The sequence below is a fragment of the Hyla sarda genome, chromosome 6, assembly GCF_029499605.1.
Source record: "Hyla sarda isolate aHylSar1 chromosome 6, aHylSar1.hap1, whole genome shotgun sequence".
Taxonomy (NCBI): domain Eukaryota; kingdom Metazoa; phylum Chordata; class Amphibia; order Anura; family Hylidae; genus Hyla; species Hyla sarda.
Window position 1 is genome coordinate 59407597 of NC_079194.1, and position 72089 is coordinate 59479685.

Sequence of the window (72089 nt, forward strand, 5' to 3'; positions counted from 1 at the left end):
GAATTAAGGCTAGTTTCACACTGCATGTTTACCATGGGTACTGGGAAAGCTGTTCACTTATCCATCTATATCCCGATTGAGCGCAAGAGTAATTCTGCCCTCCTTTCTGGTGGTATACTCCGGGGTTTGCTGGATTAAAAAGGACAGACTTCGGTGCCTCTCAAAAGTTCTAGATATGGTAACCACATACTGTACAGTATTTTTTTTTTTTAAACATCGGACCATATGTACAACTGATGCCACTAAGTTATATATGTCAGGGGTCCCTGTACACAAAGACTCAGAGTGAAACTAGCCTTAAAGGGGTATTCCATTGCTCAGCGTTTGGAACAAACTGTCCTGAACGCTGGAGCTGGTGCCAGGAGCTTGTGACGTCATAGAGGCGCCCCGCCCCCTCAATGCAAGTCTACGGGAGGGGGCGTGACAGCCGTCTCCCATAGACTTGCAGTGAGGGGGAATGGCATCATGAGGGGGCGGGGTTATGATGTCATGAGCTCCCGGCGCCGAGTCCTGCATTCGGAACAGTTTGCTCCAAACGCTGAGCAGCGGAGTACCCCTTTAAATATAAGCTTTGTTACAGCAGACAATGAGATGTCATAACCCTACAAGGGGCTGTATCTCAGCATGGATAAAAGCACAGGATGCATGGATGTTGGACCTGTGCAGAAAAATGGCTCACAGGCATCTTACAAGGCATACTTCAGAAACAAAAAAAGAACCGTATCATCCTAAGCTGCCAAGAATTATCCATGTATAGCAGTGCCCTGAAGAATTTGACCACTAAACGCAATGTCCAATAACAGGTTTTAATTTATAAAGTCTGTTCTGAAATAAAATATATTAATACCACATGATTCTTTTTCATAGCCTGGAGAGAATTACAGTAGTATGATCAATTGAACAGGAGACAAAGCTGCCAATAAATACAAGATCTTGTATGACTGAACCATGTATGGCTGAACACACAAGTACAATACAAGTGAATTTCTGTGCCTGCATTATGGCTGCAAGTCCAGGCCAGACCACAGGTCGAATGACACCATAGTTATCTATGATGCTGTCAGTTTTCAATTAAACCCAGCTATAATACAGGCACAAAAAATCCTCTGTATTATGCTCATTTGAATTCAGCCTCAGAATATTAAGAGTGGCAGCTCCTCCAATGAAAAAACCTTGAACAGATGTAACACAGACTGAATAAGGAAACTGTTTAAGTGCTATTTATGAGTGACTGACACATTGGCATGGTTATCCATTCTGGGAATGAACAGTCTGTTAGCGGCAAAGAACGATTGGCCAAGTGCTTCTACTGGAGTTCCTTCATACGGTTAAGAGCGCTGCCAGCCTGGAACCATTCAATCTGTGTCTCATTGAAGGTGTGGTTCAGCAGAATAGTCTCTTCACTACCATTCTGATGTGTGATGATACATTTGACAGGCTGAAACAGAGGAGAGAAAATAACTGAATATTAATATTCTGCTTTATTTATAGTTTGTAAGATAAATAAATTACTAAAGTTACAGGCATGTTCCTTTATGGGTTTTTATAAAGTCATTACCTTTCCAGGTGCCAAGTCCTTAAGCCCTGTAAGTGTAATCTTGTCCTCAGGATGAATTTTATCATAATCAGCCGGGTCAGAGAAAGTCAGAGGCAAGAGTCCCTGCTTCTTAAGGTTGGTTTCTGAAAGTATAGTATATTAGAGTTGTGTAAAATATAACAACCCCCCCCCCCCCCATACATGTGCACCAACTGGGCTCCACATTACAGAAACTCACCATGAATTCTTGCAAAGCTCTTTGTAATAATGGCTCTGCCTCCCAAATGCCTTGGCTCCAGGGCTGCATGCTCTCTGCTAGATCCCTCTCCATAGTTCTCATCACCGATAACAACCCAATTGATTCCATTTGCCTAAAATAGGTAAAATAATTAAGATAATGCTGTGGCCTGTAATAATTGCACCCGTCAAAAGAGTGGTATGGTAAACCGGCATAACAGAAATATGTTACAGCCCCCAAAACAGAACGTGTAGGGTCTGTACATCTCTCCTATCCACTAAAATTTGCCATCTAAAATGCATTCAGGCCAGGTTCAGAGTTTCAGCATTTTGGCACATAACCCTCTTTTCAGCATGTATGTTTGTTGGCATGTAATATGCAATAGTAATATGCATTCAGAAAAATATGCAATGTCAACGTGAACAAACCCTAAAACAGTGTTTCTCAAGCGCGGTCCTCAAGTCCCCCCCAACAGGTCATCTTTTCAGGATTTCCTTAGTTTTCACAGGAGATATGACCGTGGTGATGCCTGATTCACTGACCATAATTATATAATCTGTCAAAGACTAAGGAAATCCAGAAAACATGACCTGTTGGGGGTACATGAGGATCGCGCTTGAGAAACACTGCCCTAAAGTCTCCTTTACACAGCAGTATTTTAGTAAGGATTTTGCATTTGTATTAGAGATGAGCGAACTTACAGTAAATTCGATTCGTCACGAACTTCTCGGCAGTTGATGACTTTTCCTGCATAAATTAGTTCAGCTTTCAGGTGCTCCGGTGGGCTGGAAAAGGTGGATACATTCCTAGGAGACTCTTTCCTAGGACTGTATCCACCTTTTCCAGCCCACCAGAGCACCTGAAAGCTGAACTAATTTATGCAGGAAAAGTCATCAACTGCCGAGCCGAGAAGTTCGTGACGAATCGAATTTACTGTAAGTTAGCTCATCTCTAATTTGTATGCCAAACCCCTGCATTCCTAGTTTTGGCTTGCAAAAACTAAATGCAAAATACTGCCATGAGAAAGTGGTCTAAGGACATTGCAAAGACCCTCATTAACATTCAGTAGTGTAGATCCGATCACAGAACCCCATTTACATTCTTAACAGCTATAAAAGCACCTAACACCCACATTACGTATTCTAAACATAGCAGCTTGCAGCTTAAGACTGTCCGGAGATCTGGAAAGAAGGGGGGGGGGGGGGTTGTAATTACAGCAGTAGGCCAGTTTGTCACCCTTTATTCCTTGTGTCCCATTTTGTACACAGTAACAAATACATTACCTTGTAATGGCGAGCTGTGTCAGGGATGGTTCCATATTCTTGAGTTACCGCATTTTTCACACTGTTGGCCTTGTTGTTCTCTATGTTGATGGCACCAATCAGTAAGTTATTAGAAATGTTGTCCAAGTGACCTCTAAATTTCAGCCAAGGTCCGGCTGCAGAAATGTGATCGGTTGTGCATTTACCCTTCACCTGTTAATAGAACAAAAATATCAATTAAATTAAAGGTAGAACTCAACATTGATCAATATTGTGATTATTTATAACAGTCATGTTTCCATGAACCCTACAGATTTCCGCTTCCAGAATTTTTACTGTCCATGGCGGTGCAGTGTGACAGTAACTTAACGTGTGCCCATTGGCAAGCTAGTTGCAGATGATGTTAACCACCACAAAAACCATCTCTCTAATCTTATACACAACACCACAAGTGGATATATGACAAAGCACTTTAATGCGAGAAGGCAGAATTTTCATGTGTCTGTTTTACCCCTAATTATTTAGAATTATCAGCTCTCGAAGAAACAAAGTCTTTTCGAGTGTAACTGTGTAAATTTCCATTACAAATTAAACAGGGATTGAAGATTGTTTACAGGAGGATTGGTTTATGATTAACCCCAATTACCAGTAACATAACAGAGTAGAAAGATTGCCATGGTTCACCTTGATGAGAATCTGCATTTTTTCCAGATCTTTTCCATCCCACTTATCAAAAGGCTCCAAAAGTTGCAGGCGCTGGCTTGTGGGATTCACAACTACACGCTCAGCACTTCCATCTTTAGGTGGGTACTGGTATGTGTCCTGACCTGGATCAAAGTTCTATAGGACGAAAACATGTAAATAACATTAAATGGGCAAGAAAGGTCCAAATGCACTGGTCTTAAAGCGGTGATCCAGTAAAAAACAATGTATCCCTGATCCACAGGATAAAGCTTAAGTGTCTGATTGCAAGCGAGTCAAGTACCAGAGTGCATTTGTTCTCTCATTGTAAGTTATCAAGGAGGCATTTATATGACCCCGTGATAAGACAAAGAGGATGTCTAAACAATAAATAGTCTCAGTATCTCTCATACAAACTTGAAATAGAATAGTTGCAAGTGACCTGTTATAACGATATCAAACTCCTAATCGAATTCATTGGTATCGTTGTACTATGTCATAGTATAAGAAGATTTAGTTATGATGACTATAGAAATGTTCTATAAAAGCAGCCGGTGAGGAAAAAAAAAAAAAACGGGGCCACAGGAGCCATGCAAATCAGGCACGATCATTTACAGGTAACCTATCCAGTTATAGTGTGGCTTTTTTTATTTATTATTAATTTTTTAACACACACACACACACACCCTCAAAGCATTTAAAATTACATTCAGAAAGTTTGTTAACCCTTTAGGTGTTTCACAGGAATAGCAGCAAAGTGAAGGAGAACATTCTAAAATTTCATTTTTACACTCATGTTCTTGTAGACCCAGTTTTTGAATCTTTTCAAGGGGTAAAAGGAGAAAAAGCCCCCTAAAATGTGTAACTCAATTTCTCTAGCATAAGGAAATACCTCATATGTGGATGTAAAGTGCTCTGTGGGTGCACTAGAGGGCTCAGAAGGGAAGGAGAGACGGGATTTTGGAGAGTGAATGTTGCTGAAATGGTTTTAGGGGGGCATTTAGGAAGCTCCTTTGGTACCATAACCGCAAAAAAAAAAAAAAAACAAACACATGGCATACTATTTTGGAAACTACTGATAGAAATCATCCATTTGTCTGTCGGGAGCCGGATCCTGGCAGACGCAGTGTCGAACTGGAGTCCCTGGAAGACTAGAGACTGGGTAGGAGTCAGGTTGGACTTGTCCTGATTGATCATCCAGCCGAACTGAGACAAGGTCTGAAGAGTGAGGTGGAGACTCTTGAGTCTGAGCCCTGACCAAGAGATCGTCCAGGTAGGGGGATCACCGATATACCCCGTGCTCGCAAGAGGTTGACCACTGCCACCAGGACTTTAGTGAAAACCCTCGGAACAGTAACTAGTCCGAAAGGAAGGGCCACAAATTGAAAATGGCCCTCTGGAACTGCAAAGAACGCTGATGTGCTGGAAAAATGGGGGTGTGGAGATAGGCATCTCGGATATCCACTGAGTAAAGAAACTCCCCTTAATCCATGGACACCACTACTGAATGAATAGACTCCAGACTCCAAGCGCTTCAGGTCCAAGATCGGGCGAACAGAACCCCCTTTTTTGCGGACCACAAACTGGTTGGAATAAAAAACTGAAAACGCTCCCTGAGCGATAAGGGACCAAAAGAGCGCCCCGAAAGGCCCTTGCCACAGAAGGGGGACGGGGGATGGCGTGAACGGAAAAAAAGCAAACTCGATCAGATAGCCGTTGGAAACGACATCTCGGACCCAGGAGTCCTGCACGTGGGCAGACCAGATGTCCCAGAAAAGTGACAAACGCCCTCCCACCCGAGAAAAATCTGTAAGTGGTGGCTTCCCTTCAGGCAGAGGAAGTTTACGGGTGCCTTGGCCACAAAACGGCCTGAACGGTTCTCAAATTACCAGGAGGGACGGGCCTTGAAGGAAGGAGCCTTCTTGTCCTGTGAGGGTGCCTGTCTGGTAATCCTACTGGAGCCATAGGTCCGAAAGGACGTAGACTTCCGTCGGGAGTCTGCATTGCGAGACTTATTCTGGGGTAATAAGGAACTCTTACCACCAGTAACCTCAGATCATCTCATCCAGGCGTTTACCAAACAGTCGCGAACCTGTAAAAGGAAGTTCCGTTAAGAGATTTTTTGGAAGCGGCATCGGCCTCCCAGACCTTAGGCCACATAGAACGACGAAGCGCCACCAGATTACCCGTGGCAAAGGCCTACAACGAGCCGACTGCATGGAAGCAGAGCACAAAAAGTGCCAAAGAGTTGAAGTGCCAAATCTGCCAGTTCCTCCATAGGGGATCCAGAGAGAATACCCTGTCTGAGTTGAGAAGCCCAGACAGAAAAGGCTTTTGACACCCAAGCAGAAGCAAAAGCAGGAAGTAAGGAAGAACCTGCTGCTTCAAAGGCAAATTTTGCCAGATTTTCTATCCTTTTATCAGCCGGATCTTTAAAGGAAGCTGCGTCTGCCAAAAGCAGAGTAGTTTATTTTGACAGGCGGGAGACAGGTGGATCCACTGTTGGAGGAGATGTCCACCTTGCAATAAGGTCCCTGGCAAAGGGAAATTGTGCTTGAACCTTTTTTGTACCCTGAAAACGCTTGTCAGGGTGCTTCCAGTAAGGAGTCAAATTCAGCATGAGAGCTGAAAACCTTAGGTGAGGGACAGGAGCAGTGAAAGGAAACTTCTGGAGCTGTGTCCGAAGTTTCCGGGTCCTCAAGGGGAAAGTTGTCCACCCTGCCAATCGTGTCAGTTCGGTCCTCTGAGTCAGAGGCAGAACCTGAGGCATCATCTAACTGTTCCCCAGGAGAGTGGGAGCGGGTGGAGGCAGCCTTGGATGAAGGTGAAACTGACCTGGTACGCAGATCTGGAGAACTAGAGCAGCGACCAGGAGAGTGGCCCTTAGAAGATGCCCGGTTCTGGGTAGCCGAGGAGGAGTGGCGATACCTATGAGGAAGGAGCCTATTTCTACTCCCGGACTCTGGAGACGAGCCAGAGGACAAACCCCTAGGGTGCCTGGAATAAGGGGAAGGAGAGCGAGGCTCTCTGGAAGGTTGGCGTAAGGAAGACTTCTCCAAAGCAGTCACAACAGAACAGGAGACCTGCGCCAAATCGGAAATAGACTGGGAGAGGGAAGACATCCACTCCGGGAGAGGAGAGCCTAAAGGGACATCATGGGAAGATTTACCAGGAGGGCAGGGAGGTGCAGTGGTGCAGGCAGGATAAATTGGTTTAGCAGAAGCACAAGGCATTTTACAGTCCCTACAGACATAATAGGTGACCAGGGTCCCAGGAGAAGGCAAGGGACTGCTGGGCTAGCGCGAAGTGCGCTGCCGACAGTAGTGAACTCCTGTGCTCCGGTCGCTTTAACAGATGCGCAAAGTAGTTAACAGATTAACAGATGCGCGAAGTGCCAGTCAAAGTATATAATGAATTAAATTAAACAGTGAAAAAGCCCTATCCTGCACCGCATAGAGTCCCCACACACAATATGGCCACACAGTTAAACCCCTGGGGGGGGGGGGGGGGGGGAAGGGAGTGTGGGCACCAAACGGGGGTCTCCAGAGGTTGAGAATGCCGAAACCTGTAGAAAAAAAAGGGGAGAATACTCCCCTTTTGTCTATAGGGGACTTACCTCATGAAGTCTTCAGTCAGCTTTTAGTCACCTGCATCATGCCGGGCTGGGACAGCGAGACGAGCAGGGAGAGTAGGGGGGACCCGGACCCAAAGGTACAACCCCAGGCGCTGACCGGTGGAGAGAACGGGGTTAACAGTACATGATTGTCTGTGCCCCTTCTTCGCAAATGGGGAAACAGTGAATGCTATATTCCTGAGACCCCACCTGAAAAAAGAAAAATAAAGGGAGAGAAAAATCTAAACGTTCTGAAACTGAAAAATAAAATAAGTCACCAGGTCTGGAGAGCTCCAGACACCAAGTTAAAACTGATTAGCTCAGGTGCCTGTAGGCGGGTATATCCTGCTGGGAGGGGCCGACTTTTCTTGTTGCCAGTGTCAAGCCTCCTAGTGACAGCAGCATACACCCAAGAGGTCTGTGTCCCCCAATGGAGCAGATAGAGAAAGGGACATAGGTGCCGTCTCTGACGCCACCTTTCACCCTTTTTTCCGGGTCACCGGGGGCCAGATTGCCGATCTGAACCCCTCCCCCTCCCACCCCCGGGGGTTTGCAGGGGGTGCCTGTTTAAGGATTTCAGCAGGATCCCAGTCCAGTCTCCGCACGGCAAGCGGTGGAGGCCAGAATTCCCATCGGCATACAGGTATGCCCTGGATCCTTAAGGGGTTAATGTTTCCCAAAGACAGTTGTGTTAGTTAGGACTGGGTTGTGTGTTTACTTATCACTTATTATATATATCTACAAAGAGGAGGAGCTAACCTAACTAAACAGCCCTTACTAGAAAATAATAAAATAAAAAGACCAGGCCTGGGGAGCTCCCAGACCTGTCTAGACTCCAACTGACACTACCTAAAAACTGATTACCTCACTTCCAGTGGGCCAGTATATTTTTTTTCCCAGTGTCAGCGCCTCTTTGTGGCAAGAGCATATACCCATCAGTATAGGTGTCCCCCAATATAGTGTGACTGAGAAATGAGAAGTTTGCTATTAAATATTATTTGATGTGAGATACTCTCTTTAGAGTAATACCAATATGTAAACTAACAGACTTATGAGACTACGTTTGAGGTTGGTATACGGATATGTAGTTAATATCTAAAATAATTGACGTTTCATTCATATCTGACATTGTGTCATGATATTCTTTATATATACTCATGGTGTGTTCATATACATTTGTTAATTATAACTAATAAACCTGCATACTTTTTATAACTTATATTATATTGCAAAAGTTATAGCACTACTGACAAGTAAAATAGTTGGGCCCAGATAAGGTAAAATTGAATTATTTGTATTAGCAATTCATAAAGGTCATAGCATTACATACTTTTGTTTAACATAGAATCAAACCTAATATAATTCTGACCTAATTATGAAAATGCATTTTCATTGTTGTCTATTTCCCCTCATTGAGAGCTATGTAATCCAGGGCTCAGGAAGGTGGGGACAGTAATCCTTGCCTTCCCCTAAGAAAGGCTCTCAGCTCTAGCAGTAGTGTTCTCAGTGGGGCTGCATTCCTCTGCACAGCCATGTTACAACTCTTGGATGGTTAAAGTCTACTGCGGCTAGCAAGTGATTAAAATAGTGTAAGGGTATGTTCACACTTTGTGCTGCCGATTTGCTTTAGTAGATTTTGCTGTCCATTGACTTTTGCAGCAGAAAATATCCATGTGTATACTGACCCTAAATCTATTTAGTTTTTCACTCTAGATCAGTGATCTCCAAACTGTGGCCCTCCAGCTAGCTGTTGCAAAGCTACAACTCCCAGCATGCATGCTGAAATCTGTAGTTGTGCAACACCTGGAGGTCCATAGTTTGTAGACCACTGCTCTAGATGTCAAACTAAGTTTATTGTTTGCACAAGTAAATTGAACGTAGTTATTGAAAAAAAATAAACTCACAGCTTTTGGCAGCTCATCTGCATCTGGTGCCTCTAGTTTAAATTTTTTTCCATCAGTCCCAGTGAGGAAATCCTTTTCTGGGTCAAACTTCAAGGTTCCTGCAATGGCCAAAGCTGTGACTATCTAGAAGTAAAAAAGTACAAGAATGTGAAATTCCCTGCATAGACTGCAATGCATTTCCACCGTGTGAACGAGGCCTTACAATGGATATAAAAAAAAGTCTACACACCCTTTTAAAAATTTCTGGTTGTGATGCTAAAGAATAAAAAGTTATGTCTAAACTTTTTCCACCTTAAAGGAGATAGAATAAATATATATTATAAAAAAATAAAAATAAATAATCTGGATGGTAAAGTGTGCACACTTTCTTATACCTAAGGATGTGTCTGTTCAAAATTAATCCTTGAAGTGATTTTTCATTTTTGCACTTTCGCTTTCTCCTCCTAACCTGGTAACCTTAACACTTTAAATTTGTCACCTACAAACCAGCAAAAAAAAAAAAAAATTGCAAGTTTTGGGGGCTTCCGTTTCTACACAGCGCACTTAAAAAAAATCATTAATCTTCAATTTTGTAGGTCCTTAAGATTACAAGAATACCCAATTTATGTTTTTTATATCGGTTTTATTTAGTTTTACTAAGAAAATGTTATGTTTAAAATTGTCCTCTTCTGGACTTTTTCATATACAGGGATGCATGAGGGTGCATTTTTTGTGCGGTGATCTGTAGTTTTGTGGTACCATTTTTGTTTTGATGGTACTTTTTGATAATTTTTTTCCAGTATATTAAGTGGCCAAAAATATGCAATTCTGGATTTCTTTTTTTACATTTATGCCGTTCATGCATCACGTTTAATTATCAGGTCCTAAATCAGGGTGGAAGGAATTCTAAACCATTCCAAATACCAGGAACTTTTGGCACAAAACCTTCAGGTGTCTGTTAAAGCTGAAGTTGAAGTTCACCTTTCAGGACAACAACCCAAAGCACAAATAAAATCGAAATCCACAAAAGCATGGCGTTTTTGGAAGGGCCCAGTTAGAGCCCAGACCTCAATTCAGTTCAACATCTGCAGGGTGATCTGAAGAGGGTTGTTCAGATGTCCTTGCAATCTGATAGATTTGAAGCTAGGAAGAGTGGGCAAATATTGCCATGTCAAGATGTGCCATGCTGATACAAGCCTCCCCAAAAAGACTAATTGCTGTAATAAAATCAAAAGGTGGCTGAAAGTATGTCTTTAAGAGTGCACAAATTTATGCAACCAGGTAATAGGGTATATTTTTTTTCTTTACACCCCCCCTCAAAAATTTTCGTTTGTTTTGCAATTAAAATTGTTCTCCTTATAGGTCACATTGAAAGTGGAAAAAGTTTTGGACATGATTTATGTTTGTCTCATTCTCTAACATCACAAGAACCTGGCATTTTAAAACGGTGAAGTAGATTTTATGGGGGAGATTTCTCAAAACCTGTGTAGAGGAAAAGTGGTGCAGTTTCCAATAGCAACCAATCAGCTCACGTCTATCATTTTTAAAGATGCCTGTGACATTTGAAAGAAGCGATTGATTGGTTGCTATGGGCAACTGCACCACTCTACACAGGTTGATAAATCTCCCCCTAGATCCACACAAAGCAGAAAGTCGACATGCCAATTTGTTGCAGTTTCCCCTTTTCATTGCAAAGGGTGAAAGGTCTGCAACAGAATGGGCATGCTCTGACTTGTCATCCATACCAGGAACATTTTCAATGTGTATTAAAACACTTCAGCCACCAGTATTTTACTGTAACTGGTGTAGATATGCAATTCAGAATGTGCACTGCAGATGCACCGCAAATCCGCCATGTTTAGACATAGCTATACGAAGCAGACTTGAGCATAATATTCTGCAAAGCTAAACAGAGATTTTATTCCTTAAAGAATATATGTTGCTTTTAACAAGATACATACCTCTGGAGACGTGACAAATGCATGAGTCTCAGGATTTGCATCATTTCTTCCGGTGAAGTTTCTGTTGTATGAGGTGACAATTGTGTTCTTTTCTCCCTTTTTAATATCCTTCCTGCAAATGAAAATAGTAAGCCAAAACAACTACACAGTATATAGACAAATTACTAAATTGCCCTATAAGTTTAGCCTTTTTTAACGGCCACCCATGACTTACCTGTCCCACTGACCAATACAAGGTCCACAGGCGTTTGCGAGTACTAAACCCCCTACATCACGGAGAACGGCAGCCTACAGACAAAGAAATATAAACCCTGAAGCACTAAATCTCAACTATAAGTCAAGTCGGTAATAAAGCACTGAAGACTTCTCTAGTAAAACGATAAAAAGGGTAGTACTTCTCTAGCCACAGGATAGGAGAGATGGGTTTGATTGCTGGGGGTCCCAGAAGTCAGACCCCTCACAATCTCCGTCCCAGTGCTCTGGCTCTCAGAGGAGTGCACGCTACAGAAGGCACGTGCTCCATTAATTTCTATAGGAGCGCTGGAGATGCCCGAGTACAGCACTCTTTCAGGTGCTCCCATAGAGAATCAATTGAGCATGTGCCGCCTGTAGCACGCACTCTCAGATATAGCGCATTAGTTGCTTTTCGCCAGACAACCCCTTTAATCATAGTAATGATCACATGCTCGTCCCTGACTGTTCTAGAAGTAGCTAATATGGGGTATCCTACCTGGAAAAAATGTTTTTTTTTTAATCTCCAAGTGGATTTTGTAATTTTGTAGTTTATTACATTTGGACATTTTTGAATTTATATCATTTGTTGCTTTTCAGCTTTTATCTAGTGTACTGGAGAAAAGAAGAACTACAGAGCAAACATGTCCTTGCGCTAAAAAACAGATTAGCTAGAAAAGAGAAAAACCATTAAATACTTACATAACCGTCTCGTTCAATGGTGGCTCGGATTTGTTCAGATCCTGGAGTGATTGTAAACTGAGATTTGCATTTCAGTCCATGTGCTAAGGCTTGCTTTGCTACAGCAGCTGCGCGGCCCATATCCTCATAGCTGGAATTTGTACAGCTGCCAATGAGACCTGGCAGGAGCAGAGTTGTTTAGGTTACAGTTTTAATTTTTTATTTTTTTTTATTCTTTCTGCATTCTTTTAACCTACCGACTCTGATATCCAAAGGCCATCCCTTCTGTTCTGCAACAGCTCCTACCTCAGATACAAGTGTTGCCAAGTCAGGGGTGAAAGGTCCATTGATATATGGTTTTAGCTACAGGGGGGAATAAAATAAAAAAACATTTTAAACACTGACAATCTGTTTACTATGATACTTCGTTGATCAGTCTATCAGCTATTGAAGCTCTGCACCTTGTATCACACCAGCTTTCATCTGTACATTCGTAGTGGCAGTACCTAGTATTTTAGCTAGTCCAATTTGCTAATCTAAAGAGCTGCTATAGCACCTTCGTATATGGCAATGTGCCTGATAGGAGGTTAAGCCACAACACTTGCCCTTTAACAGTCGTTTCCTACCAAATACTCATTGCATATCCAAAGGTCACAGAGAAACCAAGACAAGAAAACCAAGAGTGTGTAAATGGGTTAGCTAGTTCTATGTGCAGGAGAGAGAGGGAAAAAAACTGTACATTCATCTTGGGCCTGTCTGCCTTCTACAGAGGGTCCACACTGTGCCGGAAGGTTAAAATCAAGGCTTTCCTCTTCTTTCTGACCACTTCATTTTTGTGTAAAATCTTGTGTTCTTAAAGAGGACCTAAGAGGCTCTTTCCCTAAGGAGGACCTATGACTACCCCAAATAAAAAGAAAATAATCAGAATATGGCCAAGGTTATAGAGTCAGGAGGTGTGTATTAGGCACACATGTACAACATTTACACCACTGACTGTATAATTGTGCTCATCACCTCATAGTCACTCCCATTATTTAACTTAGGTTCACACCCATCTGACTGATTTCTTGAACTGTCAAACTATAAACCCTTGTATCTCAAGAACAGGAGAATGTATCAAGAAACTGTAAAACTGATCAGGGCATCCTATGCCATTTACTGGCTAAAATCTAAACATTTGAGGGTTGCCCATAGGTCCTCTTTAAGGGAAAAACGGTCATTCTGTTCACCCACACTAAACCCAGTACACTGTGTATGTGGGTGTATGTGAACAGGAGACTAATGAAGGGTCAACTAGTTAAATATGTACCTGTAGTCGGGAGCTGTGTCCCTCCAAAGACCCTCTATTCCCACAGAATTGTGCACAGGAGGCGGGCCCACAGGGTGAATTTTAATTTTTACATGCAGTCCTTAGATAGCATAGCATTGATCAGTGGTATCTGTGCTTGACTGCTCCAACCTGGCATGCCTGACTGGAACATCGAGGGACAGATCAGATGGCTAGGACGCAGGTAAGGGCCCTCCCGCCGTCCTCTGCTGATCAGGAAGCTGCAATTTCACGGTGGCGGTCCTGAGCTAACTGGGATGACTTTTCTCCTGTTTTTTCTCCTGCCGCAAACAACTTAGATGGCGTCTAAAGGGGTTGATACAGGACATCAGCCCGATTGCTGATAGCAACCGGGACCCACCGCGTATGAACCGCGCTTTTTATAATAGGAGCAGGCAATAGACGTAAATACAAGTCCACTGTCCTTAAGAAATTAAGGTCAAAATGGGGTTAAGTATGCTTTAACATTCAAAAAATTCCCACCTCATCCAAATTAATTTCAATCACTTGATCATATTCAGCACCCTCATCCGATACCAAATGGCTCTTGAACTCCTCTGCAACAGATGCAATATCTAAGAAAGGTAACAATAGAAACAAAATCAATTCCTTGCTAACACACATGATGAGAAAGCCTTTAAAAAATTTTTTTTTTTTTTTAAAGGGGTACTCCGCCCCTAGACATCTTATCCCCTATCCAAAGGATAGGGGATAAGATGTCAGATCGCCGCGGTCCCGCTGCTGGGGAGCCCCGAGATCCCCGCTGCGGAACTGCGCCATCATTTAAGCACAGAGCGAGTTCGTTCTGTGCGTAATGACAGGCGATACAGGGGACGGAGCCGCGTGACGTCATGGCTCCGCCCCTCGTGACATCACGGCCCGTCCCCTTAATGCAAGTCTATGGCAGGGGGCGTGACAACCGCCGCGCCCCCTCCCATAGACTTGTATTGAAAGGGGCGGGCCGTGACATCACGAGGGGCGGAGCCGTGATGTAACAATGCTCCGGCCCCTGTATTGCGCGTCATTACGTGCAGAGCGAACTCGCTCTGTGCTGTAATGATAGCGCAGTTCCGCAGCGGGGATCTCGGGGCTCCCCAGCAGCGGCACCGCAGCGATCTGACATCTTATCCCCTATCCTTTGGATAGGGGATAAGATGTCTAGGGGCGGAGTACCCCTTTAATGAAGAGAAGTTAATAATAAACTTACATCAGAAAGAAAAGAAAAAAAAGATTTTTTGTACTCACTGTAAAATCTCTTGTATGCTCTTGCCACTAGGAGGAGCTGACACTAGGAAAAAAGTCAGCTCCTCTCTGGCAGGATATACCCATTCCCCGGAAGTGAGGTAATCAGTTTTGTCACAAATCAGTAGGAGAAGCCAACCAAGAGACAAGTCTGAAGGATCCTAGAAAGGATTCCCAGAGAAACACCCAAGAACCGGAAAAGGCTATCCAGACAAGAATGAAGAGATAGGTGGGTGCTGTGTCCCCCCCAATGAAGGCTACAAGAAAGGTTTTACGGGGGAAAAAAAAAAAAGTTTCCTTTTCTCTGTCGCTCTTCATTGGGGGAACCAGAAACCATGTGACATAAAGCAGTCCCAGGGGTGGGAAGAATACCAGAGGAAGGTAGTCCGGAGACTGAACCCCCTCGGGCCGTAAGACACGGACGAGACCCTGGGTGTTAAGGTAACCGAGACCTAGAACGGAGCATCCGGCATTTCCCATTGTCCATGGAGATTGACTATAATGCCAAGGAAGGGACCGTCCTTAGAAAAGACTCTAAACCAACAGGCCACAGAGAGACAAGAAGGGGAAATGCGGAGACCTGATGGGCCGAACCTGGAAGGAAGAAGGAAACCAACTACAAGAAGCACAGAACCAGACAGAGGGAGAGCCCTATTGGAAACAAAAAAGGAAAAGGGAACTACAGAAGAAACCCTTACAGCGGACCAGCAAAAATCAGAAAACATGGCGAGAGCCGAAGGAGAGACAGTCAAGGTGAAGACCAGAAACTTCTGGAAAAGAGACAGGAACAGTCTGTAGGCGCCAAAAACCACAGTCCCAGGCGTACAGCGTGAGCACCTGGGGAGAAGAGCAGACTCAGAGGATGACACACAGGCTGAACAGTGGTAAGGAACCACATCCATGCAGCAACTGAAAATTGGGAGGCAACCTGGCCGATGACTAAGGCAACAGAAAAGGCACCTGAGCCACCCCATATAGGAACCCAGGAAGATACCTGGAGGTATTGGGGGTGGGGGCAGCTGAAGAACAGACTGTCACCCCATCAGGCCTCATGCAAGAACAGGTGCTCACCCGCCGCAGACCTGCAGAAACAATCACAGGAGGGCCTGAGGTACACCACACTGAAAGAGGGGCAGAAGGCTCTACATGAGCAGGGTGTCAAGAACATACGTAGAGACGCAGACATGGGTACCTCATGATGAGAGGGGTACCAAGACTGCCACCACTAAGGGAACCACAGACATCCAAATGTCCAAAAGCCTGGAAACCAGTCTCAGCACCCAACAGCATGCCACAACCATGCCCTGAGAAGACTAACGTTACACTGTTAGAAAGGGGAACAGAGTGCTGCTGCGAGGTCCCTAGAACCTGCAGGAAATGCCCACACCCCATCTCTTAATGGCGCTACACACCAGAACTGCAGACACAAGAGATGAGGACGAATGAGGTGCAGGAAATATGCAGACAGTGACTTACAGGTAGAAAGGACCAATAAACCTTCAGAGTCACTTCTTGGGAACTTCACACTGAAAGGGAGTCACCAGACGTCTTCCGCTGGAGCGGCAGGAATGGGAAAGGTGACCTGGTGGATGAGAAAACCATGCACAGTCTAGCTAAGTGGCATAGGGCAGTGTTTCCCAACCCAGTCCTCAAGGCACACCAACAGTCCAGGATTTTAATTTTTCCCTGTTCTATTCCAATGGCGGAACTGAAAAAACCCGGAATGTTGGTGTGCCTTGAGGACTGGGTTGGGAAACACTGGCATAGGGAACCGTGGACACACCGGTCCAGTCTTCAGAACCACACTGAAAGTGGCTTACCAGCCCTTATCCATGATGGCAGCAAGCATGTGGAGATGGACCTTGGAAAGTAGGGAACCTTGTAAATCCCAATGTGGTGCTTTGTTAAAGGCCCATGGAACAACATGGGGTCCCTCACTCAGAACTACACCTCCACAATCTGTTACCTGACCATCTGCCAAGATGTGGGAAGTGTATGGTAGACGACCAGACATAGGAAACCACGCAGACTACCGCCTGGCTGACTGGTATAGGGTTCCTGAAAGCACAGGGTCACTTCTGCGAAACCTCCACTGAAAGTGGGGTACTGGAGTGCGGTCGATCCGATGGGCGACCCCCAAGCAGATGAATGTCTAACTGACAGACCCGTGTACGTGCCGGGGAGAGCCTCTTCCAGATTCCTCCCACCTGCAGTGAGGTACGGGAAACCCCAGCCATGCACTCAGCAGCCCAGGGATGGGAGACAGACTGTGTTGGAAACCGTGCAAACAGTCTGGCTGAACGAGTACACCTCCAGATGCTGGCAAAAAGGGAACAACTGTCATATAGCCGATCACTGTGCCCCCTTTGATGCAGGTAGGATGACGGGGAGGTGTAGGAGCCATGGATAGAATCCCTGCCACCCTGGGATATCAGGGAAGGCTGAGGAGCCATGTATCCCCCGTCAAAAGGGTCCATAGGACACATCAGGTCACTTCTTCAGACACCACGCACTAGCAGTGGGGTACTGGAACTCCAGCCGCAGAGACATCAGGCATGTGAGAAGTGACAGGTGGCAGCGGAACCTGGCAGACCACGGTCTGGCTTACTGGTATGGGTCCACAGTATACAACTGGTCACTCCGGACACATTGCACTGGCAGAGGGGTACCAGAACGTTAACCGCTAATGCAGGAGCTGAGATCGGTGACCTGTGGAGGAGGGAATCCTAGTGTATGCACATGCCAAGAACCCTCCCCAGATGGTTGACCGGCGGAGGAGGAAACCACCACTTTGGACAACAGTATCCTACCGTGAATAAAAGCTACATGGTAGAGTCCCTACAGAGGAAGGACCCCGGACCCCCAACCCCCCCCCCCCCCCCCCCACAAAATGAGCCCCAAGTGTCTGCCAGGAACACAAAAGCCCTGTAAGGGCACCGGACCGGAGCCCTGCCCTGATAGGGAGGGACTAGGACTGGCAGTGGGAACAGTAGACATGGCAGCGAAAGGGGAAACCAGGCACTGGATGTAACTTCGGAATCTACAGGGACCGCGTAATGACCCGCCACAGCGGTTTGCATATGCTCCCTCACAGAGTGAGAACTGCAGAACTAGGTATGCCAGAGGCATAAGGCAAAAAACAATATGCCTAAAGAGTCATCTGGCAAATAAGGCAGACCCCATGTACAGTCCCAGAAGAGGACCCAGTAGACAATCTGATAAAAACCAAATATTACACAAATAACTAAATAGTATGGGAGGCCACAAGAGGAAGCCCACAAAAGGCACAATACAACTAATAGCCACTAGAGGGCTCAGTCAAAGAGATCAGGGGAAGACAGGCTTCCGCTGAGACGGAGGAGGCCATGGCTCTGGATCAGGGAGTCAGAGGAGGGAGACCGCCTCTGACATCCCATATAGTGTTAACGACCCCTGCAGCACCCCAAGCCTTGAGGGCTCACTGCGGGGAGGAGGGGCAGAGCTAAGCCCCATTCATGAGGTGCAGAAAAGGCGGTGAGCTTTCCCTTTCAGGCACTCACAAGACAGCACTGACAGAGGGGGGAGAGAGTCCTCCCTCAGCTAACCTACAGATTCCCGCACTGAGCACGGGGAGAAGGAGGCAGAGTTACCTGCCGCCATTATGGGTCACACTGGCCAGCAAGTGCCAGAGGAGATCCGAGCAGCTGAAGATAAAACTAGCCGGTGGCTGCCCTGAGAAACAGCTGCCGTAACTGCCACTGGCCTGCTGGGGGGGCGGGATATACTCACCCAGCTTATGGCCACACTGCATCATACCAGGCTAATATAGCGGAGCGAGCAGGGGCAAGTTGGAGACACGGGCCTGGGGTTCAACCACCAGGTGCTGGCCGTTGGCAATAAGGTGTTGACGGCCCATACTCTTAAGTTCCGTGCCCCTTTGTAGCATATGGAAAAGGTAAACAAAAGGGAAATAAAAACCTAACTAAACAGCAATTACCTCCTCCAATCTTGCCTCCTACTGACACTAGATAAAACTGATTAGCTCACTTCCAGTGGGCGGGTATATCCTGCCAGGGAGAAGCTGACTTTCCTAGTGTCAACGCCTCCTAGTGGCAAGAGCATATACCCATGGTCTTTGTCCCCCAATGAAGAGTGATCCAGAAAATAACATTTTTGTAAATTACAGGCTCGCTTTAAAGGGGTACTCCGGTGCATAGGCATCTTATCCCCTATCCAAAGGATAGGGGATAAGATGCCTGATCGAGGGAGTCCCGCCGCTGGGGACCCCCGTGATCTTGCACGCGGCACCCCGTTTGTGATCAGTTTCCGGAGCGTGTTCGCTCCGGGACTGATTACTGGCGACTACATGGCGGGCGGCGTGTGACATCACGCTCCGCCCCTCAATGCAAGCCTACGGGAGGGGGCATGACAGCTATCACGCCCCCTCCCGTAGGCTTGCATTGAGATGTGGAGCGTGACATCACACGGGGGCGTGACGTCACACGCCGCCCGCCCTGTAGTCGCCGGTAATCAGACCCGGAGCGAACACGCTCCGGGGACTGATTACAAACGGGGTGCCACGTGCAAGATCACAAGGGTCCCCAGCGGCGGGACTCCCTTGATCAGGCATCTTATCCCCTATCCTTTGGATAGGGGATAAGATGTCTAAGCACCGGAGAACCCCTTTAATAGCTCTGTTTACAACACGTCCAATAACAATTCCAACATATACTGCTGATACTCCATTCTACTGTAACTGAAGCCTTGTGTGGCTGAGACACCTTGAACATATACAGCTGCCCTTTCCATCTCCCCAGAGGACTGTGAAAGTGTTATCTGTGTAACATGTAGAAGGTTGGAAACCTCCCAACATTAGCAGTGTAATTTGAATTTGAAATTTCTAAGTCTGCATTATCTGAATGAATCAGGGTTAAAAACAAAAAAATTAAACACACACACAAACTTTATAAGCCGTATCAGATACAGCCAGTTAACACCCATGCTTCTCACCTATTAACAAGGACGTGGACTCCAAGCATAACTATGAGGTGTTTTGTATGGGAATCATTTTAAAATGTTACTTTATATCCTCCGATATTGCTGAACTGCTTAAAAGGGCAACTGAACAGCTATTCACTGTTCAATATACAGGGTTGTAGTGCTGGTGAACACCACTAAATAGAGTGACATAATGCTGCAACTTAAATAAGTGACCAGTTTCCTCATCTACTGCTATAGTGCTGCTTTGTACAATGGAGGTCGGGAGCCGGCTCGCTGAGCTCCCCTGCCTCCTTAATATTCAGCACCTGGCCCCGTGATGAATAGTCAAATTCTTTTCATTCACATCACTAGGAAAGGAGCCTGTCAGCAGGTCAGAAGGAGACAAGCTCCGTGAGCCAGCTCCCTTTCTCCAATGTACTAAGAAACACTGTAGCAATAGAGGAGGAAACTGACATAACTCTGCAACTTCTCCACCATTTAAAGTAAGTGACCACTCTAAGGCTGGGTCCACACTACGTTTTCCCCCATACGGGAGCGCATACGGCAGGGGGAGCTAAAAGCTCGCGCTCCCGTATGTCACCGTATGCGCTCCCGTATGCCATTCACTTCAATGAGCCGACCGGAGTGAAACGTTCGGTCCGGTCGGCTCATTTTTGCGCCGTATGCGCTTTTACAACCGGACCTAAAACCGTGGTTGACCACAGTTTTAGGTCCGGTTGTAAAAGCGCATACGGCGCAAAAATGAGCCGACCGGACCGAACGTTTCACTCCGGTCGGCTCATTGAAATGAATGGCATACGGGAGCGCATACGGTCACATACGGGAGCGCGAGCTTTTAGCTCCCCCCTGCCGTATGCGCTCCCGTATGGGACAAAACGTAGTGTGAACCCAGCCTAATGCTGTTCACCAGCTCTACATCCAAGTATATTGGTTTAGTGCAGGTGAACAGGCTGTCAGTTTCCCTTTAAAATAAAAAGCACATAAGGGTAAGACGAGAAGGGCAAACACCCACATACCTGAACGCCCAGTTTTCTCCAAGTACTTTTTCATGCGATGATTGTAAGGAAATACAGATGTTGTTGCTCCAATTTCAGCGCCCATATTACAGATTGTAGCCATTCCAGTACATGAAATAGAGTCTACACCAGGTCCATAATATTCTACAATGGCTCCGGTACCACCCTTGACTGTTAAGATGCCAGCTAGTTTTAGAATTACGTCTTTCGGGGAAGTCCAGCCAGACAGCTTTCCAGTTAGTTTGACACCAATAACCTAATATTGCAAAGAGATAAAATATTATAATCATAGGGCATATACAGCGGAAATCTGACGCTGTTCATCAAGTAATCACTGCCACTTTTTGCTCCTTGAGACAATCCCTTTATAGAGCTCAAGCATAGAGATGAGCGAACTTACAGTAAATTTGATTCGTCACAAACTTCTCGGCTCGGCAGTTGACTTATTGTGCATAAATTATTTCAGCTATCAGCTGCTCCGGTGGGCTTGAAGGTGGATACAGTCCTAGGAAAGAGTCTCCTAGGACTGTATCCACCTTTTCCAGCCCACGGGAGCACCTGAAAGCTGAACTAATTTATGCAGGATAAGTCAACTGCCGAGTCGAGAAGTTTGTGACGAATCGAATTTACTGTAAGTTCACTCATCTCTACTCAAAACACATAGGAAAAATACAAAAATCTAGGCTGGTGCAGTCTGTGGCGTAGAAGCAGCCACAGATGTGACATTACGAGACAAGCACCAAATTTTTACTAACTTCAGTGCAGATTTGCTTAATATGAAAATGTCAGTCTTTAGTAAACCTGCTCAATAGTAATTTGTGCTGTTTGGCTGGGAAATAAGACAAAAACTTGCATTTATTTTGGTGTTCTGCGGGGTTCTTAGTGGTCTGACTCGCACTGATCTGTAGTTTATGACTTGTAGAGAAGATAAGCGATTATCTTGGCTGAAACAATTCTTGATAGCTTACCCTGTATCACATAAGTGGGGATCCAACTTTACTTCAGCTATGTGGAAATGTAACATGCAGTCATTATGAATACCACTTTATCTTTAAAGAGCAAGTACTCACCTTTGGGCATTTGAGTTCCCAAGGAATGCTGGCCATAACATCCACAGCATCAGCACCACCTACACCAATGCAAATCCCACCTAACCCGCCACCATTAGGAGTGTGGGAGTCTGTACCAATAAGCAGCACTCCAGGATATGCATAATTTTCCAGGATAATCTATAAAAAAAAAATTTTTAAACATTTTTATACAGTGCACAAAGATTCAGAAATGTTATACACTTCACCAAAATGATTTCTAGTGTTACCCAGAAAAGCTTTATTAGTGCAACTATGAACAAAAGTCTTCTAAATAAAACACATCTGAAGGAAACAACTGTGGAACTAAATTGATTTCTATAAAACATTTTGTAGGGAATTATGTTTAGGAGACCTCATTGGCAATGCTACTATACAGGGGTTATCCCAATATTTTAACTATCACCTATCTACAGAATAGGTGGTAAGACTCTGGTAGATTAGGGACTGACTGCTGGGAACCTCCACATGTCCACAAGAACGAGTGCATTTTTGATCATCATTTGTTTGCTATATGACTGATGAAAATAAAAGTACAGCGCTCAGCTATGTTAGACAGTCCCAATAGTAGGTCAGTGGACCGCCGGTCAAATGTGTACCCTGTAGGGCTGGGCGGTATACCTGTTCATATTGCAATACAAGTTGGGCCCCTCCCCCTCGGGAATGAATGAATCAGCCCAGCGCTGCGCTGTCCCCACATCGGGGAACTAATCCTATGTGACCTGCGAGCGCTGTTCTGTCCCCCCCCCACCATTAATTATTAGCCCAGCACTGTCCCCATCAGGGTACTACTCACATGTCACCCGCATGCGCTGCCCTCCTCGTCCTGTTGGTTGTGGCCGCTGGCTCTGACACTCTATACCAGTGGTCTCCAACCTGCGGACCTCCAGGTTTTGCAAAACTACAACTCCCAGCATGCCCGGACAGCCGTTGGCTGTCCAGGCATGCTGGGAGTTGTAGTTTTGCAACATCTGGAGGTCCGCAGGTTGGAGACCACTGCTCTATACTGTGCGGCATCCCTATGCCCGGGCTGCAAAAAACAAACAAAAACTTTAACTCACCTCCCGTTGGTCCGGTACCAGCCTCACTTGTTTCCTGGGGACGGGAACGCCGGACAGCCGTCAGCCTATCACCGGCCGCATCGATGTTCTGTCGGCCAGAGCTTCTTACATGACAGTGGGCTCAGCCTATCACTGGCCGGAGCAGGGCATCGCTCCGGCCAGTGATAGGCCGACGGCTGTCCTCCCCCGTCCCCAGTGTGCGGCCGAGGTGGGCGAGTTAAAAGTTTATTTTCTGTATCTTTTGCAGCCCGAGCATAGGGATACAGCCATACAGCAGTGGTCTCAAACCTGCGGACCTCCAGCTGTTGCAAAACTACAACTCCCAGCATGCCCAGACAGCCGTTGGCTTTCCGGGCATGCTGGGAGTAGTAGTTTTGCAACAGCTGGAGGTCCGCAGGTTGGAGACCACTGGCGTACAGTGAGTTCCAGTGCCCGGCGGCCCCCCAACAGAGGAGGAGGGCAGTGCTTGAAATCTAGTAATACCCCGCTGGACTGATCATTAATTGGGGGGAGCAGAACAGCGCTGGCGGGTAACCTAGGGTTAGTTCCCCGATGTGAGGACAGCGCTGCGCTAGGCTGATAATAAATTCCCGAGGGGGAGGGGCCCAACCGGTATTGTGGTATGGGGGAAAATTCATATTGTGCAGCCCAAAAAATTCGGTATTCGGTATGAACCGGTATACTGTCCAGCCCTATCAGGAACTGTCTAGAGCAGGAGCAAATCCTGGCAAAAACATTTCCTGCGGAAATTCCACCATGTGCATAGTGCAGTAGAATCACATTTAAATCATTGCTGCATAATTCTGCACGGAAATTCCATTGTGTAAAAATAGCCTAAGGGTGTAAGGGTGAACAGAGCCTGAGGATTTAATGTATTTTTGTACAGATCCTGATCCTGGGCTCATAGGACATATATGTCCCATACAACACCAGACCACTGAAATCCCATAAAAACTTTTTAGGACTTTCGGTAGATCACAGCTACCCAAACATTAACCATCATAATAAATATTTTAGAAAGATAAAATAGAGATCAATAGATAGAGATATATATACGTTATCTAAGGGCAAGCAAGACTTTTCTAAACTAACAGTCTTTAAAAAAACAATATGGTACAGGTGGTGTTAGGGTGATAGCGTAGTGGCTGGGTGCCCTATAAACCCAGTAACAAACAGTCTAAAAGGAAATAGGCACATACACTCATTAATGCAAAAATTCTCTCTTTATATACGATTCTTCAAAAGATACAGGAATCAAGCAAATAATCACCCAACGTGTCATACAGTCTGCAAGATGTTAAAAGGAGACATAACAGGCTTCTTGGGCTTTCATGTGTAGCCGTCTCCATTCACTGCAGGTCTGGTAGGTAATGCTGCAACGTTTCGAGGGCAATGCCCCCTTTGTCAAGCAGAGTGCAAATTCCCATCACCACAATTAGAGATGAGTGAAGTTACAGTAATTCGGTTCGTCAAACCTCCGCGGTTGCTGACTTTATTCTGCATAAATTAGTTCAGCTTTCAGGTGTTCCGGTGGGCTGGAGACTCTCTCCTAGGACTGTGTAAACCTTTTCCACCGGAGCACCTGAAAGCTGAACTAATTTATGCAGGCTAAAGTCAGCAACTTCTGAGCCGAGAAGTTCGTGACGAATCGAATCACTAACTTCGCTCATCTCTAACCACAATACATAGATAAAAACCTCTCGTGAGATTTCAATTCTAGAGTAAAAACCATACAAAAATATGTTGTTACCATAGATAAAAACCATTTCAATGTATATGGATTCAGATAGATGCAGCAAAATTCTTCACAGAAAGACATTAAGGACGTAGCATTTTTTTTCACTTTCTTTTTATGTTCCTTACTTTAAAAAATCATAACCCTTTCAGTTTTGCACCTAAAAATCCATATGATGGTTTATTTTTTGCGCCACCAATTCTACTTTGTAATGGCATCAAGTCATTTTACCCAAAAGTCTACAGCGAAAAAGAAAATAATTGTGCAACAAAATGGAAGAAAAAACACCATTTTGTAATTTTTGGGGGCCTCCGTTTCTACGCAGTACATTTTTCGGTAAAAAGGACACCTTATCTTTATTCTGTAGGTCCATATGGTTAAAATGATACCCTACTGATGTAGGTTTGATTTTGTCGCACTTCTGAAAAAAATCATAACTACATGCAGGAAAATGTATACATTTAAAATAGTCATCTTCTGACCACTATAGCTTATTCATTTCTCCGCGTATGGGGGCTCATTTTTTGAGCTGTGATCTGAAATTTTTAGCGGTACCATTTTTGTTTTGATCAGACTTTTTGATCGCTTTTTATTTAAAAAATTTATGGTATAAAAAGTGACCAAAAATACACTATTTTGGACTTTTAGCTCGTACGCCATTGACCATGCGGTTTAGATAACAATATATTTTTATATAGTTTGGACATTTACGCACACGGTGATACCACATATGTTTATTTTTATATAAAGTTTTTTTAAATGGGAAAAGGGGGGTGATTTAAACTTTTATTAGGGAAAGGGTTAAACAATCTTAAATTTTTATTTTTTTTCCACTTTTTATTTTGCAAAGTTATAGCTCCTATAGGGGGCTTTAACATGCAGCAGATTGATTCAATACACTGATCGCTGCCATCACATTCAATGGCAGGGATCAGTGTTATCGGCAGTTGATTGCTCAAGCCATTCGGACGCGCAGGAGACAGGTGAGGGGACCTCCTGCCGCGTCCTAGCTGATCGGGACATCGCAATTTTATCGCGATGGTCCTGCTTTTACTGTCACTTTTAGACGCGGCGATCAACTTTTACCGCTGCGTCTTAAGAGTTAATGCCGGACATGAGCCCAATCGGCGATGTCCGGCATTAGCGTGGGTCCTGCTTGCTTATTGCAACCGGGACCCACCGGGTATGATGCGCGTTGAGCACGCATTATACGGGGACGTGCATACGGACGTTCATAAACGCCCATATGCGCTAAGGGGTTAATTAAAGTTACAAATCTCATTAATTCCAAGGGGCTGTAAAGTGCACAGTTTTTGGATCCAGCGCACCTCACTTTACAATAATTTGTTTTAACCTGTTCTTTATTTTCTCCCTCTATATTCTCCAGTACCTGCCATCTCAATTCGATAACGTTATGTCCATGTTCCAAGAAATGTCTGGCTACACATCCTACACAAATTTCTCCTTTTGTTTTTGACCTCCCTCTTCAGGTCCCTTTATGAATGTACATATGGCACTTTTATGTTTGTTATTTCTCTGTTTAATAGTTCTCCTGGTCTTCTCCACGTAGCCTTTCCACATGGGCATTTAAGTAAACTACCTGAGTGCGGTTACAGTCTCCCTCATAGGATGTGTTACAGTGTCACCTTTAATAGTGGCATTGCAGTTCTGGCAAGATAGGCAGGCAAATGTACACGACTGTCTAGCCCTTAAGAAATGTCTGTTTATTTCTTTTTTTTTCTTTATATTTGCTCTTTTTAGGGGATTGGCAATAGATCCATTCTTTCTATATATAAATCTCGGGCGACTACGGAACAGACTGCCAATCTTCTCGCCCGTACCTAGCAAGCCCCAGTATTTACATTTAGTTTGTTTAATATTTTTTGAATGACAATCATAATTGGAAAAAAATAAAAAATAACTTCTGTTTCCTGGTATTTTTTCTTTTTGGGTTTATTTTTCCTCAAATCTTCTCTAGGTAATGCTTCAACCCCTTTACTAATTTCCTCCATTTCTTTCCTGTCATAACCTCTGTACGAAGTTTTCAACCACCATTTATTTTTTTTCTGAAACTCACTTTCTTTATTTCAAATCCTTTTTGTTTTAATGAATTGACCTTTCGGTGTACTTATGAAAACCTGTGGAGCATGTCCACTGTCACGGTCTAGCAAATTGTTCCGATCGGTATTTCACATATAGTGTAGTATCAAGTGTACCTTCTGGATTCTTCAAAACTTTCACATCTAAGTAATGCATCTCATTCACCTCGCATGAAAATTCAATGAGAGGAGAGGATGGCATCCATTCAAATAGTCAATGTACTCACGAAGTTGGGGCTGTGTGCCTGTCCAAAGGGCAAACACATCATCCACATAATGGACCCACAGACCCACCTTCTCACCTAGGACATGTCCCTTAAGAAAATTCTCCTCAAATTTACACATGAATATATTAGCCAGACTTGGAGCCACAGGGGACTAAATCGAAGTCCCCTGTTTCTGGAAGAAGTACTTCTCCCCAAATCTGAAATAATTCCAGTAAAGAATACTCTCAAGTAGATCCATCAAAAACCTGATTTTGGCATTAGTCAGCATGCTCTCTTTAATAAGATTTTCTTTGATGGCAAGTATTCCCTCTTGTATGGGGATGTTTGTACATAAACTTAATATCTAGAGTGCACAGCAGAGCCCCCTGGACATTTTATAGCTCTGCTATGCAATCTAGACACCGGTTGGTGTCCCGCAAACAATTGGGGAGAGATTTAACTATTTTTTGGAGGTAACTGTCAGATTGCCAAAGGGCTCAAAATGGAGTCAACCCCCAAGACAATAGGTCGTCCCAAGGGTTTCTCCATATTTTTGTGCACCTTTTGCAATAAATACAGCACTGGAGTGCGGGGAAACTCGTTGATAAGAGCACTTTTCTTGTCCAGTTATCCCGTTAAAACTGGATCCAAAAACTGTGCACTTTACAGCCTCATGGAACTTAAGAGATTTGTAACTTTAATGTCTTTCTATGAAGAATTTTGCTGCATCTATCTGAATCCATATACATTGAAATGGTTTTTTATCTATTTTAACATATTTTTGCATGTTTTTTCCTCTAGAATTGAGATCTCACGAGAGGTTCTTATCTCTGTATTGTGGTTTTGGGAATTTTCACTATGTTTGACAAAAGGAGATTTTTGTTTACTTACCGTAAAATCTCTCGAAGGATCCATTGGGGGACACAGACCGTGGGTGTATCTTGCTGTTCTAGGAGGTGTGATACTATGGTAATAAAATAAAAAAAAGTCAGCTCCTCCCAGCAGGATATACCCGCCTTCAGGCTCTGAGCTAGTCAGTTTAAGTTCCAGAGCAATAGGAGGAGACCAATAGGTCAAAGAAAAACCTAAAACTGTCCGAGGACCAGAAGCAAAAACATAACTGAACACACCCTCGGACAGAGAACCAAAGGAAAAAACCCAAAAAGGGAGGGAGCTGTGTCCCCCAATGGATCCTTCGAGAAAGATTTTACGGTAAGTGTTAAAAAATCTCCTTTTCTCTATCGGCTCCATTGGGGGACACAGACCGTGGGACGTACCAAAGCTGTCCCTTGGGTGGGCAGATAAGCAGTCAGGCAGACGGCCGATCCACTGCCGCCTGCAACACTTTACGGCCCAGACTAGCATCAGCCGATGCAAAAGTATGAACTTGGTAAAACCTCGAGAAAGTGTGCAAAGACTACCAGGTAGCCGCCTTGCAAATCTGCGAGGCCGAGGCTCTATTCTGGAGAGCCCAGGATGCCCCAACGGAACGAGTGGAATGAGCCACAACCCTGAAAGGAGGAATCTTCCCCTTACAGCGATAGGCTTCCGTAATGGCGGACCGAATCCACTGAGAAATGGTGGCCTTGGAAGCAGGTTGTCCCTTGCGACGACCTTCTGTAAGGACGAAAAAGGAATCACACTGACGAAACGAAGAAGTGATTGAGCGATAATACCGAACAGCCCGAACTACATCCAGCTTGTGTAGTAAGCGCTCCTTAGGATGAGAAGGAGCCGGACAAAGAGACGGGAGGACAATGTCCTCATTGAGATGAAAAGCAGAGACCACCTTAGGTAAAAAGGAAGGATCTGGCCGGAAGACGACCTTGTCCTGGTGGATCACCAGAAACAGAGAATGGCAAGAAAGAGCTGCCAGTTCAGACACCCTCCGGATGGAGGTGATAGCCACAAGAAAGGAAGGTCCGGACATGAAAATTAGTAAGTAAGGGCCGAAACCTGACCTTTAAAGGAACTGAGAAATAACCCCAGTTCCAGCCCCGACTGCAAAAAAGAGAGAAGAGGGGGAACCGAGAAGGTCACAGTGGAGAAGTCCTGAGCTTCACACCAACGAAAATAAGACCGCCAAGTACGGTGGTAAATTCTTGCGGAGGAGGGCTTACGAGCGTTGAGCATGGTGTGAATGACTTAGGAAGAGAACCCGCGGGCCCTCAAAACAGTGGTCTCAACCACCTCGCCGTCAAATGCAGCGACTAAATTGGGGTGGCAAAGAGGACCCTGAGAAAGTAGGTCCGGGCGGAGCGGAGGCCGCAGAGGAGCCTCGTCCAGGAGCCTTACTACGTCGGCGTACCACGACCTTCGAGGCCAATCTGGAGCTACCAGAATGGCGGAGCATCCTGGGAAGGAGCGGAAGAGGAGGGAACAGATAAGGTAGGGCGAACCCCGCCCAAGGAATCACTAGGGCGTCCATGGCCAGAGCCTGAGGGTCCCGGGACTTGGACACAAACTGAAGAATCTTCCGATTTTGCCGGGACGCAAAGAGGTCCACGTCCGGAATGCCCCAGAGGTCGCAGAGCTGCGCGAAGACCTCCGGATGAAGAGACCACTCGCTGGGGTCGGGAGAGGACCAACTGAGGAAGTCCGCTTCCCAGTTGAGCACTCCCAGAATGTGAATCGACGAAACGGCCGGAACTTTGTTCTCCGCCCAGGTGAGAATTTTGGTCACCTCGGCCATGGCTGCCGAGCTGCGAGTGCCGCCCTGACGATTTATGTACGCCACAGACGTGGCGTTGTCCGACTGAGCGCAGATCGGGCGGGACTGAAGACAGGACTCCCAATGAAGAAGACAAAGAAGAATCGCCCGTAATTCAAATATGTTTATCGGGAGAAGAGTCTCCGGGGGAGACCAGAGTCCCTGAACCGTCCAATCCCTGAACACACCGCCCCAGCCCGACAGGCTGGCATCCGTTGTAACAACCTGCCAGTGAAGGGGAAGAAAGGACCGCCCTTGGAGAAGAAGGGGGGAGCGGAGCCACCAGAGCAGGGACTGACGGACCCTGCGAGGGAGAACAATCTGATGATCGAGGGACAGGGGAGACCCGTTCCATCGAGAAAGAATCGCCAGTTGAAGGGGGCGGCAATGAAACTGGGCAAAGGGTACGGCCTCCATAGTTGCCACCATCTGACCCAGGACTTCCATACAAGTGCGGATGGAGATTGATACCTGGTCCGAAGGGAGCGGACCCCCGACCGGAGCGTCAGACGTTTGTCCGGAGGAAGACAAATTCGGGCAGAGGCCGTGTCGAATCGAAGTCCCAGGAAGGTTAGAGACTGGGTAGGGCAGAGGACTGACTTGTCTCAGTTGACCATCCACCCGAAGCGAGTCAGAGTGTGGAGAGTGACATCCAGATTCTCCAGAGTCTGGGCTCTGGTTGGAGCCTTGATGAGAAGGTCGTCCAGATAGGGTATCACCGAGATCCCCCTCGACCGTAACAGGCCCATCACTGGCGCAAGGATCTTTGTAAAGACCCGAGGAGCCGAGGCTAGACCAAAGGGGAGGGCCACGAATTGAAAGTGCCCCTCTGAACCGCAAAGCGGAAGTACAGATGATGGCCCGGAAATATTGGCACATGGAGGTAGGCATCCTTGATGTCCACCGATGAAAGAAACTCCCCTTGTTCCAGGGACACCACCACCGAACGGAGGGATTCCATTCTGAAGTAGCGGATGACAAGGTGACGGTTGAGACGCTTGAGGTCTAGGATTGGTCGCACAGAACAGTCCTTTTCAGGGACCACAAAAAGATTTTAATAGAAATCCTGAAAACGTTCCACTGGAGGAATGGGAACGATAACCCCCTGGAGAAGCGGAGACTGGAGAGCCGCTCAAAATTGCTTCGCCAGGAGGAGGAGACCAGGGGGCCCGGGATAGAAAGAAGCGATCCCTCGGAAGGGAGGCGAATTAGATCCGGTAACCGTTGGACACCACATCCCTGACCCAAGAGTCCTGAATGTGCGAAGTCCAGATGTCTAGGAAAAACAAGAGACGACATCCCAACCGAAAAGAAACCACGGGTGGGGGCCTCACTTCATGCAGAAGTGGGTTTGCGGTTGCCCGATTTCAGCACAAAATGTCCGGACCGGTTGGATTCCGACTTCCAAGACTGGCGTGCGCGGAACAAGGGAGCCTTCTTGTCCCGCGAGGGCGCCTGCCCGGACCCTTTACTGGGGCCAGAGGTCCGAAAGGACCAAAAAGGAAAAGGACTTCCTCTGGGAAGTAGGGCGAGCCTTATTTTGAGGTAACAAGGAACTCTTACCTCCCGTTGCTTCAGAAATAATCTCATCAAGGCGTTTGCCAAAAAGACGGCCACCCTTAAAGGGAAGCTCAGCGAGAGACCTTTTGAAAGCGGCATCCGCATTCCAAGCTTTAAGCCACAGAGCGGCAGAGAGCCGCTAGGTGACCCACAGCAAAGGCAGAACAACGGGCTGACTGCATGGAAGCTGTGCACAGAAAGTCCCCAGCTTTAGCGTATTGGAGAGCCAGAGCAGATAGATCCTCTGGGGGGGGGGGGGGGGGACCCACTGAGAGATCCTGATGGAGCTTTTGGCACCACTCCGACAGGTCCTTGGACACCCATGTCGAGGCGAAGATGGGAAGAGGAGAAGAGCCAGCTGCTTCAGAAGCGAACTTCGCTAAAGATTATACCTTCTTGTCCGCGGGATCCTTGAAGGCAGCGGCATCTGCCAGAGGCAGTGTAATCGCCTTAGAGATCCGGGAGATCTGGTATTGTGCCAAGGGACTGGCGCAAGGCGAATGTGGTGCCAATCTTCAAGAAGGGCTCTAGGTCTTCCCCAGGAAACTATAGACCGGTAAGTTTAACGTGCATTGTGGGTAAATTGTTTGAAGGACTTATAAGGGATTACATACAGGAATACATAGGGGATAATTGTATTATAAGTGATAGCCAGCATGGGTTTACTAAGGATAGAAGTTGTCAAACCAATCTAATTTGCTTTTATGAAGAGGTGAGTAGAAGCCTTGACAGAGGAATGGCTGTGGATATAGTGTTTCTGGATTTTGCCAAAGCATTTGATACTGTCCCTCACAGACGTCTGACAGGTAAGTTAAGGTCCTTGGGCTTGGAAACTTTAGTTTGTAACTGGATTGAACACTGGCTCATGGATCGTACCCAGAGAGTGGTGGTCAATGATTCGTACTCTGATTGGTCCCCGGTAATTAGTGGTGTACCCCAAGGTTCAGTACTGGGCCCGCTGTTGTTTAATTTATTTATCAATGATATAGAGGATGGTATTAACAGCTCTGTTTCTATCTTTGCAGATGACACCAAGCTTTGTAGCACGGTACAGTCTATAGAGGATGTGCATAAGTTACAGGATGACTTGGATAGACTAAGTGTCTGGGCATCCACTTGGCAAATGAGGTTCAATGTGGATAAATGTAAAGTTATGCATCTGGGTACTAATAACCTGCATGCATCGTATGTCTTAGGGGGGATTAAACTGTCAGAGTCACTGGTAGAGAAGGATCTGGGTGTACTTGTAGATCACAGACTACAGAATAGCATGCAATGTCAGGCTGCTGCTTCCAAAGCCGGCAGGATATTGGCATGTATAAAAAGAGGCATGGACTCAAGGGACAGGGACATAATACTCCCCCTTTATAAAGCATTGGTACGGCCTCACCTGGAATATGCTGTTCAGTTTTGGGCACCTGTCCATAAAAGGGACACTGCGGAGTTGGAAAGGGTGCAGAGACGCGCGACTAAACTAATATGGGGCATGGAACATCTTAGCTATGAGGAGCGATTAAAGGAGTTACAATTGTTTAGTCTTGAGAAGAGACGTTTAAGGGGGGATATGATAAACGTATATAAGTATATTAATGGCCCATACAAAAAATATGGAGAAAAACTGTTCCAGGTTAAACCCCCCCAAAGGACGAGGGGACACTCCCTCCGTCTGGAGAAGAAAAAGTTTAGTCTCAAGGGGCGACACGCCTTCTTTACCGTGAGGACTGTGAATTTATGGAACGGTCTACCTCAGGAACTGGTCACAGTAGGAACAATTAACAGCTTTAAAACAGGATTAGATACATTTATGGAACAAAATAACATTAATGCTTATGAAGAAATATAAAATCTCATCCCTTCCCCAATATCGCGCCACACCCCTACCCCTTAATTCCCTGGTTGAACTTGATGGACATATGTCTTTTTTCGACCGTACTAACTATGTAACTATGTAACTATGTAACTATTGGTGGATCCACTGAGGGAGGGGAAACCACCTTAGTGACAAAGTCCTTGTCAAATGGATAAAGTTCTTGAATTGACTTGATTCCCGGGAACCTCTTGTCTGGATGTTTCCATGCGGATTCCAGAATGTCGTCAAAGTCAGCGTGAGAGCTGAACATTTGAGGTGCTGGCTTAGCACGATGAAAGGATACTCCTGGATTGACATCCGAAGATCCTGGGTCCTCCAAGTGGAAGGTGTCTCTTAGGGCTGTCACCAATGAGTTCACCGTTGCAATTGAGTCTGAGCGGTCCTTGAGTCAGATGCCAGCTCGGAAGCCTCATCCACCAGATCACCAGGGGAATGTGAATGAGTAGAGGCAGTCCTGGAGGGGGGTGACCCAGAACGGGTACGCGGCTCTGGCGTAGCAGAGCGACGACTCCGAGAACGTCCTCTGGAGGAACGACGTTTGTGCCCAGAACAGAGGGGGGGGGCGGGACCCACGAGGGGACCGCTCACATCTATCAGAAGACTCAATGGAAGAGTCAGACGAGGCACCCCTAGCACGCTTATGAGAGCGTGAGGTACGGGGAGACGAGGAGCGGGCCCTCTCAGAGGTCCTACGCAGGGAAGACCCCTTCAAGGCAGACACCATTTCCAGGGAGGCCTCAGCCACCGAACGGGAGACTTGGGTCAAGTCAGCCATATACTGGGTCAGGGAAGAAACCCAGGCTGGAGGAGCGGCTCAACCCACTGGGACCGAAGGGGCATCAGGGGTCACCAGGCGGTCTGGGGGAGCAGTGGAGCAGGCAGGGCAAGAGGGCTCAGCACAGCCAGACATCTTGGTATTACAGAGCTTACAGATATAATAAGTCACTGAATTCCCAGGTTTCTGTTTGGAGGGAGGAACAGCTCTGGGTACGGACATAATGTGAGAAGATAGGAACTTTCTCACCCTGGTCTGTGTCCCGTCAGCTGCAGTGAGGAGAACTTGCTCCGTGCAGCCAGAGAGACTGACAGGCCAGCCAATAGCGAGGGAGGGACGTGCCTGAAGGCACACAGTAACAGACCCCTTCACATAGAAAATCGCACCCACGGCGCTGAAGCACCCGGCTCGTAGCAGCGCCGCGGCTGTCAGCTGCAAAAAGGCGCAGTAAGCATAACGAAGGGAAGCCGACGCTGAGAGCGCCTGGCCCGGAGCAGCGCCGCGGCCGACAGCTGCAAATAAGGCGCTGTAGTAGTTGCACCAACACACACACCCCCACAAACACCACATAATAAAGTGCCCCATACTATATTCCCCATAAAGTAAGGTGCTTTATAAGATATGCCCCCTCAGGTGCCATTGCTCCCCCAGCATAAGTGCAGCCCCTGTATAATCAAGCCCCATAAATGAAGGTGGGCCAAAACAGGGGGTCTCCAGAGGTTGCGAGTCCGTACCTATGGAGAAAAAAGGGGGGGGGGGGGGGGAAGTACTTACCTCAGTCAGAAGAACTTACCTAATGGAGTCTTCAGTCAGCTTTTGTCCCTGCATCACACCTGGCTGCTATGCGCGAGCGAGGCGAGCAGAGAAAAAGGGGGACCCGGACCCATGAGGTACCACCCAGACGCTGACCGTTGGCGAGGGGGGGGGGGTGAACAGCGCATATACGCAATGTCTGTGCCCCCTTACTCGCAATGGGGAAACAGGGAATCAGTCCCTGAGCCCCCACCTGAAAACGGAAAAGAAAAGGAATAAAAAACTAACACGTCCCTATACTAGGAAAATAAAAAAATCAGAAGACCTGGTCTGGAAAATCCAGACAATGTCCACCTCCTCAGACACTAAGCTTAAACTGACTAGCTCAGAGCCTGAAGGCGGGTATATCCTGCTGGGAGGAGCTGACTTTTTTTTTTATTACCATAGTGTCACACCTCCTTAGAGACCGCAGCCTACACCACGGTCTGTGTCCCCCCAATGGAGCCGATAGAGAAAAAGGGGCATTGCCCTTGAAACGTTGCAGAGTTACCTACCAGACCTGCAGTGAATGGAGACAGCCGCATAAGAGATTGCTGGTGCAGCTGCACATGAAAGCCAAAGAAGCCTGTTATGTCTCCTCTTAACACCTTGCAGACTGTATGACACGTCGATTGACTATTTGCTTGATTCCTGTATCTTTTGATGAAGCATAAATAAAGAAAGAAAAATTTTTGCATTCACATGAGCGTATGTACTTTTCTAAACTAAACAAAATTGATGACCACTTCAGTTTGTTACTCTTACTGTAGATTTGATCAATTCTACTTATTTTTAATTTACAAATCATTTTAATTTGGAACATCTGGATTAATCGTAGTGCACGGTACACTACATGAATAAAACAAAGTTCACCAGAACTCACCTGATGGATGATGCCTGACCCTGGTTTCCAAAAACCAACACCATATTTAGCCCCAGCACTTGACAAAAAGTTATACACTTCCTCGTTGATATCCTAAAGGTGACAACTTGCATTAATATGCATACAGGCAAGGCTATGAAACGGAAAGCTATATGCATGAAATTATGACTACAGACTGATTTGTCCCATACCTTCGCTCTCTTAAGATCCTTATCTCCACCAAGCTGGGCTTCAATCAAGTGGTCACAGTGGATAGTTGAAGGCACAGCCACTCTGGGCAACCCACTGCTAATAAACTGGAGCATGGCCATCTGGGCTGTGGCATCCTGCATAGCCACCCGGTCTGGTCGTAGCCGAAGGTAAGTCTTTCCACGCACTATATCCTGTTTAACTGGATCATCAAGATGGCCATAAACAATCTTCTCAGAAAGGGTAAGGGGTCGGTCCAAACTTAAAGTACAATAGGAAGAGACATTTAGCTTTTACTCATTTAACAAGAAGCAGAGATTATCTGGTAAAGTAACACGCACACATTCTATACACTTACCGCTTGCGGACGATATCTATGTTTTTTCCCAATTTTTCATACTGGATGTATTCATTGGGCTCAAAGTGGCTCATCGCCACTTTGGCCCTCTGGCATAGGACGGCTGAAATGTGGTACCTGCGAGCTCCATGGCCCAAGACTTGCTGTAAGTAGAAGGTAGAATGTTAAAGAGTACTATGGTTAATATCAATCCATATATTCTAAACTAACTCAGATGATATTCTCTAACTACTCCTAACACCCCTTCTGCCCTTAAAAAAAAAAATTGAGCTTCAAAAAGCTGTGTATCATACCTTTCCCCTTGCTCACATTGTGCGAGCTCCAGGCAGGAGAAAGTGGGCGTTCCCCAGCAGGCGCAACGTCACTGAAGCCTGTGAGAGCTGTGCCTCACCATGCCCCACATGCACTTCCTGAGTTTGGTCTCCTGCCAGGCCGGGAGGAGACCAAACTAATTGTTTGACTTGTGCAGGGAACAGAACAGAGCCACCTAGTGGCCATTTTTTTTGTCAATCATATTAAAAAAAGATATATAAAAGGTTGGGAATTTTAACATCAAGTAAATGGCAGAGTGTCTTAATTACATAAGGAACAATATATCAAAAGTTTAGTTTGGTGACAGGTACTCACTCTTTAAAGTTTAATAAAATATTACAATTTGTAGCCATTTTCAACAAGCTTTTCAAAACAGATTTATCAAACTCCTGTGGCTGACATGGAAGAAATTTATAGGAAATCAACTTCCATTCCTTTCTTACTGGCTTATAGGTGGCCATAGAAAAAACAACAACTACTCTATAGACAGAGGTTTTCCTCATAGATCATAGATTTAAAGAGAATATAGCGCAGTGTTTCCCAAACAGTGTGCCTCCAGCTGTTGCAGAACTACAGCTCCCAGCATGAGAGTTGTATTTTTTAAAACAGCTGTAGGCACATTGGTTGGGAAAGGCTGATGAAGGGTCACAAAATGATTTATTGCTTATCAAGTTTCTATGTTAAAGGGGTACTCCATTTATTTAATTTTTTTAAATCACCTGGTGACAAAATGTAACAGATTTGTAAATGACTTCTATTTAAAAAATCTTAATCCTTCCAGTACTTAGCTGCTGTATACTACAATTTGAATTTCCTTTCTGTCAGACCACAGTGCTCTCTGCTGACACCTCTCTCCATGTCAGGAACTGTCCAGAGCAGGAGCAAATCCCCATAGCAAACATATGCTGCTCTGGACAGTTCCTGACACGGACAGAGGTGTCAGCAGAGAGCACTGTGGTCAGACAGAAAGGAAATTCAAAAAGAAAAGAACTTCCTGTGGAGCATACAGCAGCTGATAAGTACTGGAACGATTAAGATTTTTAAATAGAAGTAATTTACAAATCTGTAACTTTATGGTACCAGGTGATTAAACCTCTTTAAAAAAGAAATAGAGTTCTATGTCATCACCTAAAGCAGGGGGTCAGTTTTTTTTTTTTGCAGTGGGGGCCACTTTATAATAAACTTAATTTTCTCCACAATTAAAAAAAAAATGCTGTAAGTATTAGGAGTGGAAAATAAACATTTACATATTCCTAATGTGTTCCATAACATGCCAATGTTTACATTTACTTGCACTATAAAAGTTCTATGGTCATTGGGGCACTTTTTTAAAATAAAGTACAGTGGTCCCTCAAGTTACAATATTAATTGGTTCTGGGACGACCAGTGTATGTTGAAACCATTGTATGTTGAGACCAGAACTCTATGGAAACCTGGTAATTGGTTCTAAAGGCACCAAAATGTCATCCAAAAAATAGGAAAAAGTGAAAATTAAAGAAAAATAAGTAGATAACTAATATAGATAAAGCAAATCCTTCCATATAAAAGTAAGAAAGATCTGCTGGGAGCTGTAACCACTGTCTATGTTAGTGTTTTCCCAAGCAGGGAGCCTCCAGCTGTTGCAAAACTACAACTCCCAGCATGCCCGGACAGCCAAAGGCTGTCCGGGCATGCTGGGAATTGTAGTTTTGCAACAGCTGGGGCCACCCTGCTTGGGAAACCCTGTCAATGTAGAGGACAGGAGCTTCTTCGGGGTACACACAATGTCCTAAAAAAGTAATGGAGTCGCCCTCACCTGGTGTCCAAAGGAGCAGCTTACCCTGGTACAGGTAAAGTGTACGGAACATGTAATACCTCCCTGTACTGTAGGGGGCGCTACCAGACACCAGTCAGTGCATGCACTTCAGTAATACAGGGGTTTTACCAGTGAATGCCCATTCTGATTGATCTGTTCTTCCAGCCATTGACACAGATCTGGACTGTCTGTAGCATTGTATGTTGAGTCTGGTTTCAACTTACGATGGTCCAGAAAAGACAATTGTATGTTGAAACTATTGTATGTTGAGGCCATTGTAAGTTGAGGGATCACTGTATAAGGTCCATATACCATTTTAAATAGTATATGGACTGGGGAACAAGGAAATTTCGGCCGCTGAATTACAGACTGAAAGTGGTGTTTCTGATCCAAAAGAGATATTGGGGCTGAAAGTATTGGTTTACTTGGCAACACAAAAAAGGGTGGAAGGAGGATGAGACGTCCAGCAGAAGTGCCCAACACCATGCTGCGGCTGGGAGGAAGCCATAAAGACCACCCCTGCAAAGATACACCTGCACACAGAGGGCTAAGAAAACTAATTTTGGGCTATTTTAATTTTCGGTCCATAATGTTTCAATTTGGAGCAACACTAATGAGTTTGTGGTCATTGAGGTATTTGTGCAGTGATCTATAGTCTTTATTAATAGCATTTTCAGTTCTATTTAACTTTTTGGTTGCTTTTACTGGAATGTTAAAGGGACCCATATACAGTGATCCCTCAACTTACAATGGCCTCAACATACAATGGTCTTTTCTGGACCATTGTCAGTTGAAACCAGACTCAACATACAATGTACGGACAGTCCAGATCAGTGAAACGTGTCAATGGCTGGAAGAACCGACCAATCAAAATGGGCATTCGCTGGTAAAACCCCTGTATTACTGAAGTGCATGCACTGACTGATGTCTGGTAGCGCCTCCTACAGTACAGGGTGGTATTACATGTTCTGTACTCTTTACCTGTATTACTGAAGTGCATGCACTGACTGATGTCTGGTAGCGCCCCCTACAGTACAGGGAGGCATTACATATTCTGTACACTTTACCTGTGCCAGGGTTACCTGCTCCTTTGGACACCAGGTGAGGGCGACTCCATGTTACTTTTTTAGGACACTATGTACTGTACAGGACCCTGAAGAAGCTCCTGTCCTCTACATAGACCAGTGTTTCCCAAGCAGGGTGGCCCAGCTGTTGCAAAACTACAACTCCCAGCATGCACGGACAGCCTTTGGCTGTCCGGGCATGCTGGGAGTTGTAGTTTTGCAACAGCTGGAGGCTCCCTGCTTGGGAAACCCTGACATAGACAATTTTTTAAAGCTCCCAGCAGATCTTTCCTACTTTTATATGTAGGATTTGCTTTATCTATATTTGTTATCTACTTATTTTTCTTTAATTCTAACATTTTCCTATTTTTGGATGACTTTTTGGTGCCTTTAGAACGAATTACCAGGTTTCCATAGAGTTATGGTCTCAACATACAATGGTTTCAACATACAATGGTCATCCCAGAACCAATTAATATTGCAACTTGAGGGACCACTGTACAGCAATCCTGGCATTGAGTTTATGGCATTTATCACTTATGGCCCCATTCAATGGAAATGAGCAGAGCCCTAGATTTCTGCAGTTCTTCCATACAGAATGACAATTATTTGTCACATATCAAATACATTTAAGAAAGAAAAAAAAAAAAAAAACAAGGAACACTTAACTACCCCAATGTTTTCCAAACAAAGTGTGCCTACAGCTGTTGCAAAACTACAACCACCAGCATGCTGGGAGTCATAGTTTTGCAACAGCTGGAGGCACACTGTTTGGACAACACTGCTCTACTCCCTGGTTCTGAGAAGAGGGGTAGGAACAGGACCTGCCTGCTCTGCCAATCATTTGATGCAGTGGTGTTCTTCCTTAGCGACTGGCCGAGCGGGCAGGTCCTGTTTAGTCTCCTCATCTTGGAAGCACAGAGAAAAGACCAGCAGAGAGAGTGACCGAAATCCTTGGAACAGGGGCTGAGGAGGACCAGGGGTGGTAAGTATCACTTATAAAATATAATAATACTTCCCAAACATGCAAAAAATAAAATAAAAAAACACCAAAAAAAAACCTGAAAATTACTTTAGGAAGTAAGGGGGAGATTTATCAAAGGAAAACGTGCCCAGTTGCCCATAGCAACCAATTTAGATGGCTTTCATTTTTCAGAGGCCTTGTTAAAAATGAAAGACGCAATCAACTTTCCTCTCCATAAGTTGTGATAAATCTCCTTCAAAGTCACTACTGAGGACCCTTTTTCCCACCTTAATTGTCTATTCACACGTACAGTATTCTGCGCAGATTTTCTGCTGCAGATTTCAATGTAAACTGAATGACAGAACACCGCTTCAAATCCTGCGCATCCAATCTGCACAGAATACTGCACGTGTGAATAGACCCTAAGGATACGTTCACACGTACAGGAACTGCTGTATATTTTTGCTGCATATTTTGTGCAGCTGATTTTGCTACCCATTAAGTTCAATGGACAGCAAAATCAGCTGCAGAAAATATGCAGCAGATCTTGTACATGTGAAAATACCTTTACAATCTCTGGTCTTATGTGATACATGAGGCATTAATAGTTGCTATGAAGGGCAAGCTAAAGCAGGAGACTGCTGCACCCACAATGGGTACATGTATGCCATAAATCTCAGGGCAGAGATGGCGAGGCACAGGGGGAGCGGTGCCAAGTCTATTGTGAAATATTCCTCCCCATCAGAACAATAACAGATGAGCACCGTTCAGTATATGAGAGAGGATCGGAGCTGTGTGTCACAATAACAGACATGTTTATTCATATACACCAAGGGGGAGATTTATCAAAACCTGTGCAGAGGAAGAGTGGTGCAGTTGCCCATAGCAACCAATCAGATTGCTTCTTTCATTTTCCACAGGCCTCTAAAGAGGCCTGTGGAAAATGAAAGAAGCAATCTGATTGGTTGCTATGGGCAACTGCACCACTCTTCCTCTGCACAGGTTTTGATAAATCTCCCCCCAAGAGTATTTCCAATACCAGTGAAATCTGGAGATTTGTTAAATCTGGAAACATAATAAAAACCCACATAAATCAGCAGTATTATGGCTGTCATAATACCGACCTACAGTATACACCGCAGTAATGAAACCATGTGCAGTTGCCAATAGCCAATTTTTGCAGGTAAAATTGTGGTACAGTGATCCCTCAACATACAATGGCCTCAACATACAATGGCCTTTTCTGGACCATTGTAACTTGAAACCAGACTCAACATACAATGTTATGGAATCTGCGAAACGTCTCAATGGCTGGATGAACCGACCAATCAGAATGGATATTTCACTGGTAAAACCCACTGTATTCCTTAAGTGTATGCACTTACTGGTGTCTGGTAGCGCCCCCTACAGTACAGGTAGGTATTACATGTTCTGTACTCTTTACCTGTGCCAGGGTTAGCTCCTTTTTTTTTTAAGGACATTGCGTGTTCTGTACATTGCGTGTTCTGTACATTGCGTGTTCTGTACAAGATTAAAGATAAATGAGTAGATAACTAATATAGATAAAGCAAATCCTTCCATATAAAAGTAATAAAGATCTGCTGGGAGCTGTAATCACTGTCCAGGCATGCTGGGAGTTGTAGTTTTGCAACATCTGGAGGCACCCTGGTTGGGAAACACTGGTCTATGTAGAGGACAGGAGCTTCTTTATGGTCCTGTACAGAACACGCAATGTCCTTAAAAAAAAAAAAATAGACAGTGATTACAGCTCCCAGCAGATCTTTATTACTTTTATATGGAAGGATTTGCTTTATCTATATTAGTCATCTACTCATTTATCTTTAATCTTCACTTTTTCCTATTTTTGGATGACATTTTGGTGGCTTCAGAACAAAATACCAGGTTTCCATAGAGTTCTGGTCTCAACATACAATGGTTTCAACATACAATGGTCGTCCTGGAACCAATTAATATTGTAACTTGAGGGACCACTGTATTGCCACGGTGGGCTGCAGCATGAGAACATCACCTGGACTTGTATTTCAGCACTAAAAAAATTTTATACCTCAGATGGTTTTTTGACAAATGACTAGGGGACAGGGTACTTTAACTTAAAAAGCATACTTACCTGCCCCTATTCAACACCACTGTGTTCCGACTTTGTAACCCATTGCTTATTTTGTCATCCTAACCCTGCAGGACATCCCTGCTCAGCCCATCAGTGTTCACAGCAAGTGACTGGTGGAGCGGGAATTCCCAGCATGGTCAGCACATCAGAGGAAGCAGCGGAGGGCAACAGTGACCTATTGGAACAGCAGCAATGGGGGACCATGGCAGGCAGGCACACTTTTCACTATTTTAATGCGATATGACTTAGGGGGAGATTTATCAAAATCTGTGTAGGGGAAATGTTGACCAGTTGCCCATAGAAACCAATCAGCCTGTAAAGAAATAAAAGCAACCTGATTGGTTACAAAGGGCAACAGGTAAACTATCAGAAAACGTCTGGTGCATGGAACTCACTGGGCATCATACAAATGTCTCTGCAACTGTACCCCCTGGTGTAAGCTGCAAACACCAATCTTTGCAGAACGAGCAGGAGACACCCACTCTGCTTACACTTTAAGGGTACGTTCACACGAGCTGGTGAAGGCCCGCTCTATGCTGTCTTATGTGCCTGCAATACGCCGCTACGAGCAGACACACTGGGATGTGTGAGTCGCAGTATACTCACATCGCCGGAGCTCTCTGCCTAGCTCAGAGCAGGGAGAGCGACCGCGATGTCCGAGTACGCCGCGCACATAGCTGCAGTGCGTCTATTCGTCGCGGCGTATTGCCGCTGCGAGCAGACACACTGGGATGTGTGAGTCGCAGTATACTCACACATCGCGGGAGCTCTCTGCCTAGCTCAGAGCAGGGAGAGCGACCGTGATGTGCGAGTACACCGCGCACATAGCTGCAGTGCGTCTATTCGTCGCGGCGTATTGCCGCTACGAGCAGACACACTGGGATGTGCGAGTCGCAGTATACTCACACATCGCGGGAGCTCTCTGCCTAGCTCAGAGCAGGGAGAGCGACCGCGATGTCCGAGTACGCCGCGCACATAGCTGCAGTGTGTATTCATCGCAGCGTATTGCCGCTACGAGCAGACACACTGGGATGTGTGAGTCGCAGTATACTCACACATCGCGGGAGCTCTCTGCCTAGCTCAGAGCAGGGAGAGCGGCCGCGATGTGCGAGTACACCGCGCACATAGCTGCAGTGCGTCTATTCGTCGCGGTGTATTGCCACTACGAGCAAGCAAATGTACAAGCATAGAGCGGGGCCTTCATCAGCGGATCCGCAGCGTAAAGTACGCTGTAAATCAGCTCGTGTCAACGTACACTAAGGGTACATCCACATTGCGGAATCTTTGCTCCCTGAATTCAGCAAGCGGAGATTCCTATGGCGGCCGCCGCTGAAAATACTTCGGCAGTAGGACAGCGGGGGCACTGACCGTCACCACTGATGTCTATGTGGTGCTCGCGGACTTCCACACAAAGAATGAACATGTCCGCAGTGTGAACGGGTCTCGCAGAAGACGTTCACACTGATGGAAACGTTCACTGTGCGGTATTCCACAGTGTGAACGTACCCTAAGATATGACTTGTTGAAAATCAGGAAGAAAAAGAAAAGGGGGGGGTTACCCACCACCCCTGAATGGACTACTCCTTTAAATATCAGCCTGTAGGAGACATTTAAAGGTGTTTTCCAGCAATATGATCGGGTCTAGGAAGGAATGTGCCATCACCAGCAGGAAGGAGAAGTAAATGTCCTTCCTTTCTATTTGAGATGTCCCGATACTCGACATTTGTACAAGTACAAGAATCCATCACAATAACTACAGATCATAAAGACCATGGGGGGGGGTATTTATCAATTTTGCCTGTTGAAAGTTTATTTTTACCTTTTTTTTCTCACTTTGGTTTTCGTGGACATGCACCAAATGTATCATTTGGTGCAAGTTGTTAGTAACTTGGGCGCAAATGTTGAAATCATCCGTTCACAGCGCCTTTTACACAGAACTTACCGCCACAGAGGACGCGTATTTTACCCTGTAGAGCAGCCATTTCGGGGTCCCTCCTGCAGTATATCAGCAAGCGACATGAGGTATTTTCTTTTGTGGGGTTTATAGCCGCCATGTGAAATGGATTTTATTTTTAACTTGTGGTTTTTCTTTTTCCTGACCCTGTGTGGCCATGTCTAATGCTGGCTCAACGGAGGGTGAAGGTCGCTCAGAGGCAACTATGTCGCAGGATAGTATTGCGATATCCTAAAGTATGTGTCAGTGAGGGCCTCATGTTCAAGACTCCACAGTCTAGGGCAGCGTTTCCCAGTCAGCATGCCTCCAGCTGTTGCAAAACTACAACTCCCAGCATGCCCGGACAGCCGTTGGCTGTCCGGGCATGCTGGGAGTTGTAGTTTTGCAACAGCTGGAGGCACATTGGTTGGAAAAAACACTGCTCTAGAGCTACCTCTGCTGTCACATGACAAAAAAAAAAAAAGTTGTTATATTGGTAGTAGAGATGAGCGAACTTACAGTAAATTCGATTCGTCACAAACTTCTCGGCTCGGCAGTTGATGGCTTTTCCTGCATAAATTAGTTCAGCTTTCCGGTGCTCCCGTGGGCTGGAAAAGGTGGATACAGTCCTAGGAGACTCTTTCCTAGGAATGTATCCACCTTTTCCAGCCCACCGAAGCACAGGAAAGCTGAACTAATTTATGCAGGAAAAGCCAGCAACCGCCGAGCCGAGAAGTTCGTGACGAATCGAATTTACTGTAAGTTCGCTCATCTCTAATTGGTAGTGAAGAATAAAAAATAAAAAAATAAATAAAATAAAAATAGTACTCATTCTCTTAAAAATGGACATCCTGACTTTTTAATATTCTTTATCCACTTTTGAATTTTGTTTCAAAAGTTCCATAAAGATCCGCGGTGATTTCTAATATAAATCTAGTAGAGAAGCTCTGAGAACAAATCCCACATCCCCCTCCAGGTTTCGCCCTCCAATACTCCCCTGAGGTCACTGCCGTAGGACATCCCCCATATTCGGGCCTCCCCGATCACCTTGGGGTCACCTTGATCCCTGCGCCAGTACAGACAAAGCGGCTCCCCCGGAATATACCGCAGCCAGCCGACTACTGCAGCGCACCGCTGTCGGCAGATGTCCGTTGCCATGGATACAAGTGAGGGTCACCTACAGGCGCAGAACACCGCCACCACATGGCACCGACCATGCCGCCCCCGCGCCCTCTGCCACAATACAGACACGGCGGATTGCGACCCAGTCGCCCGTGCGGCTAATTGTAACTACTAGCGGCGTATCGCCACGGCTCCCGAACGACGTGTCCGCTCACCTGGATCCGGCCAGCTAGGAGACAGTAGGACGCCATTTTGTTCACTGACAAAGATGTTGTCACATGACGTGACGTCACGTCGTAGCGCTTCTTATAGACTGTGAAATGGGCGGAGTGTGGGAGGGGCGAGGGGCGTGGCCAGAGAAGGTCCTGTCAGATAGATAAGAAATAGTCAAAGAATATTTATCAGAAACCTGTATATATTAATATGAGATGACGATAGGGTCGGGAAACGGGTTTTATTGGGGCGTTTAGGACACTGACTGTGGTATGTGTATATTGTATTATAATACTATGGCGAGTGAGTTGTTACCGACCTGCAAGGATATTGGAGAGACTGTACTTAGTGAAGGTGACCGCATGTGTCCTTGTGTGACAGCAGTATATAGTGACAGCCTATTGCTTCGCCATCATCATTATCGTCATCACAGTGTATTACAGCTACAGATCATGTACCTGCGCACATAATATTGGGGAGATTTATCAACACCTGTCCAGAGGAAAAGTTGCTGAGTTGCCCATAGCAACCAATCAGATTGCTTCTTTCATTTTTGAAAAGGCCTCTGAAAAATGAAAGCAGCGATCTGATTGGTTGCTATGGGAGACTCAGCAACTTTTCCTCTGGACACGTTGTGATAAATCTCCCCCTAGTGTAAAGAAAATACAGTGACCCCCCCCCGACCTACGATGGCCCCGACATATGATCATTTCAACATACGATGGCCTCTCAGAGGCCATGGCATGTTGAAGGCAGCATCAACATACGATGCTTTTGTATGTCGGGGCCATCGTATAAATGGCTATCCGGCAGCGAAGGCTGCCACCGGATAGCCGTTTATGGTGCCCCGTGTGCTCTGGTGATGGTCTCCTACCTGTCCTCGGGGAACCGGCGCGTCCTCTTCGGGATCCCCTGCATCGCCGGCGCTCTCCATCGTCGTCATCACGTCGCTGCGCACGCTGTCCCGTCATCCAATAGGAGTGGCGTGCGTAGTGACGTGATGGCGGCCACGTGAGAGCAATGATCCCGGGGAAGCAGAGACGTCCGGAGCGGCGGGGACAGGTGAGTACAGCTTCCTATACTTTACATTGCACGGATCCCTCAACATACAGTGGTCCATCAACATATGATGGTAATTCGTTCCAAACGAGCCATCGTTTGTCGAATCCATCGTATGTTGAGGGATTCGTGCAATGTAAAGTATAGGAAGCTGTACTCACCTGTCCCCGCCGCTCGCGATGGTGTCACCGCCGCTCCCGATGGTGACCCCGGGCCTCCGCTGGGCTCTCCTGGTCTTCTCCGGTCCTCTGCTGTCTTCCGCAAGGCCTTGCTGGGCCTGCGTAGCGACGTCATTACGCCGCTGCGTACGCTATTCCTATTGGATGACGTGCGCAGCAGCGTATTGACGTCACCGGAGAGGGCCGAGAAGACACCGGAAGACCAGCGCTGGACCCGGAGGGCACCCCGGAGCATCGTGGAGGGGTAAGTAATACTTACCGCACCACACGGGGAACATTAAGCTGCTATCCGGCAGCAGCTTAAGCATTTTGTGCTGCCGGATAGCACTTAATGTGATGGCCCCGACATAAAAAAGCATCATATGCGGTGGCCTCTGAGAGGCCATCGTATGTCGATTTGATCATATGTCGAGGCCATCGTAGGTCGGGGGTCACTGTACGATGGTTTCAACAAACAATGGTTCATTTGGAACGGATTACCATCGTATGTTGAGGGACCACTGTATTACAAAACTCTGTTGCCCATAGGAACCAATCACAGCGCAGTTTTCATTTATGACAGTGCATTTGAAAAATGAAAGCTGCCCTGTGATTGGTTCCAATGATTTATCATACTGTAATTGGATACTAGGGTTAATTGTGCTGTGATTGGTTGCAATGGTTGGTTGCTCTGTAATTGGTTGCTATGGTCGGTTGCGCTGTGGTTGCTATGGTTAATTGCACTGTGACTGGTTGTTATAGTTGGTTGTGCTGTGATTGCTTGTAATGGTTGGTTGCACTTTAGTTACAATGGTTTATTGCACTGTGATTGCTTGCAATGGTTGGTTGCACTGTGGTTGCTAAGGTTAATTGAGCTTTGACTGGTTGCTATGGTTGGTTGCACTGTGATTGCTTTCAATGGTTGTATGCACTGGTGAATGCTATGGTTAAAAGGGGTAAACCAGTGGGAAATTAATTTTTAAATCAACTGATGCCACAAAGTTAAACAGATTTGTAAATTACTTCTATTAAAAAATCTTAATCCTTAATTCTTTTTGAATTTCTTTTCTGTCTGACCACAGTGCTCTCTGCTGACACCTCTGTCCATGTCAGGAACTGTCCAGAGCAGGAGAGGTTTGCTATGGGAAATTGTTCCTGCTCTGGACAGTTCCTGACATGGACAGAGGTGTCAGCTGATAAGTGCTGGAAGGAATAAGATTTTCAAATAGAAGTCATTCATAAATTTGTTTAACTTTCTGGCACCAGTTGATTTAACGCACCAGGACGTACATTTACGTCCTGTGCATAACCGCGGGCATCGGAGCAATGCCCGTGTCATGCGCGGCTGATCCCGGCTGCTGATTGCAGCCAGGGACCCGCCGGCAATGGCCGACGCCCGCGATCTCGCGGGCGTCCGCCATTAACCCCTCAGGTGCCGGGATCAATACAGATCCCGGCATCTGCGGCAGTGCGCGATTTGAATGAATGATCGGATCGCCCGCAGAGCTGCTGCGGGGATCCGATCATTTATAACGCCGCACGGAGGTCCCCTCTCCTTCCTCCGTACGGCTCCCGGCATCTCCTGCTCTGGTCTGTGATCGAGCAGACCAGAGCAGAAGATCACCGAAAACACTGATCTGTTCTATGTCCTATACATAGAACAGATCAGTATTAGCAATCAAGGTATTGCTATGAATAGTCCCCTATGGGGACTATTCAAGTGTTAAAAAAAATGTTAAAAAATGTAAAAGTAAAAGTAAAAAAAAGTGAAAAATTCCCTCCCACAATAAAAAAGTAAAACGTCCGTTTTTTCCTATTTTACCCCCAAAAAGCGTAAAAAATTTTTTATGGACATATTTGGTATCGCCGCGTGCGTAAATGTCCGAACTATCAAAATAAAATGTTAATGATCCCGTACGGTGAACGGCGTGAACGAAAAGAAAAAAAAAAGTCCAAAATTCCTACTTTTTTAATACATTTTATTAAAAAAATTTATAAAAAATGTATTTAAAGTTTTTTATATGCAAATGTGGTATCAAAAAAAAGTACAGATCATGGCGCAAAAAATGAGCCCCCATACCGCCACTTATACGGAAAAATAAAAAAGTTAGAGGTCATCAAAATAAAGGGATTATAAACGTACTAATTTGGTTAAAAAGTTTGTGATTTTTTTTAAGCGCAACAATAATATAAAAGTATGTAATAATGGGTATCATTTTAATCGTATTGACCCTCAGAATAAAGAACACATGTCATTTTTACCATAAATTGTACGGCGTGAAAACGAAACCTTCCAAAATTAGCAAAATTGTGTTTTTCGTTAAAATTTCCCCACAAAAATAGTGTTTTTTTGTTGCGCCATACATTTTATGATATAATGAGTGATGTCATTACAAAGGACAACTGGTCGCGCAAAAAACAAGCCCTCAACTAGTCTGTGGATGAAAATATAAAAGAGTTATGATTTTTAGAAGGTGAGGAGGAAAAAATGAAAACGTAAAAATTAAATTGTCTGAGTCCTTAAGGCCAAAATGGGCTGAGTCCTTAAGGGGTTAAGCATTCCCAGATCATCACCTATCCTTCCCCAAATTTTATAGTGGGTGTGAACCCCTAAAAGCCACAGTGTCTCACACAGACTGTGAGATTTTGTAATGTTGGCATCTTCTGTCGTACCGTGTGTCCTGGTACTCACTGGCGCCAAGCCGAATTCTCTGCTCCACATCTCCACTGTAGGCCCTGGGCTTCCTCCTCTGGACTCACTGATGTTGCTTCTACCACTGCTGTCCTCTAGGGTCACTTGCAAGCACTGGCTGTAACTTTAAGGGGAACTTCAGTGCTTAAAGGGGTTATCCACCTTAAGGTGACAATAGAACTTACCTGCCAGACAGTAATAGACATGCTTAGAAAGGATCCATGCTTGTGTTGGAGCAAAATGGCTGTGTTGTTAGTCCACCATAACGCTGCTTTTTGTGAACTAGCTATTTCCTGACCTTTGCCTGTTACCGGACTTTGTCTCTCTCTGATCATGCTTGTACCTTGTTGCTTCTCCATTGCATGACCTGGACTGTCGACGGTGCCACTGTATGCTTAGTTCTGCTGCAAACGCAGAGTCAGAGATGCTACATTGGATTATGTTTGCTGCGCTATTACATCCACAGTGTCAGCTCACCCTCCTGCCGGTATCCCTTGTGCTTGGCACCAGTGCATTCTGGACTGCATGGCAATTCAGCTTCCACATCCTGGGGAAGGATAAAGGGTGAAAACCAGGGGGTCCACACTCCTTGGGACGTTACAGGACGTTACAGACTTGGTGGAGGATCTCTAATGATCTGGGGATGTTTTGGCAAGGCTGGAATCAGGCATATTTGTCTTTGTGAAGGATGCATGAATCAAGCCAAGTACAAGGTTTCCTGGAAGAGGAGGGAACGTCACTTGTCAGTGTCTCACTGAGGCTAATTTTCTACTTGTTTTTTGTCCTGCGTTTTTTGGGTTGAAAAAAACGCATGAAAAAACACCAGTGCAATGTCATGCGTCTGGCGTCTTTTCTGGCGTTTTTTCATTTGTGTGGAAATTGCATTTTTGGCACCTTTGGCATTTTTTTTGGTACCCAAAAAGGATGCAGTAGTGATGGAAAAAAATGTATTTAACGAAATATAAAGTTTTTATGATTACATTTTAATACATTTTTAATAAAGTGTGTGTGTTTCCCTTTTTTTTTTTTTTTTTAGGTAGTACTACTACTCCCAGCATGGAACAGACTATTCCATGAAGGGAGTAGTAGTACCTGTACTAATAGACATATCGCCCCGGGTGATAGTCCTGACACCCGATGCGATCGTCCATAATATAGCAGAGATGCGGCTGTATACAGCGTTCGCATCTCTGCTCTGTACTCCGGCCAGTCACTCACTCATTCATATTTTCCGCCCAGAGGGGTGATTGGCCAGATGGTTTTAGCCAATTACCACTCTCTGAGGGAAATATTAATGAGTGAGTGGCCAGCCAGAGTATAGTTCAGAGATGCGGAGTGCAGGAGAAAGCCGCTCTGCATCTCTGCTATAGACAGGACGATCACAGCGGGTGTCAGTAGTGATACCCGCTGTGATCTGTTCTTACCTGCAGGTACTACTACTCCCAACATGGAGCACACTCTGCTTCATGCTGGGAGCTGTAGTACCTGCAGTAATAGACAGATCGCAGCGAGTGTAACTTCTGACACTCACTGCGATCTGTCTATTAATGCAGGTACTACAGCTCCCAGCATGGAGCAGAGTGTGCTCCATGTTGGGAGTAGTAGTACCTGCAGTTAAGGAAAGATCACAGCGGATGTCACTCCTGACACCCGCTGTGATCCTCCTGTATAATGTATAGATGCGGCCGACCGCTCTTCTATGGTCTCCTGCACTGACGTATATGTATATATATATATATATATATATATATATATATATATATATATACACCTATTCATATTTCCTCCAGAGAGCTGTGATTGGCTGGAACCATCTGAACAATCACAGCTCTCTGCGGGAAATTTGAATAGTTGTATATATACGGCAGTCCAGGGGACCATAGAAGAGCGGCCGCCGCATCTATACATTATACAGGAGGATCGCAACGGGTGATCTGTCAATTAGTACAGGTACTACTACTCCCATCATGAAACATTTTTATTATTGTCGGCTACATTTTTAGGTCCCCGCCTGCCCACATAAATTGATCCCTGTTTAAAAAATTTATAAAAATGTTATAAAAAAGATACATTTTGTTAGATACAATTTTTTCCATCACTACTGTATCTTTTTTGTTTATTTTTTTTATGGTACCCTCCGAAATTTTATTAAAAAAGGTATCTCCATCACTTTTTTGGATCGTAAAGTCCAAAAAAGAATAAAAAACGGCTGCAAAAATGCCAAAGTTAAAACCCACATATCGTTTTTCTTGGCGTTTTTTCACTCCCATTGGCTATGGGAGAAAAACGCTACGATTTTGATAAAAAAAATAGCCAGTGGCTCAACATTAGGGATCGCCCGATTATCGATTTGGCCGATATTATCTGCCGATAATCGCGATTTTGGACATTATCGGTATCGGCAATTACCTTGCCGATATGCCGATAATCCACCGCCCCGACCATCGCCGCCTCCCCCCATCCCCGGTGTTATAATTACCTGTTCCCGGGGGTCCGCGATCCTTCTGGCTCCTGCGCTGTTTCTGTTGCTGTGCGCTGCGTAATGACGAGTGACGTCCCCAACACGACATCACCGTCAGTACGCACAGTGACAGCGCAGTACGCCGACGGAGCCAGAAGGATCGCAGACCCCCGGGATCAGGTAATTATAACACCAGGAATGGGGGGAGGCGATGGGGTAGCGGCGGTATGTGGGTAGAGGATGGGGGGGAGGTAATGGGGTAGCGGCGGTATGTGGGTAGAGGATGGGGGGGAGGCGATGGGGCAGCGGCGGTATGTGGGCAGAGGATGGGGGAGGCAATGGGGCAGCGGCGGCGGTATGTGGGCAGAGCATGGGGGGGAGATGATAGGGCAACTGTGGTGGTTAGACTCAGGACAGGCAGGGGGAGAGAAGCGGGCAGCGGCGGCGGTCTCTGGCACCACAAAAGCCGCTGCAGTTCATTGATTTAAAGCGCCCGCTTTAAATCATTGATCTGCAATGGCTTCTGCTCTGCCGGGGGGGTTGAAATAGCCGATAACTTATACCGTAATATCGGTATAAGTTATCGGCTATCGGCCTGAAAGGTGACAGATTATCGGTATCGGCCCTAAAAAATCGATATCGGTCGATCCCTTCTCAACATGCTGCAATTTTGGAAAACCGCCAAGGAGCTGAAAAACGCCAAAAAAGAGTGAAAAAACACCAGAAGGATAAAAAAAAAAAAACGCCAAGTGGAATAACATTTTTGCGATTTCTCATTGATTTACAGCTAACATCTGGCCACAGTGTTTTTTGGCCGAAAAAACGCCATGCGGCCGAATTGGCGTTTTTCTTGGTGTTTTCCCCCCCAAAAAAACAAGTAGAAACTTAGCCTGATTGTACAGCCCCGCAAGACCCACCGCCTGACCTGAGCCTGCCAAAGCGCCAACAGGTAAGGAAAAATAAAAAGCAGGGGAGAAGTGTTGCATCTGGGCCCACTGCAGCTGTTTTAAAGTGGCCACAGCCGGGCTGCTGGCCAGCAACTTTATCGGTTGCTATCGGCGCCACTGCCCCTTCTCTCCCCCTGGCTATCGGTGCCGCTGCCCCATTGCCGGCGCTGATAGCCAGGGGGAGACAAGCGGCGCCGGCAATGGGGCAGCGGCGCCGACAGACAGGGGGAGAGAAGGGGCAGCGGCACCCATTGCCGGCGCCGCTGCCCCGTTGCCTCCCCCATCCCTGGTTGTATAATTACCTGTTGCCGGGGTCGGGTCCGCGCTGCTTCAGGCCTCCAGTGTGCGTCCCCTGCGTCGTTGCTATGCGCTGCGAGATGCAATGACGAGTGATGTCACTCGTCATTGCGCCGCGCCGTGCAGCGCATAGCAACGACGCAGGGGACGCACAGCGGAGGACCTGTACAGTGACCCCCCCGACCTACGATGGCCCCGACATAAGATCATTTCAACATACGATGGCCTCTCAGAGACCATCGCATGTTGAAGGCAGCATCAACATACGATGCTTTTGTATGTCTGGACCATCGCATAAACGGCTATCCGGCAGCGCAGACTGCTTCAGCTGCCACCGGATAGCCGTTTACGGTGCCCCGTGTGGTCCGCTGACGATCCCTTACCTGTCCTCGGGGCTCCGGCGCGTCCTCTTCTGGATCCCCTGCATCGTCGGCGCTCTCCATCGTCGTCATCACGTCGCTGCGCACGCCGTCCCGTGATCCAATAGGAGCGGCATGCGTAGCGACGTGATGGCGGTGACGTGAGAGCGAGGATGCCGGGGAAGCAGAGGCCTTACCGGAGCGTCGGGGACACCTCTGGGACGCGGCGACTGCGATGGAAGGCAACAATCAAGGCAGGGGTGACGGTCCGGAGCGGCGGGACACGTGAGTATAACTCCAATACCAGTGGTCTTCAACCTGCGGACCTCCAGATGTTGCAACACTACAACCCTATACTGTAGTTTTGCAGCATCTGGAGGTCCGCCGGTTGTAGACCACTGTCCTATACTTTACATTGCACGGATCCCTCAACATACGATGGTTTCATCAAACGATGGTTCATTTGGAACGGATTACCAGCGTATGTTGAGGGACCACTGTAATTACATGAATCCTTCACACACAAAAAAAGGCATCATATACAGCCAAGCTACCAGGTACCACCGCATCTGCTCCAACCCTGATGACAGAGACCTGCACCTACAAACACTGTCTGAGAAATGTAAACAAAAAGGATACAAACCAAGGACAATCAATAGGAAAATACACTCTGCCTTCCAAACACCACGGGAACACCTGCTACAATACAGAGAGATACAGCCATCACCACGCGCACCACTGGTAGCCACATACAATCCGGCCCTTGAAGAAATACACAAAATTATCAAGGACCTGCAGCAGATATTAAGGGTGCCAATAATTTAAGGGTGCCAATAATTTTGTCCAGCCCATTTTTGGAGTTTGGTGTGATATTATGTCCAATTTGCTTTTTTTCCTCCCTTTTTTGGATTAGTTACAATACACACAAAGGGAATATACATGCGTATAGCAAAACATGTGTTACTGCAATCCTTTTCTGGGAGAAATACTTCATTTACGGCCATGACTGTAAATGTTTGGGTTGCCAGGGTTCTTGATCGGCTGTCAGTACTGGGATTCGTACCAAAGGGCAAGACGGTGCAGGACTTTTTTTATTTTATTAGGTTCTGTAGAGAAGAGTTGTAACTGGAAGAAATCATCATGGCGGTCTGAGCTTGATGGGGAAGACAAAGGAAAGTGAATGACTCCATTTAAAAAAGATAACACCTGTGCGTCACCTGATGTAACTGCACTGTAAGGCTAAGTTTCCACTTGTTTTTTTTTTTCTGGCAGTTTTTGGATATCTGCCACTGCAGTTTTTGAGCCAAAGTCAGAAGTGGATCCATAAGGGAGGAGAAGTGTAAGTCCTTCCCTTATATGTCCTACTCCTTTAGAATACACTTCTGGCTTTGGCACAAAAACGGCAATGGCAGATCTCCAAAAACTGCCAGACAAAAAACTAAGTGGAAACTTAGCCTTAGGGTGGGTTCACACCACGTTTTTGCAATACAGTTTTGTATCAGGTTTTTGATTTAAAAAAAACGGATTCCTCAAAACTAAACTGTATCAAAACGTGTGTACAAAGTTTTATCTGTATACGGTTTGAAAAATGATGTCCGGTTGCATCAGTTTTTTAAGAAAAAAAACGTATATGTTTTGAACTTTTCACTCCATTATGAATAAAGTTTCACTTGTTTGATTGAAATTCCAAGAAAAAAAACTGCAGTCATAAACCGTATGGTGAAAACTGGATGGACATACGCACGTACAGGTCTGTACGGTTCCCATTGACTCCCATGTTTAACCCCTTAACGACGCAGGACGTATATTTACGTCCTGCGCCGGCTCCCGCGATATGAAGCGGGATCGCGCCGCGATCCTGCATCATATCGCGTCGGTCCCGGTGCTCATCAACGGCCGGGACCCGCGGCTAATACCGCACATCGGCGCGATCAGCTATGTGTGGTATTAATCGCGGGTCCCGGCCGTTGATATTAACCCTTTAGAACTGCCGCTTCTAAAGTGAAACTGAAAGTGACCCGGCTGCTCAGTCGGGCTGTTCGGGACCACCGCGGTGAAATCGCGGCGTCCCGAACAGCTGACCGGACACCGGGTGGGCCCTTACCTGCCTCCTCGGTGTCTGATCGACGAATGACTGCTCCGTGCCTGAGATCCAGGCAGGAGCAGTCAAGCGCCGATAATGCTGATCACAGGCGTTAATACACGCCTGTGATCAGGATGAGAGATCAGTGTGTGCAGTGTTATAGGTCCCTATGGGACCTATAACACTGCAAAAAAAATGTAAAAAAAAAGTGTTAATAAAGGTCATTTAACCCCTTCCCTAATAAAAGTTTGAATCACCCCCCTTTTCCCATAAAAAAATAAAACAGTGTAAAAAAATAAATAAATAAACATATGTGGTATCGCGTAAATGTCCGAACTATAAAAATATATAATTAATTAAACCGTACGGTCAATGGCGTACGCGCAAAAAAATTCCAAAGTCCCAAAAAGCGTATTTTGGTCACTTTTTATACCATTAAAAAAATGAATAAAAAGTGATCAAAAAGTCTGATCAAAACAAAAATCATACCGATAAAAACTTCAGATCACGGCGCAAAAAATTAGCCCTCATACAGCCCTGTACGTGGAAAAATAAAAAAGTTATAGGGTTCAGAAGATGACATTTTTAAACGTATACATTTTCCTGCATGTAGTTATGATTTTTTTCAGAAGTGCGACAAAATCAAACCTATATAAGTAGGGTATTATTTTAACCATATGGACCTACAGAATAATGATAAGGTGTAATTTTTACCGAAATATGCACTGCGTAGAAACAGAAGCCCCCAAAAGTTACAAAATGGCGTTTTTTTTTCGATTTTGTCGCACAATGATTTTTTTTTTCCGTTTCGCCGTGCATTTTTGGGTAAAATGACTAATGTCACTGCAAAGTGGAATTGGCGACGCAAAAAATAAGCCATAATATGGATTTTTAGGTGGAAAATTGAAAGGGTTATGATTTTTAAAAGGTAAGGAGGAAAAACACGAAAGTGCAAAAACGGAAAAACCCTGAGTCCTTAAGGGGTTAAAAAAAAGGTATATGATTTAATACGGGTTTTCACCCGTTTTTTTGCTACGGCTTTCTGTCCAGAAAAAAAAGTAAAAAACCGTGTGGTTTGGAAAAGGAGACAACCGTATACATTATGGTGCATACTGTTTTGAATGGAAAGTCTATGGGCACGGTTTGCTGTATAGTTGCATACGTTTATTTTATTTTTTTAAACGTATCCATAAACTGTATAGAAAAATCGTGTTGTAAACCCGCCCTAATATGGTCTGTCTTTGTAATGATGGTGGTTGTTGTCAGTCTGTCGCCTGTTTATTGAAAACTCAGGAAACAGACTGACAAAATTGTTGCTGTTAAAAAAGGTATTCGCATTCCGCATATGCAGGCGTGGTTGAGAGCATTGTGAGGGGAGTGGCTGAGGGCGTGGTTAGGGGAGTGGCTGAGGGTGTGGTTAGGGGTGTGGCTGAGGGCGTGGTTAGGGGAGTGGCTGAGGGCGTGGTTAGGGGAGTGGCTTAGGGCGTGGTTAGGGGAGTGGCTGAGGGTGTGGTTAGGGGAGTGGCTGAGAGCATTGTGAGGGGAGTGGCTGAGGGTGTGGTTAGGGGAGTGGCTGAGAGCATCGTGAGGGGAGTGGCTGAGGGTGTGGTTATCGGAGTGGCTGAGGGCGTGGTTAGGGGAGTGGCTGAGGGCGTGGTTAGGGGAGTGGCTTAGGGCGAGGTTAGGGGAGTGGCTGAGGGTGTGGTTAGGGGAGTGGCTGAGAGCATCGTGAGGGGAGTGGCTGAGGGTGTGGTTAGGGGAGTGGCTGAGAGCATCGTGAGGGGAGTGGCTGAGGGTGTGGTTAGGGGAGTGGCTGAGGGCATGGTTAGGGGACATGGTTTGTCCTACTCTGCTCTCACCAAAAGTTGGGAGGTATGGGTTAGTATAGCTTATTTTTTCTTTTACTTTATCACAGTTACACACTGTTAACCTTTTGAAAACACACAATGTATCTGTACGCCCTGGCTGCCAAATACTTGGCACATTATGACCTACATGTACATCCGGAGTCCAGACTATGAACCAAGTGCAGGAGCTGCGCTCACTTCATAGTCTGCAGAGACCCGCCGGCAAGTTCATACGTACAGGATCCTGTGCAGATTTGATGCGCAGGATGTGTAACTTCAGATTAGAAGCTGTGCTCAGTCCTTTAGTTTACATTCAAATATGCAGCAGAAAATCCTGCGCATCAAATCTGCGTTCGTGCGAACATACCCCTAAGCGTGCTGTGTGAAAAAAAATAAAATAAATAAACAAAAGTTGCAAATTTTTCAATACCCCCCTCCCCATGAATATTTTTCGTTGGTTGCACTGTACATTTTATGGTAAAATAAAAGGTTTCACTACAAAGTATAATTGGTTGCGCAAAAAACAAGCCCTACCGGTAGACGACAAGCACTCCTCTCTGAGAGACTTGGGTTCCCGTTCCGGAGATTGCGGGGGTCCCAGCAGTCGGACCCTCACGATCAGCTACTTATCTCCTATCCTTTGGATTGGGAATAAGCTAATTTTGACTGGAGTTTTTCTTTAACCCCTTAAGGACTCAGACGATTTTATTTTTACGTTTTTTTCTCCTCGCCTTCAAAAAATCATAACTCTTTTATATTTTTATCCACAGACTAGTATGTTTTTTGCGCGACCAGTTGTCCATTGTAATGCCATCACTCACTTTACCATGAAGTGTATGGCGCAACCAAAAAATGTGTGTGGGGAAATTAAAAAGGAAACTGCAATTTTGCTAATTTTGGAAGGTTTCGTTTTCACGCCGTACAATTTACAAATGACATGTGTTCTTTATTCTTTGGGTCAAAATGATTAATATGATACCCATGATAACATACTTTTCTATTTCTATTGAACTTAAAAAAAAATTGCAAACTGTTTAACCAAATTAGTACATTTAAAACCCCCCTATTTTGAAGTTCTATAACTTTTCATTTTTGCGTATAAGCGGCGGTATGAGGGCTCATTTTTTGCGTCGTGATCTGTACTTTTTTTTCCTGGTTTTTCACTTTTTTAAACTTTTATTTTTACTCTTTTTACTTTTATTTTTACACTTTAATAGTCCCCATAGGGGACTATTTATAGCAATCATTCGATTGCTAATACTGTCCAGTGCTATGCATAGGACATAGCACTGATCAGTATTATCGGTCATCTTCTGTTCTGGTCTGCTTGATCGCAGACCAGAGCAGAAGACCCGTGGAAGGCAGCGGAGGCAGGTGAGGGGACCTCTGTCTGCCGTTCTGGATGATCGGATCGCCGCGGCAGCGATGCGGACGATCCGATCATCCATTTTAGTGACCGCAATGCTGCAGATACCGTGATCTGTATTGATCACAGCATCTGAGTGGTTAATGATGAACATCCGCGTGATCGTGGTGGTCCGCCATTACCGGCGGGTCTCTGGCTGCTATCAGCAGCCAGGACCTGCCGCGCTTGAACCGAGCATTGCTCCGATGCTCGCGGTTATGTATAGGACGTAAATGTACGTCCTGGTGCGTTAAGTACCAGCTCATCAGGACATACATTTATGTCTGGTGTCATTAAGGGGTTAAAGGCAACATGGGCTGTGTCCTTAACCTGTTGGGGACGGAGGGCGTACCTGTACGCCCTCAGCTCGCTCCCTGTCTATCACGCGGGGCCACCGCATCATAGCGGGTCGGGCCCGGCACCTAGCAACGGCCGGGACCCGTGGCTAATAGCGTGGCACTGATCGCGGTGCCGCGCGCTATTAACCCTTTAGACGCGGCGTTCAAAGGTGAATGCCGCATCTAAAGTGAAAATAAACCATTGCCAGTTAGCTCAGGGGGCTGTTCGGGATCGCTTTGGTGAAATCGCGGCATCCCGAACAGCTTACCGGACAGCAGGAGGGTCCCTATCTGCCTCCTCGCTGACCGATCGCCGAATGACTGCTCAGTGCCTGAGATCCAGGCATGAGCAGTCAAGCGGCAGAATCATTGATCAATGGTTTCCTATGAGAAACCATTGATCAATGTAAAAGTTCAGTGTGTGCAGTGTTATAGGTCCCTATGGGAGCTATAACACTGCAAAAAAAAAAGTGAAAAAAAAGTGAATAAAGATCATTTAACCCCTTCCCTAATAAAAGTTTGAATCACCCCCCTTTTCCCATTTAAAAAAAACAGTGTAAATAAAAATAAACATATGAGGTATCGCCGCGTGCGAAAATGTCCAAATTATAAAAATATATTGTTAATTAAACCACACGGTAAATGGCGTGCGCGCAAAAAAATTCCAAAGTCCAAAATAGTGTATTTTTGGTCACTTTTTATATCATGAAAAAATGAAGAAAAAGTGATCAAAAAGTCCAATCAATACATAAATGGTAACGCTAAAAACTTCAGATCATGGCTAGATACTAGCAAACTTACAGTAAATTCGATTCGTCACGAACTTCTCGGCTCGGCAGTTGATGACTTTTCCTGCATAAATTAGTTCAGCTTTCCGGTGCTCCGGTGGGCTGGAAAAGGTGGATACAGTCCTAGGAGACTCTTTCCTAGGACTGTATCCACCTTTTCCAGCCCACCGGAGCACCTGAAGGCTGAACTAATTTACGCAGGAAAAGTCATCAACTGCCGAGCCGAGAAGTTCGTGACGAATCAAATTTACTGTAAGTTCGCTCATCTCTTATCACGGCGCAAAAAATGAGTCCTCATACTGCCCCGTACACAGAAAAATAAGTTATAGGGGTCAGAAGATGAGAATTTTAAATGTATACATTTTCCTGCATGTAGTTATGATTTTTTCCAGAAGTGCGACAAAATCAAACCTATATAAGTAGGGTATCATTTTAATCGTATGGACCTACAGAATAAAGAGAAGGTGTTATTTTTACCGAAAAATGTGCTGCGTAGAAACGGAATGCCCCAAAACTTACAAAATGGTGTTTTTTCATCAATTTTGTCACACAATTATTATTATTATTTTTTTTGTTTCGCCGTAGATTTTTGGGTAAAATGACTCGTGATTATAAAGTAGAATTGGTAGCGCAAAAAATAAGCCATGATATGGATTTTTTAGGTGAAAGGGTTATGATTTTTAAAAGGTAAGGTGAAAAAAAAAGATAGAAGATAGGGCCAGGGACTATTGATAGGATAGGATAGGATATTGGGCAGACTAGATGGGCAAAATGGTTCTATGTTTCTATGAAAGTGCAAAAACGGACAACCGCTTGGTCCTTAAGGGGTTAAAGAAAAAAATGATGATGATAATAATAACACTAATAAAGGCAATACACCAGTCACGTGACCTATTCTGTTCTAGCTCACGGCCCTGCCTGGTGCAAGTAAAGTTTAAAAAAAAAAAAAAAAATCACGTGAGCAGGAAGTGATCTGCGAATCCGTGGCGACCAATCAGCTGGGGGGGGATTGGTTGATTCGGAACGAGGCTAGAGACGCAGTCCCGGTGCATTGCCGTGGAATGAGATTTGCCATAGAATGAGATGGTCCGCCTCCATCACATCCTATTGGCTCTCTCTTGTCACGTGACATATTTAAACGTCACGCATCGATGCGCACAGCAGTGTCAGTTTGGCTATCACAGGGAGAGGATCTCCTCACCCTGTGATAGCTGAAGCTGTACGGAGCTCTAATGGCCTCTGTGGCCCGACAGAAGTTCACACATGTACGCAGCTCATACGGCTGGCACATATACATTTACTGTTGATCCACAGCGCTATCGGGATCCCTATGCCCGATGGCGCTGTCATCAGGATCCCCACGCCCGCAGCTCTACTCCCCGTCCCCCGCATCTCTACTCCCCGTCCCCCGCAGCTCTACTCCCCGTCCCCTGCAGCTCTACTCCCCGTCCCCCGCATCCCTCCTCCCCGTCCCCCGCAGCTCTACTCCCCGTCCCCTGTGAACGCTCAGGGAGCGATCCACAGCGCTATGGGGATTCCTACGCCCGATGGCGCTGTCATCAGTGTGCGTCCCCGCGAGCGCCCCATGCCCGCAGCTCTACTCCCCGTCTCCCGCATCTCTACTCCCCGTCCCGTTAACGCTCAGGGAGCGGGGAACAGAAAGTAGAGCATCGGGCGCAGGTAAAGTAGTACTGCGCATGCGCAGCACTACGCGAATAACTTAACCTGCGCCCGATGCTCTACTTTCTGTTCCCCGCTCCCTGAGCGTTAACGGGACGGGGAGTAGAGATGCGGGGGACGGGGTGTAGAGCTGCGGGCGTGGGGATCCTGATGACAGCGCCATCGGGCATCGGGCTCCCGATAGCGCTGTGGATCAACAGTAAATGTATATGTGCCAGCCGTATGAGCTGCGTACATGTGTGAAATTCTGTCGGGCCACAGAGGCCATGAGAGCTCCGTACAGCTTCAGCTATCACAGGGTGAGGAGATCCTCTCCCTGTGATAGCCAAACTGACACTGCTGTGCGCATCGATGCGCGACGTTTAAATATGTCACGTGACAAGAGAGAGCCAATAGGATGTGATGGAGGCGGACCATCTCATTCTATGGCAAATCTCATTCCACGGCAATGCACCGGCGTGTTTCCTGTGGTGATTTCGTTTTGGGGACGTAGTAACTATGGCAAAGCATCATCCCGATCTGATTTTCTGCAGGAAGCAGGCCGGTGTGGGTAAGAGTCTGCTGCGGAGGATAGCGGGGGTGCAGGGATGTGCTGGGGCGGACATGGCGCGCTTATTCCCGGCTCCCATTCATAGCCTGCGGCCTGCTTTTCCCTCTCTGTTTTATTCTTAGGAAGTTGTCACGTGAACACTAGTCTACACTTATCTTATAAATGTGAGAATATCTTGTATTTCTGCCCACAAGTACAGGTCAGGAAAAGGACAGGTATAGTGCCTACAGGAAGCAACAGAGCGCCCCCCTGTGACCAGTAGTGGAAGCAGATAGATAACTTGTTCTTAGATCAGTGTTTCCAAACCTGCAGCTCTTTGTCTGTTGCAAAACTACATCTCCCAGCATTCCTTGCATGCTGGCAGTTGTAGTTTTGCAATGACCAGAGAATGGCAGGTTGGGAAATGTTGTCTTAGGGGATGTTCACACTACGGAATTCCCGCGGAATTCCGCGAACGGAACTATGTGCTGTGAACATAAACATCGGTATGAATGGGTTTCCGCGAGACCCGTTTACACTACGGAATTTTGGCGGCGGACAATTCCGTGGTAAAATTGTTCCGCGCAAAGAAAGAACATGTTCATTCTTTGCACGGAAGTCCGCGAACACTGTATAGCCGTCAATGGTGACGGCGCAGTGCCACGCGGTCCTACCGCCGAAGTATTGCGGCGGCCGCCAGAATGGAATCTCCGCTCGCGGAATTCTGCGAGCGGCGATTCTATTCATAATCCGTAGTGGGAACATACCATTAGGCTGCTTTCTCACTATAAAAATGGAAATCGTCCGTTAGAAAATCCCATTATAGTCTATGGAATTTTTCCAATAGCTGTTTTTACCCGTTATCGCCCGTTATTAATGACTGCTGTTATTTTGTGACGGGCGAATGAACGTAAGAAATAGTGTATGCACCATTTCTCCCGTTACTATCGCCTGTCACAAAATAACGGGAGAAATAGTGCATGCACTATTTCTTACATTCATTTGCCCGTCAAAAAATAACGTCCGTTATTGATAACGGGCGATAACGGGTTAAAACGGCTATTGAAAAAAATCCCATAGACTATACGGGGATTTTTTTAACGGCCAATTTCCAGGGTTTTTATAACGGAGGTGTTTTTATAGTATGAAAGCAGCCTTAGAGTGAAGTCAATAGAGATGAGCGAACTTACAGTAAATTCGATTCGTCACAAACTTCTCGGCTCGGCAGTTGATGACTTATCCTGCATAAATTAGTTCAGCTTTCAGGTGCTCCCGTGGGCTGGAAAAGGTGGATACAGTCCTAGGAGACTCTTTCCTAGGACTGTATCCACCTTTTCCAGCCCACCCGAGCACCTGAAAGCTGAACTAATTTATGCAGGATAAGTCATCAACTGCCGAGCTGAGAAGTTCTTGACGAATCAAATTTACTGTAAGTTCGCTCATCTCTAGAAGTCAACCCTGTGATCTGCTGTCAGCGTTCTTCTCTGTCATAGGATCCATACAATGTAAGGCAATGTTTCCCAACTAGCGTGCCTCCAGCTGTTGCAAAACTACAACTCCCAGCATGCCCGGACAGCCTTTGGCTGTCCGGGCATGCTGGGAGTTGTAGTTTTGCAACAGCTGGAGGCACGCTAGTTGAAAAAACACTGTAAGGGAACGCTAGAGCCGCCATTTAAAATTAGAAGGGAGGAGTTGGTGACAGCGTTTTTGTCACTTAATACAAACGTTTGTCACCAGCACTGAGACCGATAAGTGACAGTAAGGCTTTCCTGGTTGGGCGACACCTAGAAAACATTTGTCAGCGCAAGACGGTATGAAAAAAGGCGTTACTGTCATTTATCGGTCTCTGTACTGTGTGATGTCTCAAACATTCGTTTTAAGTGGCAGTAACGCTTTAACGTTAATTTTTATTTTTTATTTTTTTTATGTTTTGTAATGTAAATGAACAATAAGTCCTCGTTTTACACAGTGGAATTACCAAGCAGAATCCATCTGTAAAATTCCGCTCGGGGTACCATTGTTTTCACGGGTGTGCACATGGCGGAGTTTGCGCAATGGAAACTTTTGCCAGGGAAACTGAGATTCTGGTCACTCGGAAGTGCATTGCCGCCTATAAAACGGTCCTAGCGCATGTTCTGCCAGCAGCCGCTGTCTGCGGAATGTCTGCCGGAATTTTCCGGGGCAGACATTCCGCAAGAAATCCGCTGTGTGAACATGCCCTAAGGGTAAGTTAAAAGGGGTACTCAGGCCCTTTAACTTTGGATAGGGGATAATATGTCGATGTGCTAGCACCGGAGTACCCCTTTAACACTCCAGAATTTCTGCATAGACTTTTCACGAAAAAATTCAGTTTCCGCTTGTAGCAGACATTCAATGGTCGACTGCTGCTCGACTGCGGCAGATCCAAGTTCTGCTGAAAAAATGAATGAAATTCCGCAGGAGCACATACCCTTACATGGCTATATAGAAGGCTTATGACATGTAACACATTATGTAGCATTGTGAATGGGTTAGTAGGATAAAAAAGGTTCGGGCAGACTCCTGTTTTTTTATTTATTTTTATTTAGAAGGCTCCTATTATTATCAGTTTGAATATTAACCTTTTTTTTTTTTTTATCTTTTCAATTTCAGCTATAGGAAGACTATGTGAAAAATGTAAGTATTCTCAATATAACTAATTTTCTTTTGAAGTATATTAGAAAGGTTAATGCTTTGCCAAAATGTACGACATATGAAAATGTTTTTGTATCTGACAGTGTTCATTTAAGTGCTGTCTACATTATCGAACATTGATAATTTTCTTTTTATAGAAATTATGGCTTATAAAATCATGGCTTTGTCCTAGCTAAAAGCACAGGCATGGACAAAGTCCAGTAAATGAGTTTGGGCTAGCACTCCTCTGTGCTCTCTCCTGTCTGATAGCACTCCTCTGTGCTCTCTCTTGTCCGATAGCACTCCTCTGTGCCCTCTCTTGTCTGATAGTACTCCTCTGTGCTCTCTCCTGTCTGATAGCACTCCTTTGTGCCCTCTCCTGTCTGATAGCACTCCTCTGTGCCCTCTTGTCTGATAGCACTCCTCTGCGCTCTCTCCTGTCTGATAGCACTCCTCTGTGCGCTCTCCTGTCTGATAGCACTCCTCTGTGCTCTCTCTTGTCCGATAGCACTCCTCTGTGCCCTCTCTTGTCTGATAGTACTCCTCTGTGCCCTCTCTTGTCTGATAGTACTCCTCTGTGCTCTCTCCTGTCTGATAGCACTCCTTTGTGCCCTCTCCTGTCTGATAGCACTCCTCTGTGCCCTCTTGTCTGATAGCACTCCTCTGCGCTCTCTCCTGTCTGATAGCACTCCTCTGTGCTCTCTCCTGTCTGATCGTACTCCTCTGTGCCCTCTCCTGTCTGATAGCACTACTCTGTGCTCTCTCCTGTCTGATGGCACTCCTTTGTGCTCTCTCCTGTCTGATGGCACTCCTCTGTGCTCTCTCCTGTCTGATGGCACTCCTCTGTGCTCTCTCCTGTCTGATGGCACTCCTCTGTGCTCTCTCCTGTCTGATGGCACTCCTCTGTGCTCTCTCCTGTCTGATGGCACTCCTCTGTGCTCTCTCCTGTCTGATGGCACTCCTCTGTGCTCTCTCCTGTCTGATGGCACTCCTCTGTGCTCTCTCCTGTCTGATGGCACTCCTCTGTGCTCTCTCCTGTCTGATGGCACTCCTCTGTGCTCTCTCCTGTCTGATGGCACTCCTCTGTGCTCTCTCCTGTCTGATGGCACTCCTCTGTGCTCTCTCCTGTCTGATGGCACTCCTCTGTGCTCTCTCCTGTCTGATGGCACTCCTCTGTGCTCTCTCATGTCTGATGGCACTCCTCTGTGCTCTCTCCTGTCTGATCAGACGAGAGAGCAAAGAGGAGTTGCTAGTCCACCCTCACTCAGGCTATATTAACATGGCAGAATTTCCACATACGGATTCCGCATCAAATTAAACCCCAATAGACTTCAATGGGATTCTGCACTCCCATTCATGCTTCAGAATTTCCGCATGCTGATTCCGCAAGAAATCCGCACAAGCCAGAAACCGCTCAAATGAATGCAGACGTGGAATTGGTGCGGATGTGCGGAAATTCTGCTATGTGACTATAGCGTTATTGGACTCTGTCCATGCCTGTTCTTCAGCTTGGACTAAGTCATGATTTTATAAGCCATGATTTCTATAAAAAGGAAATAAAATTTTCTTATGAAGTATATTAGAAAGGTTAATGTTTTGCCAAGATTAACAAACATATAAAAAGTTTTTGAATCTTCCCATTTAAGTTCAGTTCCCCAAAGTACCCCTTTATCAGACACCCCTATTCCCATTGGGGTGGGGGTGTTTGAGGGGGATAAGTTTTTGATCTCTGGGGCCACCTACAATTGCCTGTAGGGGGCCTGTCCTCTGTGCTCTCTGACCTCCACCTACCTGGATGTGGGCAAGTGACGGCCCATTCAGTGACAGTGGTCATATACCCCCCCCCCCCCCTCCTTCTCTCTATCAGACACTTATCCCCTGCAGATAGGGGATAAGTGTTTGGTAAATTCAGCTCCCCAGAGCATCCCTTTTAAATTCAACTATGACAAGGGTCACCAGTACCTTTTTAAAAGGGGTCGTCCAGGATTAGAAAATCATGGCTGCATTTTACCGGATAGGTTGACACGTCTGTCCACAGATTATATGTGGTATTGATGCTCAACCCTTATTATTTCATTGGAGCTGAGCTGCAATACACATAGGAGCCTATGATTGATTGTCATGTGCAAATAACAGTTCTTGCCACTTGACACTTTTTTTATGAATCTGTCCCAAACTCTGTGGACAGGTGTGGCACTGATTTTAAAAGAAAGCAGCCATGCTTTTTTTTTGTAAATCTGTAATTCCCCTTCAAGGTAGTCATACACATAAGGTTAGAGTAGGTATATTTGCATTGTCCTCTTAACTTGTAAGCCATGAAAGTGAATGTATATGTATCTATAGGCCCCTTTCACCCCCAAAAAATGTGCTTTCATTTATTCCCCTCTTCCCAATGAAATAAACATGTATTATCATCCAGGAGAAATAGGTGTCTGATGAATGAGAACGGTGGTGACTGGCTTTAGGCCTCATTCATACCTGTGATTTTTGGCTCTGGTTCCTGCCTATATGTATAGTAGTCCCTGAAGTTCCAATATTAATTGGTTTCAGGACGACCCTTGTATAGTGAATCCATTGTATGTTGAGACCATAACTCTATGGAAACCTGGTAATTGGATTTAAAGCCCCAAAATGTCATCAAAAAATCGGAAAAAGTGAGGATTAAAGAAAAATAAGTAGATAACTAATACAGATAAAGCAAATCCTTACATATAAAAGTAAGAAAGATCTGCTGGGAGCTGTAATCACTGTCTATGTAGAGGACAGGAGCTTCTTCAGGGTCCTGTACAATAAACGCAATGTCCTAAAAAAAAGTAACATGGAGTCACCCTCACCTGATGTCCAAAGGAGCAGCTAACCCTGGTACAGGTAAAGAATACAGAACATGTAATGCCTCCCTGTACTGTAGGGGGCGATACAAGACTGGTGTTTTACTAGTGAAATGCCTATTCTGTTTGATCAGTTCTTTCAGCCGTTGACATATTGTACAATTCTGGACTGTCTGTAGTATTGTAGGTTGTGTATGGTTTCAAGTTACAATGGTCCAGAAAAGACATTATATGCTAAAAATATTGTAACCTGAGGCCATTGTAAGATGAGCGATCACTGTAGTAGGTTGTGAGGACAGTCAACGTAATTCGCATGAGTTCAATTATCTATATGTCTGTACAACCACATTTCTACACTCATTCCATATTAATAAAAAGCACGTTCCCTTAGATGCTGTTGGCTTTCATACAAGTACATGAAGCATGGAAAATGTGGATCTGTAGTTCATGCCAGTATTCAACTGTGCATTTTAACCCTCCGTATAACATGTAGTATTGGATCTAAACATGAAATGCATCTCCCCCAATTTTTTATTCATTTTTTTTGTTTGGGGGGGGCGCAAAGTAAAATTTTTTAAATTATTTTTTTATTTTATTTCCCATGAATAAATGTAATCCCATTTTTGTCAATAAATATAAGACCCTCACATGAAGCATTTTTTTTAATGGAGAAATGTGATGATGTAATTGTAAGCGCTGCGGAATCTGTAGGCGCTATATAAATAATAAATAAAAATTCTGTCTGAAGAGTTTCTCTTTGATCATCATAAGTCCTTACACTTATATAACATACTTGGCATAATGCTTTCGTTGTAAAATCTAGTGTGATATCTTTATTTCCCTGTTAATTTTATCACTTCTGGAAGAAACCTTACACCGTGTATGGTCATGAATGTATACGGGTAGGTTGGACTTATACAACTATTTGGGTTCTGCTCACCCACCATTTTCATGCATTTTTTTAAGCTGAAACTAGGAGAAGATTTATATAGAGCGGAAAGGGAGACTCTTAATCATTTAATCCCCTCTCCCTTTATAATTTATTCTTCATATTGGATTCAAAAACTGCCTGAAAATGGCCCGTGAGAAATCATATGTAGAATGTCTTGTCACTCTTTTAAGGGTATGTTCACAGAATTTAAAGGAGTAGTCCGGCGCGCACTTTTTTCATTTTATCCCGTCCGGGCTGCAAAATAGAAGAAAACACACTTTCTCTTACCTGCCAACGAGCCCCTGGAGCTCCGGTACAGGTATTCGGTCCCCGGGCTGTATTCTTCTTTTTACTTCCTGTTAGCTCGGCACGTCACACGGAGCTTCAGCCTATCACTGGCCGCAGCGATGTCCCTCCTCGGCCGGTGATAGGCTGAAGCTCCGTGTGATGTGCCGGGCTAACAGGAAGTAAGAAGAATACAGCCCGGGGACCAAACCCCTGTACCGGAGCTCCGGGGGCTCGTTGGCAGGTAAGAGAAAGTGCGTTTTCTTTTATTTTGCAGCCCGGACGGGATAAAATGAAAAAAGTGCGCGCCGGAGTACTCCTTTTAAGAGGAATAATTTCAGTCCGGAAAACCTTGTTTTTTGCCATTTACTCCCTTCGGCTATGTTCACACGGCAGATATTCCGCATAGATGCGTGAATTCCACGGCCACATTAATGCAGCCAGAATTCCTCATCTTTTTAATCATGCAGAATTTCTGCATGAATTCCGCATAAATACACAGTGCACATGAAAAAGAAAGCCTGTATTCAATGCAAATGTTGAATTTTCTTTTCATCATCCCAACAGCACCACATGAGATTGCCCTTTTCATCCTATAGGAACAGGAAGCGCAGAAGAGGTTTAAAAGGCCCCTCCCTGGATAACCCCTCAGTGTTTCCTGTTCCTGTTGGAATCATGAGGTTTACCTCCTGGTCCTAGGGCTGGCGGTGGGATCAGTAACTTTAGCCAGGCGGTGCAGGTAGGCATTACTCGGGTCCCCCTCCTGTGTCTCAGCTCCGGGTCGCTGTATATTGCATGCTTGTCTCCAGGACCCATGTACCCCTGCCGCGGCGCTCCGGGAGTATATGTGGCAGGGGATGAGATGCAGGGGCTGCGGGCACACGCGTGTTTCTTCTGGCTTCCTTTCGGCTTCCGTCACTTCCGGCGGCCGCATGTGACGTCACCCGCAGCATGTTGGGATGTCAGATGCTGGAAGTTACCTCTCCGGCAGCGTGAATTCATCTTGGGGGGGGTCTCCTGATCTTGTTCGACTTCCGTTTTGTGAGCTGCGTGTGACGTCAGTCGTGCGCAGCAGGACGGGATGCCAGAGGCCGGAATTTCCCATTCAGCGTGAGAAAATTTTAATTTCCAGTCGGGGAGGGCCTCGCTGCGGTCAGCTTCTGGCGCCAGTTTCCAATCTGGGTATATAAGATAAGCGCGCCATGTGTCTGTGTCCTGTCATTATGGAACCTGTTGTTTCGGCCCGCTCTGAATCTGCAGAGTATCCTAGGATGTCTAGCCCAGTAAGCAGCTGCCCCTTGGGGTTCACCTACTTCTATGGGTGGGTTCTTATTTTAGTTCCCTTATTATTTGGTTCCTTCTCTCTCAATTTTTTTGGGAGACAAGGAGACTGCTAAAAAACCTAAGGAAGCAAAGACGAAAATTAAAAAGTGTGCCTTATGCTCTGAAAAACTTCTGGAAGGTCAAGCATCAGTGGCGGCAACTTTACCCCCCCACAGTGATTAACCTTCTCCCTCTAAAAAAAACTCAAACCTTATATTATTGTTGATTCAGACCCTCACTCAGATCCGGTCCTGTCTTCTGATCAAGAGCCTGAGGATGAATTACCTACCTTTTTTCCTTCAACTTTTTGAGGAACAGTATTATTTTTCTGCAGAGGATACGGATATTCTAATGGGAGCTGTTAAAGCCGCCGTGAATATTGAGGATCCTCCGGTTACTCATTCTATTCAAGATGAGATGTTTGCAGGTCTTAAACCCAAGAAGAAACAATTTTTTCCCATCCATGAACATTTAAAAAGCCTTATATTCGATGAGTGTCAAAAACCTGAAAAAAGACTGTCTATATCTAAAGAATTTAGAGCTCTATTTTCTTTTAATTCTGAGGATACGGAGCTCTGGAGTGAAGTTCCTAAAATTGATATTCAGGTTGCAAAGGTTTTTAAAAAGACATCTGAGCCATTTGAGGATGCCTCTCAATTAAAGGACCCTTTTGATAGGAAGATGGATAGTCTTCTTCGCAAGGACTGGGATACTTCCACAGCTCTTTTAAATCCCAATATTGCTGCTACTAGTGGCTGAACCAACTTGAAAATCACATAGAAAATAAAACTTCTAGGGATCAGATTCTTTCTTCCATCCCGATGTTAGCGTTAGCCACTGCTTTCCTTGTTGATGTTTCGGCGGAATCTGTCAGAATGGCTGCCAAAACTGCCGCTCTGTCAAATTCTGCCAGAAGAGCTCTCTGGTTAAAAAAAAACTGACAAGGTGATATATCATCCAAAACAAAGTTGCGTGCCATTCCCTTTCAAGTTAAAAATGTATTTGGAAAGGTTCTGTATGATAATCTTGAAAAAGCTGCAGATAAGAAAGTTCAAAAACCTAAAACGAATTTTCGTTCCTTTTAAAATCAAACAAAAAGAATACAAAGGTAAAGGAAAAACTGGTAGATGGAGTTATCCCAAGGTGGGTAAAGGGAGAGAGTTCTTACTTAATCCCAATACCTCTGACAAAAAAAAAAAAAGCAGTGACTGTCCCGTGGTGGGGGGGGGGGGGAATTATCTCTTTTCTTCAATAAATGGAAGGAGAGAACCTGCAATCAGTTCATTCTAAACTGCGCAAATTCCACGCGAAAACTATGTCGGGCGGAATATATTTTTTTTTACCATTGACTTCTATTGATTTCTGCTAGCGGACTCCGTTTGAAGAATGAACATGCTCTTTCTTCAAACGGAATTCAGCGTCGGATTTCCGCTAGCAGAATTTCCGCAGTGTGAACAAGACAGCGGAAAAAACATTAAAGTCAATGGGCAGAGGAGATGTGAATTAATTTGGAGCGGAGAATTCAAGAGGAATTACTCTAGTAAATTCCTCTTGAATTACTCCGTGTGAACGCACCCTAAATCTTCAGATGTTTCAAGGTGTAAAAGATATACTCTCTCTAGGAGCAATTTTTCCTGTAGCGTTTCACGAACAAGAACAGGACCACTACTCTCGTCTTTTTCTTGTTCCCAAGCCAAACGGAACGTTCAGGACAATCCTAAACCTGAAGAAATTTTGTCTTTTCATTTACAAAAGTTTCAAAATGGAAATTCTCAAAACAGCAATTCCATTAATCCCTCAAAATGCCTGGATGGCAACAATAGACTTAAAGGATGCCTACTTTCATCTTCCAGACATTTCTGAGATTTGCGATCCTGGTAAACAAACCTTTCACTTCCAATTCAAAGCGGCGTTACCC

General features: G+C 45.5%; 2 protein-coding genes across 3 annotated transcripts in view; one reads left to right on the forward strand and one right to left on the reverse strand.

Annotated features, from left to right (window-relative positions):
• Nucleotides 1-792: 792 nt before the first annotated feature.
• Nucleotides 793-45888, reverse strand: ACO2 (aconitase 2). Of its 2 annotated transcripts, XM_056523851.1 has the most exons (18): nucleotides 45829-45888; nucleotides 45512-45661; nucleotides 35979-36121; nucleotides 35623-35881; nucleotides 35432-35524; nucleotides 21723-21881; nucleotides 20653-20908; nucleotides 13898-13989; nucleotides 12345-12450; nucleotides 12109-12266; nucleotides 11390-11463; nucleotides 11176-11287; nucleotides 9236-9358; nucleotides 3722-3877; nucleotides 3059-3250; nucleotides 1776-1908; nucleotides 1559-1680; nucleotides 793-1438 (listed from the first exon to the last, which is right to left on the reverse strand). In XM_056523851.1, exons 1-18 carry the CDS (start codon nucleotides 45871-45873, stop codon nucleotides 1307-1309), a joined length of 2505 nt encoding a protein of 834 aa, XP_056379826.1. In that variant the 5' UTR covers nucleotides 45874-45888; the 3' UTR covers nucleotides 793-1306. The 2 variants fall into 2 exon arrangements, with proteins under 2 accessions (XP_056379826.1, XP_056379827.1); XM_056523852.1 differs by lacking the exons at nucleotides 45512-45661; nucleotides 45829-45888 and adding an exon at nucleotides 45222-45360.
• Nucleotides 45889-60938: 15050 nt separating this feature from the next.
• Nucleotides 60939-72089, forward strand: part of PHF5A (PHD finger protein 5A) — an 18672-nt gene continuing 7521 nt past the window's right edge. The window contains exons 1-3 of the mRNA XM_056523853.1: nucleotides 60939-60986; nucleotides 62077-62173; nucleotides 64784-64807. Of these exons, the coding sequence (XP_056379828.1) occupies nucleotides 62122-62173; nucleotides 64784-64807 (76 nt within the window). The 5' untranslated portion in view covers nucleotides 60939-60986; nucleotides 62077-62121. The remainder of the gene's footprint in view (nucleotides 60987-62076; nucleotides 62174-64783; nucleotides 64808-72089) is intronic.

Excerpts from the sequence above, each read along its gene's own strand:
- ACO2 (XM_056523851.1), bottom strand. The coding sequence starts at position 45,873 with ATGCGGTCACCTTCACTAAGTACAGTCTCTCCAATATCCTTGCAG. Across the intron at positions 35,882-35,978 it reads ATAGATATCGTCCGCAAGCG|TTTGGACCGACCCCTTACCC; the intron begins GTAAGTGTATAG and ends TTGTACTTTAAG. Across the intron at positions 35,525-35,622 it reads AGGATCTTAAGAGAGCGAAG|GATATCAACGAGGAAGTGTA; the intron begins GTATGGGACAAA and ends TGTCACCTTTAG.